The 72,089-nt window shown below is 41.2% G+C and overlaps 2 protein-coding genes and 1 non-coding gene across 3 annotated transcripts in view; 2 read left to right on the forward strand and 1 right to left on the reverse strand.

The window, feature by feature from the left end:
- The first annotated feature begins 23,271 nt into the window (after window positions 1-23,271).
- On the forward strand, window positions 23,272-23,390 carry LOC145398871 (5S ribosomal RNA). The gene has a single exon (XR_013897204.1). It is a non-coding gene; the product is annotated as a 5S ribosomal RNA (ribosomal RNA).
- A 4,448-nt stretch (window positions 23,391-27,838) lies between these two features.
- LOC145398674 (zinc finger MYM-type protein 1-like) lies at window positions 27,839-31,168 on the reverse strand. Its single transcript, XM_080271479.1, has 3 exons — window positions 30,749-31,168; window positions 30,073-30,259; window positions 27,839-27,969 (listed from the first exon to the last, which is right to left on the reverse strand). The coding sequence occupies exons 1-3, from the start codon at window positions 31,166-31,168 to the stop codon at window positions 27,839-27,841; spliced, it is 738 nt and encodes a 245-aa protein (XP_080127605.1).
- Window positions 31,169-54,010: 22,842 nt separating this feature from the next.
- LOC145398675 (tachykinin-like peptides receptor 86C) overlaps window positions 54,011-72,089 on the forward strand; it is a 364,809-nt gene continuing 346,730 nt past the window's right edge. The window contains exon 1 of the mRNA XM_080271480.1: window positions 54,011-54,533. Within this exon, the coding sequence (XP_080127606.1) occupies window positions 54,011-54,533 (523 nt within the window). The remainder of the gene's footprint in view (window positions 54,534-72,089) is intronic.

Below are 72,089 nucleotides of genomic sequence, written 5' to 3' on the forward strand. Positions count from 1 at the left end.
TCTATGTGTTTTTTGAGATGAGGACTGCAGACTACTGATGCATACTCTAGGGTTGGTCTGATGAATGATGTTATTATCTTTCTTAGCATGTCTTCATTTATGTATGTGAATGCTATTCTCATATTTGCAAGCAGTGTATACATGTTCCGTACCTTCTTACTGATGTGGTCAGCCGGAGATACTCTTACTGATAATCACACCTAGGTCTTTCTCTCTTCCTGATGTGTGTAGGGTTTTATTTCCTAACGTATAATCCGAATTAGGTCTTTTTCCACTTTTACCAAACTTGATTACATGACACTTGTCCACACTGAATTCCATTTGCCATGTATTACTCCATTCATGATGTTTATTTAATTCTTCTTGTAGCTCTTTACTAGAGTCTGGGATAGTAATTCTCCTTTGTACTTTTGCATCATCTGCAAACATATTTAGATAGCTTTCATTTCCAGTGTTACTGTCTATATCATTTATATACACTAAAAACATGATTGGTGCCAGCATTGAACCCTGTGGTACTCCACTAGTCATTTCTTTCCATGAAGAGTAATTTCCCCTTATACTGTTCTCATTTCTCTTTTTATGAGAAAATCTTGCATCCAACAAAACAGTTTGCCTCGAATTCCTCCTTGATGGTACAGTTTCCATAAGTCTTTGGTGTGGTACTGTGTCAAATGCTTTCTTGAAATCTAAATAGATACTGTCCACACATCCTTCTCTTTCCTGTAATGTGTCTGTTACTCTGTCATAGTAGCTCAACAGATTAGTAACACATGATTTTCTTTTTCTGAAACCAAACTGTCTTTCTGTTATCATATTGTGTTCTTCTAGATGATTTACCCAAGCTTTTCTTATAAGCTTTTCTAATACCTTGCTTACAACACTGGTCAGTGATACTGGTCGGTAATTGAGTGGATTTTGTCTATTCCCTTTCTTGAATAAGGGGAAAATGTTTGCTTTCTTCCAAATATCAGGTAGTTTACCTTGACTCAAGGATTTCTTGAAAATGAAAAATAATGATTTACTCAACTCCTTTGCACATTCTCGTAGCACCCAACATGAAATTTCATTAGGACCATTTGCTTTTCCTCTGTCTAATTTACTTAACTCCTCCTGTATTACTTTTTCTAATATTTGTATATCTGGTAGTATGTGTGGGCATGCATGTTCCACATAGTCCCTCTCAAAATTTTTTTCTTCTGTAAAAACTGACTGGAAATTCTTATTTAGTGCTTCACAAATATCCTTCTCTTGTGTATAGGTGATTCCCTCGTCAGTAATGGATTGTATTTTATCTATTACTTTGGTTTTGCTTCTGATGTAGCTGTAAAATAGCTTCGGTTGACCACTACTTTTATTTATGATATCCTCCTCAAACTTTTTGGGGGCTTCCCTCCTTATTCTTGTATAATCGTTTCTTGCCTGTTTGTAATTATTATATGCCCTTTCACTATTGTGTCTTCTGTATCTATTCCACAACAAATCTCTTCTTTCTTTTGATTTTTTACATTCTATATTGAACCATTTCCTTCTTTTCTTTTCTGCTTCTTTGTGCTGTGGGATGTACTTCTGGTCTCCTATTTCATATAATTCACAGAATTTTTTATATATGGCATTTAAATCTTGTCCTCTAAGCTCATTTTCCCAATCAATTTCTAAGAAAAACTTCTTTAGATGATGATAATTTCCTTTTTTATAGTTTAGGCTCTTTTTGTAACTTTCATTGCTGTTAACTATTTCATATGCTATCCTGAAGTTGCAATTTAGTACTGGATGGTCGCTTTTGCCGAGTAGAGGGTGATATATTAAACTGTCAATATCATTTTCTTGCCTAGTAAATATGAGATCCAGCATTGAGGGTACATCGAGTCCTCTTTTTCTAGTGGTTTCCCTCACATGTTGCGTTAGGAAAAACTCTTGCACGAGATCCAGGAGCTTTTGGTCCCAACAGCTTTCTTGGCTTATTATATGTAGAGTATTCCAATTCATATTTGTATTAAAATCTCCAGTTAGTATCTCTCTTCCATTTTATGTAGTAATGCTCTTAAACTCTGAATTGTACTCTCTGCCAGGTCCTCATATTCGTTTCTTTCCCGTGTGTTTGATCTGGGTGGCATGTACAAATTGGCTACAATTACTTTCCCTTCAGATGTATTGATCTCTACTGCAATCAGTTCTACTTGTGAGGGTATATCTAGTTCTATTTCTTTGACTTTTAGATTTTTCTTAGTTAATACTATAATTCCTCCTCCTTTTTTTAAGTTCCTATCTCTTCTCCATATATTACAGTATATTCCTCTAAGTTTAGTATGTAATTTGATATCCTTGGTGTTAATTTTGTTTCAGTTAGGCATATTATATGTGGTTCATTTTCTCTGACATAATCATTCATCTCTAATAATTTAGTTACCATTCCATCCACAATTGAGTACATCAACTTAATCATCTTGTTTATATACTTGTCATGACATGGGTCTACTACCTTCCTCCTTTTTATTCCCTCCTGTTATGTACCACTTTCGTGCCTGCAATCCTATTACTTTGTAAAAAAAAATGTTTTCTTCTCCTCTTCTGATCTTCCCTCATTTTTTTTTGTTTTTGCTTCCTCCCTCTTCTCTTTCAATAATTCCAGTTCCTCTTGTGTTAGGCATCTTTTTATCCATACATTTTTGAACTCCTCTTTTTCCATAAGATTCTTTGCATTTCTTAGCATCTCCACGGTGTTTACACACCGGAAGGTTACCTTTAGAGGTCTTGACTTGCTTTTCTCGTATTTCCCTAACCTTTTGTGTTCCTCTATGTCTTTACTACAGATTTCCTCTGATACTTCTTTCAATAAGCTCACTACATTTGCCAGCTCCTTTTTGTCTCTTGAGATCTTGTTTTTTACTTCTTCCTCTTCCATACCAGTGATTACTATAGATTTGTTGATATCTACTGAATCTATGACTAACTTTGGATTTTTTGGATTATTCTTTTCACTTCCTTTTTAATGCTTTTTTCTTCCACCCTTGTTTCTAAATCTTTCTTTACTTTCAGCATTTCAGCATACGTGGTTTCCACATCATTTTTGTAGCTTTGCACAGCTTCATTCATCTGTGTTATCTTCTCCTCAATATCACTGCACTGATCTATCAGACTGCTTACTTGCCTAATTGTCTCTGTATAATTTTTGAACTCTTCCATAATACTCTCGTGGTTGACTACTGTACTTGCCGTTTCACTCATTTTTCTCCTAAGTTTACCCACTTCCACTGTTAGTTCAACTATGGTTGTGTCTTTCTTGTTGACTTCCCTTCCTAGTTTTTCTACTTTTTCCCTTTACAAGTACATCTGCTTCTTTATTTCATCAATCTCATTCTGAAAAGCCATCTCCAGTGTGTGTACACGGTCTACCAGTCTATTGTGAGTGTGTGTGTGTGTGTGTGTGTGTGTGTGTGTGTGTGTGTGTGTGTGTGTGTGTGTATGTGTGTGTGTGTGTGTGTGTGTGTGTGTGTGTGTGTGTGTTTGTGCTTACAACAATGCTACCAACTTGCGAGTAAGGCCGGCAGATGGTATTATGTTTTAGTGTTAACATTTTTTTCCTGTAATACCTAAATTTGTCTACCCATAATTGGTGCTTTAAGCCATTAGTAGCCAGAGTTCCTTTGCGAGGGATTTTGCCGGACGGGTACTAAACGTACCGCCCTTCGCCTATGGGCTCATGGTCGCGAAGCTCATAGGTCCCTCCCTCTGGGTTGTCTTCTTTATTAAATTTTGAAAATGCTCAGTTCCGTCTATTATAGGGGACGCTCGGCGCCAATGGGTTAAGTGTGTGTAATAACACTGTGACCAAGAATTCAATGCATTGTAAGATATAAACGAGACCTAACAATGGCGGGTCGATGGTTGGGGGGGAGGGATGCTGGAGGCTAGGGGAGAGAGGTGGGGTGGAGTGCATTTTATCTCCCCCCTCTCGGCCTCTCACCTCTTCTCTCGGTATACAGCAGAAGGAAGGGCGGACACCAGAACAAATTTCAGTGTTCGTGAGCGCACATCAGATCTCTCACTTTCCTCCACCGCACTTTTTTCGCCGTCCCCTTTGTATGGTACCCTCATTTCCTGGTCATCCTTCCCCTTCTCTCCCCCTTACAGTAGTAATAATTTTCCTCTCTGTCTATCTGTCTGTCTGCCCTCTCTCTCTCTCTCTCTCTCTCTCTCTCTCTCTCTCTGGAGGGGCTTATGAACGACTGTCAATAAAGACCAAAGATGGTAACAGATCTCAGAGTCTTGAGCCGGAGTCTGGGAGCCACAAGAGATATAATTTCTCTCTCTCTCTCTCTCTCTCTCTCTCCCTCCCTCTCTCTCTCTCTCTCTCTCTCTCTCTCTCTCTCTCTCTCTCTCTCTCTCTCTCTCTCTCTCTCTCTCTCTCTCTCTCTCTCTCTCTCTCTCTCTCTCTCTCTCTCTCTCTCTTTCCTATGTACCAAAGTAAATAATGAATTTTACATCCAAATGCACAGCTACCTGGCAATAAGGATGAAGCTTGATGCCAGATTTACCCTTGCCTAGCTTCAGGCTTCATATTAGGCACAATGAATGTCTGCACTGGCCATGCTGCAAGCGTTTCATGATGTATGGTCAATGACAAAGGTCGTGTCGTGAAAACTGGTGAACACATTTGCTGAAACGGCTAAGTTTGGGTGCACTCAGCCTTGTGCCATGCTGACGGTTGGTCGCACTGACGTGAGATGCCATTTACTCCAACTGACGAACCTGTGGATGCGAGCAAATTTATTGTAATAAGTGAAACTAACCTATACATTACTTATGTCTTTCCAACTGTTACATTTATATCACATGTATTAAGCACTTCTCATCTGTTCTTTTTCTGTCATATCAGCAGCACTGCAATTCGGTTGGTTCAATTAGTGGTCGGAAGTCACTTCTCCATCTTTATTAATTTAGATTTTGTTTAGCTTCTGATGTTAATAGTTATGATTTGTGATTGTCATTCTATGTTAGTGTTATTAAACAAAATTGCTCAAACTATTTGACATATGAGGATAGAGTTTTGGAGGAAGTCAACTGTAGCACCAGTCTGCCAGGGCGGTGCTCCAAATGTGGATGGTAAGCTGATGACAGGGAAAGTTGGAGATCCCGTTTCATCAGCCCTCAGAACTAGCTCCTGACCATCCCTGTTTGCTGAACTTTTTCAAGTGTTTCAGTAACAGAGAGTAGGCCAGCATGCTCTCCAATACAAGTTCCACTTACTGTCAACACCAAACTACATGTACATTACACACTACACTCTCAGTTCAAAATTCAACAAAATGGCATCTCATGATCAAACCTCAGAATCTCCAGGGGAAGAGGGACCATAAATGCCCCATCCATCTGCCCTCCTTCCTTTGATGACCCAGCAATATATGGAATCACTGTCTGACTCACTACGTCACTTCTGCAACATTCGTGGATTTTCTTCAAACTTTCTCTCTTTTGAGCACCACCTCTCTTCCTCTAAACCTCACCTTCTCTTCCCAACAAAGCCTCAGCTGTCTGAGGTGACTGATAGCTAACCATTTTCTGAATCATCCTACTTTCTCTATATCCATGTCAAAGCCAAAGGTGGATGTTGTGTAAATGTACACAACGACAGATCTTGTTCTTGCTTCGGATTTCCTGTCATACGCTAAATCTATCTGTGCTGTTTATTTATCACCTAATTTTACTGACCATGAAAAATTCTTTGACATCCTATCCATTTCTCCCAGCTCTAAAATCTCCATTCAAGGATATTTCAGTGTTCACCACCACCTTTGGATCTCCTCTCATTTCGCTGATCCACCTGGTGAAAAAGCCTACATCTTCTCTGTCCTTAATCCCTCTGCTCAGGGCTGTTTATACTGCCATTGCTCTCTCAGTAAGGGTAATTTTCCCGAAGTTGCTTGTTTTCAAGCCTTAATTTCTGGTAAACTATTGCAGTCACAAAAACAAATTAAAAGCCATATCATTTACCACCTCTTCTTAAGAATAAAACCATCCCCAGTTTGTAGCTGGTCGCATTGTTGAGTAAGGCTGTGAGGAGTGTATGTAGTTCTTGGCCATAAGGCAGGCTTTATTTGTGCCTGTGCACGTGGCATCGGCTTTTGCTTTGCTGTCAACATGAAACTTATCCATTACTAGATACACTAGGCACTGTTGCATCCAAGACGCCCTATGGCACTATCACATTCCTCTTTCCTAGTATTCTTGGAAAAAGGCTTGTCAAGGGTCGATGAGGCAAGGGTCAAGGTAAGGCGGGAACAGAATTGGATGGGAAACATAAGAAAACATCATCGTGGACCTGGCAGAGTCACAGAGACGACTAAGGTACAGTATGCTTGCCTAGGGTGCCAGGAGACTATGCCCCCCCTTTGGTGATGAGATCAAGTGGTGGCTACTTCAAACTGTGGCGCGAAAACACTTTTGGTTATCGTCGTCACTCGGCAGCCCCGATTCACCAATTTTGCATCGGATATAATCATCATCTGGGGTTTAGGGATTAATAACCTAGAGCAGCTTGTACAGCACCCTACCCATATCCCAGACTGCCTTGGAGAGAGTTGCAACATACCTGATCTCTTTCTTATAACTAATCCTTTTGATTAAACTGTTAATCTTTCCTCTCTGTTGGGTTCCGTCGATCACAACCTTATCACCTTAACCTGTGCTGCTGCATCAGTAAGGCTGGTGGACCCTCCAATAAAGTGGTGGCTGTGTCTCTTCGGTGTTGCTAATTGGGAGGCCATCAGGCAATACTTCTCTGATTTTCTTTGGATTGATTGCTGCTTCCATGGTCGGTTGCCACGTTAATGTGCCTTGCACGATACGGAGGTTGTTCTCTGGGGCATGGAAGCATACAATCCTTTATTGTATCCTTTGACCAGTGAAAAAAACAAACAAACAAACAAACGGTTTAATCATGCTTGTTCTAAATTTGTCCACAACTAGCAGAAGGCCTACAAAAGGTACCATAGCCAACCCACTCCTGAATCTCATTTCTTTTATGTTTCTGCCTGAGGTCGTGGTTAGTCTGTTCTTTGCTATGTTAAAAGTATTTTCATTCGTACTAAATGCTCGGAACTCTCCAACTCAAATTCTTCCCGCTTCTTCTGGCACCTTGACAAAACCTTTCTAATAACTTTACCTCATCATCCTTCCCTCCTCTTTTACACTCTGAAAGCTCTTTAGCTATTTCTTTTACTGATAAAGCAAAACTCTTCGCTATGGCTTTCTCCTCCAATTCCACCTTAGGTGATTCCAGTGCTCTCATCCATCACTTCCCCCTCTGACTTCCTTATGGCTGACATTAAAATTTTTTCAACTGCCGTATTTTCTGCTATCCCTGGCCTCAATACTAAAAAGGCATATGGGCCTCATGGGGTTCCTCCTGTTGTCCTCAAGAACTGTGTTTCTGTGCTTGCATCCTAGGTCAACTCTTTCACACTTGTCTCTCAATTTGCCTAGGTCAACTCTTTCACACTTGTCTCTCAATTTGTACCTTTCCTTCATTGCTGGAAAATTGCCTCATTCAGCCCGTCCCGAAGAAGGGTGACCATTCCCAGCCCTCTAATTATCTCCCAATTGCTTTAACATCCTGTGTCTTTAAAAAAATTCGAGTCTATTCTTAACAAAACAATTTAAAGCATCTTTCCTATCACAACCTTCTTTCTAATCATCAGAATGAGTTCTGTCAGGAATGCTCCACTGGCATTCTTCTTACTTGCCTTTCAGACTCCTGGTCATCGTCCTCTCGGGACTTTGGGGACAGCTATGCCACTGCACAGCTACTGCTTGTCTCCTAGGGATATCAACAGTAGTGTTCCTCATGGCTCTGTCCAATCACCAACTCTCTTCCTTTTATTCATCAATGACCTATGATGTACACATCTAACCCTATCCACTCAGATGCTGATGACCCCGCCCTTCACCTTTCCATTCGCTTCTCGCAGCGTCCATTTCAGGAGTCATTTCAACAAACAAGGGATAAGGCTATGGTACACCAAATGTCTAACTTGGCTCATATCTCTGACTGGGGTGAAAATAATCTTGTATTTAATGCGTCAAACAGTTAGTTCTTACATCTACCAACCCAACAATGTCTTTCACAGGAGTATGTGCTAATATTTGATAATATCCAGCTCAAACCTGCATCATCTTTAAAAATACTTGGAATTTATCTTGGAAAGATCATATTACATCTCTTGTAAAATCTGCCTCCAAGAGATCGGGTGTGCCAAGCCGAATTCGTACCATCTATACCCCTGGACAGTTGTTGACTTTATACATGGGTTTTATTCCCCCTGTTTAGAGTACAACTCTCATGTGTGGGGAGGCTCCCCACATTCAGTTCTTCTCAACAATGTGGAGTGAAAGGTTTTTCGTCTCACTAACTCTCTTCCCCCCACTGGCTCCCTTCAACCTTGTCTCTTCATCGCACTGTTGCATATTTATTTTTGTTCCTTCACTACTTCAGTTAGTTGTAGGTGGGGGCGCTCATCATCCACCCACTTAGTGTAGTGATAATCTGTTTTTAGGGTAGCTTTACACTGAGTGGCAAGCCCAATGATTACCTGTAAACCAGGAAAGCATTTACAACGCTGCGTGGTAGCCTTATAACCAACCAACAAATGTTCCCTACGTGACAACAAGTGGGTTGGCGAAGGGTTAGTGCCCCTCCCCGGAAAACAAGTAACTAAAAATACGAACAAGAAGCCTCGGACCAGGACTGACCAAAAGGTGACGACTAAGGACCGAACTAAGGACTTGTTTTGGATAACTATATGGAATGTAAGGGATGCAAATGATGGTGTGAAAGAAAAAGAGATTGTCCAGGTGCTCAAAGGTGCAGAAGTGGATGTATGAGGGTTAACTGAAACTAAATGGTGAGGTGAGACTGTTAGAGAATGGAAGTATGGATGGGGTATATGTGAGAGGGCAGAAGGAGTGTGTATTGTAGTGAGTAACAGATGGAAGGAGAATATAAGAGAGTATGGGTCAGTTGGGTCAAGGATTGTGTGGGTAAGATTGAAAGTTGTACTACAAATGTGGGCGATTGTGTAAGTGTATGTACCAACGCAAGATCGCGCAAGCAAAGTACGAGAAGAGTTCTGGACAAATGTGGAAGTGTGCATGTAAAATTTTGAATGGAATGAGAGAGTGATTTTGATTGGAGATATGAATGGAAAAGTAGGGAATGGGAAGTTGGATGGAGTAGATGGTGAGTGGGGTGTCTCCAGAGATGGATGAGAATGGCAGTGCTTAAGTGTACATTTGTGCCACGAGGGAGTTGGTGATAGCTAATATCCTCTTCGGGCACAAAGTGATCCACAGTTATATGTGGCGAGTGATGAGAAGGGCGGGTGGTGAACTGAATGAACGGAAGGCAATGATTGATTATGTGTGTGTAGATGAAAGGATGAGAATGTGTGTAATGGATGCAAGAGTATATAGATCTTGGGGGAGTGGACTTTCGGACCGCCACTTGGTGGTGGTCAGAATTAAAGTCCAAATAAAATGGAGAAAAAGAAGGGATGGACAGTAGGAAGTAGTACATACAAGGAGGGTGGAATAGTTACAAGATGATGGAAAAAAGGCAGAATTTAAGAGGGAAGTGGAGGAGTGATTGGGTATATATAGATTGGTGCAGATGGGGGACGTGGAAGGTGTGTGAAGGATAGTCACTGAAGAAATCTGTGCAGTATGTGAGGAGGTGTGTGGGATGGAGAAGAAGAAAGAGGGTGCAGGGAACAGCATGGTGGACTAAAGAGGTGAGAGAGGCTGTGGCACAAAAGAGGAAAACATATGGTGAGTGGATGAGGAACAGGGACGTGGAAGAAATTGAGAGACAGAAGAGAGAGTTATATGTAGAGAGGAAGAGAGAGGTGAAATGATTAGTGAGAGAGTAAGAATCGACTGGATGAGGAATTCGGAAGGAACTGGAGTATAAAGTGGAGGGAATATAAGAAAAGAGGTAAAGAAAGTTAGTCAGAGTGCCAAAGAAATTAGCTGGGGGGTGGGTGAAAGATAAAAATGGTAGATTACTAGCGGAAAAAGGACAAAAAGTGAGCAAATGGTGAGAACATTTTAAGGATTGTTGAAAATAGAGAATGAAAGTCTATATATCTACAGTATCTATCTATAGCCCTAATCCTTAATCCCACAAAGGGTGGCCACAGACAAAACGCCTCCAAGTTGCTCTGTCACCCACCATTTGACTGCCCTCCCCCCAACTCACTCCCCCCTCCCTCATATACCTCTCAACTCCATCCCTTCACCTCATCCTCGGTCTACCCCTCCCTCACCCTCCCTCCACTTCACCTGCATACACATGCTTAGTCAGTCTTTCATTCTTCATTCACTCCACATGTCCAAACCACCTCAGTGTATTTCTCCTAATTTTGTCAACCATACCTACATCCACCCCACAACGTTCCTTCACTTCTTCATTTGTCAACCTGTCCCTCCATGTCATTCCACATGCTCCTCCCAGGTAACTCATTTCCACTGCTATCACTCTTGACTTGTTCCCCTCTAGCAAGGTCCATGCCTGGCTTCCATATGTCAGGGTAGGGATCACAATATTATCATGCAGTGACTTCTTAACTTCCATACTCACCTCCCTATTTCTTATCATTGCTTCAGTGAACCAACAACCTTCCATTCCTGCTCTACACTTTCAAGCACTTCGTCCCCCAAAGATCCATCCTTACTCATCACACTACCCAAGTACTTGAATGCACTCACATTCTCCATATCCTCACCATCCAACATCACTCTGCATTCTGTGACTTGATTCCTCTCAAACACCATAACTTTACTCTTGTTTACATTAACTTTCAGATTCCTCTTCCTTGACACTGTCCCAAATTCATTCACCAAATCTTGCACCTCCCATTCGTCTTCACTCAACAATGTGTATCATCAGCAAACAGCAACGCCAGAATCCTCCACATCTCTTCCTCATTCATTAGTCACCCATAACTGCCCTACCTTGTACCTCCTTTACAACCCCATCCATGTATATATTAAACAGCTGTGGAGACATTAAACATCCCTGTTTCAGTCCCACATGTAGATCAAAGAACTCATTCAGCTCACAATCCACTCGCACCGAAGCTCTAGCTCCTTCATACATACTCTTCACAGCACTCAACAATTTCCCCTCGACTCCATATATTATTAATACCTTCCACATACCTTGCCTATCTCTTCTGTCATAAGCTTTCTCCAAGTCCATGAAGGCAGCATACACTTTCTTTCCCTTCTCTAGATACTTCTCCACTAAAACATCTTAGAACAAATATCTGATCTACACACCCTTTTCCCTTCCTAAATCTCCCTTGTTCTTCTCGAACTAGCTCCTCTGTTATATGCCTAACCCTATCAATGAGCATTCTACCATATATTTTTCCAGTCACACTAAGGAGGCAAATACCCCTATGGTTACCACATACTTCTCTCTCCCCTTTTCCTTTGAATAAAGAAATAATTATTCCTGGTTTCCAGTCCTTTGGAACCCTTCCCTCTTCCCAAGCCAATCTACACAACTTCCATTATCCACTCCACAACAATCTCACCCCCATACTTCAGCATTTCACAACACACTCCATCAATTCCTGGGGTCTTTCCCATCTTGTTCTTCTTCATTGCTTCCACTACTTCCTCCCTACTGATGTCTTCCTCCCTCCTCTCATCTCTTCTCCCAGCCATTCTCAACCACTTATACTCGCACTACTCTCATTTTCTACATTCAACAAATCCTCCAAGTGCTCCTTCCATCTCCTCAATTCTCTCTCTTCTCCACCAACAATCTGTTATTCCCATCTTTCACTCCCCTACTATTTCCTCTCTCACGCTGTCTTACTTTCTTTACCTCCTTCCAAATTAATTTCTTACTTTCCCTCCATTTTATACTCAGATTTCTCCCAAACTCTTCATCCACTTTCTTCTTCCTCTCTTTCACCAGTCTCTTCACCTCCCTTCGCCTGCTCACATATACTTCTCTCCTCTCTCTCTCTCTGATCTTCTTCCCTACTTATACTCACTAGTCAGTCGCTATATCCCTTCTTCTTTTGTTCCACAGCTCGTTTCACCTCATCATTACTCCGTGCTGTCCCTTACACCCCCCCGCATCTCACGCTGTGCCTATGAAAGTAATGCAAGTATAACTGGCCGGGAAATGACTGGTAGAAGGAGGGATGTGAGAAGAGAGGAAGAAATCAGAAGGATGGAAGTTTTGGAAGCAATGAAAAAAGTAAAAATGGGAAAAGCCCCAGGAATTGATGGAAGGTGTGGTGAAATGCTGAAGCATGGGGGCGAGATAGTAGTAGAATGGATGTGGAAGGTGTGCAGAGTGGCCTGGGAGAAAGGTAGAGTCCCGGAGAATTGGAAGTCAGGTATAATTATTCCCTTGTACAAAGGAAAAGGGAAAAAACAAGTGTGTGGTTATCATAGGGGCATTTCTCTTCTTAGTGTAATAGGATAAGTATATGGTAGGATATTTACTGACAGAGTTAGGGAAATAACAGAGGAATTAATTGGAGAAGAACAGGGAGGTTTTAGGAAGGGAAAAGGCTGTGTTGACCACATACTCATTCCTTGGTGGAAAAGTTTCTAGAGAAGGGAAGGAAGCTGTATGTGGCCTTCATGGAGAAGGCATATGATAGAATGGATAGACAAGGATTGTGGAAAGTATTAAGAATATATGGAGTCGATGGGAAGTTGCTGAATGGTGTGAAGTGTATGTATGAGGGTGCCGAGGCTGTAGTGTGTGTGGATGGTGAACTGAGTGAATTTTGTTACTAAAAGGTTGGATTGAAACAGGGATGTGTCATGTCTCCATGGTTGTTCAATCTGTATATGGATGAGATTATAAAAGAGATACAAGGCAGGGCAATGGATGTTGGAGTGGCCCTAGGGAGAAAGGACAGTGTTTGGAAATTATCTGTACTGTTGTTTGCAAATGACGCTGTGTTGTTAAGTGAAAACGAAGTGGAGCTGCAAGGCTTCGTGGATGAGTTTGGGAGAGTGTGTAAGAAAAGGAATCTAAAGGTGAATGTAGGGAAGAGTAAAGTGATGGTCTTCGAGAGAAGTGAAGGCAGTGAATGTACAATGAGGCTGGATGAGGAGGAAATGGAAAATGTGAGTGCATTTAAGTACTTGGGTAGTGTGATGAGTAAGGATGGAAGTTTAGAGTGTGAAGTGCTTGAAAGGGTGCAGCAGGGAAGAAACGTTGGTGGTTCCTTGAAAGCAGTGATAAGAAACAGGGAAGTGAGCATGGAATTGAAAAGGCTGTGACATGACAGTATTGTGATACCAACTCTAACATATGGAAGTGAAGCTTGGACCTTGTTGGAGGGACAGAAGTCAAGAGTGAGAGCAGTGAAAATGAGTTATTTGAGAGGAGCATGTGGAGTCACATGGAGAGACAGACTGACAAATGAGGAAGTGAAGGAGCATTGTGGTGTAGATGTGGATGTGATATGAAGCATTAGGAGAAACACACTGAGGTGGTTTGGCCATGTGGAGAGGATGGAGAGCGAGAGACTGACGAAGGGAGTGTGTGTGAGTGAGGTGGAGGGGGGGAGAGGGAGGGGGAGGCCAAGGATGAGATGGAGGGATGGAGTGGATAGGTATAGGAGTAAGGGGGGTGTGAGCTGGGAGCAGGGCAATGAAATGGAGGGGGACAGGACGACATGGAGGCGATCTGTTTGTGGCCACCCCTTACGAGATTAAGGTGTATGGCAATTGACAGATAGACTACTTCAGTGGTCACTGCTCCTCGGAACTGTCTGCTTGCATCTCTCCACCACTGTGACTGGTGCATAACATCTAGCAGCAAACTCTCATCCCTTTTCTGTCCAACTCTTTAATGCAAGAGTTGACCATTACTCCCAGTCCTTCATGTATGCAACAGGTCAACTCTAGAACTGTTTCCCTCTCTCTGTATTTCCTCCTTTCTATTATCTCCAGTCTTTCAAATGCAGTGTGTCCAGGCATCTGAAAATTAATGGATCTTGAATTTGGCTCTCTGTTGTATTGTTTTTGTTTTTTCTTGGAGGGAACTGTTTGCAGACTCCTGGCCTTTGATTCCTTATTCCTTGGATTAAAAAAAATATTTATTGATAATTCGGATGTTCTGATGGTGTCGGAATGAATCCGGCAGACTTGAGTTCGAACACATAACCTAGGAGACCGAAGTCTATGAACAGTTGTTTGTGCCGCCCTCTATCATTGTAATTATTTTCTGGTACTGTATTGTTGTATCTAGGAACTCTGATATCAGAGGATTCGAAATGCATAAAAGAAATAAGAAGGAGAATAGCAAGTGCAAAAGTTGCCTTCGGGAAACTAAACAGGCTCTTAACTAGCATGAGTATGAGTTTGGAATAAGAATGAGGATGTTAAAATGTTTCGTGTGGTCATCATTGCTTTATGGATGCGAAACATGGATGATAACCCAAAAGATGAAAAAGAGTCTAGAAGCTGTGGAATTGTGGTTTACAAGAAGAATGTTAAGAAATCCTTGAACAGATCGGGTCACAAACGAGGACGTATTAAGAAGAGCGGGTACTGAGAGAAGTTTACTGAAGTGAATCAGAAGAAGACAGCTGAAGTTCTTAGGCCATGTCATACAGGACTAAGGCTTTGAGAGTGACTATCTGCTGGGAAGAGTGGAGGGTGCAAGGGCAAGAGGCAGACAAAGACTTAAGTACATGGACAGTCTCCTGAATGATATTGACGGAAGATGGAGTGTGGCAGATATCGTGAGAGTGGCGCATGCGAGGAAAGAGTGGCGCTCCATGGTCGCCAGCGTCACCTGACTGGCACTACGGTAAGGTAATTGTTGTGGAAAGTGAAGGCGAGCTGAACAATGACTGTTCTCCTTTGTGCCCAAGGTCTAAATTGTAACTGATCTGTTTACACACTGGAGGCAAGGCCTTGGTGATAACGCTTTGGTGAGGATGATGAGCAAAAATATTCTATGTGATATATATAAAGACGGAACTTGGTCGATGATGGTTTGGTGATAATGACGTGAGAAAAAGTGATTTAAAGAGACACCACTACATTTAAGAGAGCGCACTGTCTATCTGCTCTACTGCCTCTCACATTACTCATACATCGTTGCCATTTCTATTTTACCTACCATCAGACATATTTGTAGGGGATTTGCGCAACTATGGACTCATTTTATTACCAATGCAACTGTGGTAGGTGACTTACTGTGCTTGTCTCTTAGGGCCGCTGTGCACTAGTGCCTGTGTTTTCACGCCAGTGGCCAGTGTGATTTTCACTCTCGAAAGTAACACTCATCTTGGGCATATATTTCATGCCATGTGCAAGGGCTCTGTTGCACTCTTCGGTGCACCACTAACATCACACCTTAGACTCCAGTTAAAACCACCTTTACACCCAGCTTCCCGCCTAAACCACCCAAGTGACACCATGGTGGCCACAGGTGCCAGACCCAATCCGACGGTGACCAAAACCACCAAGTGACGCTATGAAGGCCACATGTGCCAGATCCAATCAACAGCGACCTTGCTTGCCTGGGAAGTCGAGGACATGCCTGCCCATTTTGCTAGCAGCCAATCACCTTTCGACCTGGCTCTGGTGGCAGGTGCACAAAAGACACCCGTGACGGCTGCTCGTCCTTCTTCCAACTCCTGACTCCAACTGAGAAACAGCTTTGCCTCCTACTTTCACGTTACTGGGCCAGGAACACTCACACACACCACGGGCCACACCAACACATCTATAACCACCAACACTCACAGACGACCGATATTACTCTATACTCTCCCCTCCCCCTTCTCTCATTGATCTTAAAGTCACCTTGTTCCAGCACAAATGTTCTGTAATTTTGTCCTGCGAACTAATAGTGAATACTGTGTGCCACAGTGCTGTGTTTTAGAATACACTGATCACTATGCCAGGTTGAGTATACTATCACTCACCCCCCTCCCCCATTGTGGGTTCGGATAGTAGCAGAGTAGCAATAACTCGCATACATCAAAATGCTACAGCTCACATGGAAACACCTGTGATTCATTTCTGAGCATGAAAATCAAGGCAGTCAACGTAAAAAGAATCTTTCTTACCTGGCGGCCTGTACTATTAAAAGATAATGAAGAATACAAGATACGTAATAATTAATAACTGTATGTACAGTCAGACACAACTACAGTATCTTCCCAAAGCTTGACGAATATAGAGTGGGAAAATCGAACCAACTGAAACACGTACTAGTAGAGATAGGTTTTCATTGTAATTTGCCGGGTTTAAATTTTCTTTGGACGGAACTGGGAAAATAGTTGTGTCATTTATTGTACACAGCATGAAGTCTTACCTTTACTGACTGGAAGACGTAGTGTTGGCAGGACTCCAATTTTCAATTTACACTGACTCCTGCGTACTTGCAGCTTCAGCAATTTATATTTCAATTTCCTCTCGAAATCACACTACCTGAAGTGGAGGCTGGATATGCGTGTATTGTGAGGGTTGATATTTTTCCGTTTCCAGCATTTTATTCACTCTTGTCTTCCTTTTGTGTCCTTCAGAAAGCTATACAGACTTGCACATAACTGTTTCATTTCATTTGCATCACACCCAGACAAAGCACATACATGTGGCATTATAAACAGGTGCGAAGAAGAGTGAAATTATGGGTATACTGTATGGTCAACTTAGGCGGGAGAGTCAAACCGGCTAGCCACACGACACCGCTTCCCGCGAACAACCAAATTCTCAGCATGACGTCATACCCAGACGTTGGCCCAGACCTGTGCAAGCTCTGCCCATTTTACCCTAGCAAATGACTAGACTTTTAACTTATCAAGACCTAGGTTTTGCCATCCTCCAGAGAGAGAGTCTAATCCACTTTTCCATGGTTCTGCTTACACCGAATATTTCAACTGTTCAGGATCAAATACTGTAAAGGGAGATCATGTCCCCTCTCATCCCCCTAGTAGTTGAATGTTTCTTGCCCTTTCTATACCAGGGTGTATATTGGGCCTGCTTGACTTTTTCTAGTAAGGATAAGTTGAAACGGCCAAGCAATAGTTGCCTGACTGAATATAGTTCACATTTCGTCTCGGACGCAGAAATTCTCTAGAATCAAGGGTTAGCCTTCGGAAATACCTGGGTTCATTCATACCGTCAGTCCATCATCAGCAGATAATTATGAAACCTGAGCAATGCCAGGCTAGCCAACTACGAATTTACAAGTAAAGTGCGCTTTGTGAGCATGTGACGAGTGAACGAGCAGTTGTACATACGCCTGTCATAATTTTATCTTGGTGAAAACCTTCAACATTTCTGATGAGGTAGTTGAACAATGGCAGAATAATAATTGAGCATAAAAATATACTTTCTCACGCTTATTTTTCACACACACACACACACACACACACACACACACACACACACACACACACACACACACACACACACACATTACACAAATATCAGAAAAAGAATTACAGGAGAAGTTAAGTAAATTAGACAAAGGAAAAGCAAATAGTCCTGACGAAATTTCATGCTGGATGCTAAATGAATGTGCAAAGGAGTTAAGTAGACCATTATCTTTACTATTCAAGGAATCCTTGGGTCAAGGTAAACTACCTGATATTTGGAAGAAAGCAAACATTGTTCCCTTATTCAAGAAAGGAAATAGACAAAATCCACTCAGCTACCGACCAGTAACACTATCTATCTATCTATCTATCTATCTATCTATTGCCAGACACCATAATCCCGTAAAGGGTGGCCATTTGACACTGAGTTAGTTGTTTAACCATCAGAAATTCAAGGCCTCATCAGACAACGGGGCACACTGCGACACACCCCAACATCCTATACACAAGACACTGTACAACAAATACAAGAACTCAACACTCAAATAAACAATATATCAGAACAGCAAACACTAAACATGAAAAATTACCTCCAAACACTTGACCACAAAACACACATAAGCAAACTCTACAAAACACTAAACAGCATCACACTTTCCAAAAGCAACACCACACAATCACACGCTGCCATCACAACAACAGACACCATACCCTCAAACAAACAAGCAAACACTCTCATCAATCACTTTTCACAAGTCAGCCATCTAAACCCACATCCCGAAGACCGACGTATCATCCGACGTAAGAGACAGTTCCCCACAGACCCAGATTATGCACCTTTCAGTTACAACCAGACAAAGCATATCATTAACAACTTTAAGCACTCATCTGCCTGTGGACCAGACAATATAAACAACATTCACCTTAAACACCTTGGACCACAAGGCATACAAGCACTCACCAACATATCAAACTACAGCTACTCACACAACATAATACTCAACACCTGGAAGCATGGCATTATCATCACCATCCCTAAACCTAACAAAGACCCCACGTTACCCTCCTCACACCGCCCCATCACACTCCTCTGCACCCCTTCTAAAATCACTGAACGACTGGTACTACAACTAGTCACACTTCACATTCCCCTACCCCAATCACAAGACGGCTTAAGGCCACTACTCTCCACAAACACCCTTCTTACGGACCTACACAGAAAGTTTTCGATGGTATGAATTCAGCTAGGCCACCATACAGAACACTCCTAATCACACTAGGGATCAGCAAAGCTTTTGATGCCATCCTCCACCACAACCTCAGAAATAAAATACTCAACACAAACATGCACAAAAACACAATAAGATGGCTGGCAAACTACTTAGCAGGCAGATGTGCACACGTAACATTTGCCGGTCAGTCTTCTAACATCAGAAACTTCACAAACGGCGTCCCCGAAGGATCTGTTTTGTCCCCTACACTCTTTAACCTATACATGCACGACATACCCACACCCCACACACCACAGATACACATAGCTTCCCATGCAGATGATATAACACATGAACGCACCAAAGTGCAAACACAGCTGCACACATCATTCAACCTTAGCTCAACATACTACACGAATGGTTCACCACAAACAGGCTCAAAATAGCCCCACCCAAATTCAGTGACCCTTCTCACAAACTGGACAGCAGAACACAGTCACATCCCACACCTCACCATAAACAACACTCCCCTACTACACACACACACACACACACACACACACACACACACACACACACACACACACACACAATCCTTGGTGTAACATACATTACATCAATGTCATTTAAACAGCACATCACAAACAATAAAAATAAAATAACATGAAGACTCAATGCCTTGAGGTCACTTGCCCATACAACGTTTGGATACAACAAAGAAAACACACCACAGTATGTAAACAATAAATACATTCAGTGATGAATTATGCAAGCCCTGCCTGGGCTCCTAACCTCACCAAAACACACTACAACACTCTACAGACCATACAGAGCAAGGCCCTAAAAATACTGTAATCACAGGCTGCACAGCTACTACACCCACAGACCACCTACATCAAGAAACCAAAATCTTCAAAGTCAAGGATCACATAGACATGAGAGGCACCTAGTTTCTTGCTGCAGCCTCCACAAATCCACAACATCCACTATATTACATGGCAGCACATCCACCCACACCAAGGAACATCAAAACAACACCCAGCACACGATACCATACACAAATACTGTCACCTCTACCCCCTTGCCCACTTCAGACCAGCTTCCAGAAGCATATCCACATTCAGATCACTCACCGCTCCATTCGGTCACTTAAAGACAACACAGCTGCATGCACGGCCTCCTGACATCCACCCTTCTGAATCCTATCTCCCTCGTGAAGACAGTGTCCACCTGGCCAGGCTGAGATGTGGTCACCATCCAGCCCTCTTGAGCTACCAGAAGAGCCTGGATGACTCTGTCACTGATGCCTGTCCAGGATGCAACACAGCACCCCATACTATTAAGCACATCATGGAAGACTGCATTGCACACAATCACCAATGCCAGCAACACAACATACACTCTTCGAGAGCTCTGTGGGAAAGCCCGGTCTCGGCCATGGCCTTCCTAAGGGACTTAGGGCAGTCCGGCCAGACTGCCTAGGGAACAACAACTACTACTACTACTACTACTAACCACTGTTGTAAGATACTGGAAAAGCTGACAAGAAATGTTTGGGTAAATCATCTAAGAGAACACAATTCGATAACAGAAAGGCAATTTTGTCTCAGACAGGGAAAATCACGTGTTACAAATCTATTAAGCTACTATGACAGAGTTGCAGAACCAGTACAGAAAACAGATGGGTGGGTGGACAGTATCTATCTAGATTTCAAGAAAGTATTTGACAGAGTACCTCACCAAAGACTTTTATTGAAACTGTACCATCAAGGGGGAATACGAAGTAAACTGTACTGTTGAATGCAAGATTTTCTCAGAAAAAGTGAAATGACAACAGTACTAAGGGGACATTACTCATCATGGAGGGAAGTGACTAGCGGAGCTCTGCAGGGTTCAGTGCTGGCACCAGTTATGTTTTTAGTGTATATAAATGACATAGTAACATTAGAAATGAAAGCTATCTTAATATGTTTGCTGATGATGCAAAAATACAAAGAATAATTACTAATACAGATTCTTTTAAAGAGCTAGAAGAAGAATTAAATAAACTTCATGAATGGAGTACTACATGGCAAATGGAATTCAGTGTGGACAAGTGTCATGTAATCAAGTATGGTAAAAGTGGAAAAAGACCAGATTGGGATTATAAGTTAAGAAGCAAAACCCTACACATATCAGAAAGAGAGAAGAACCTAGGTGTGATTATCAGTAAGAGTATCTCCGGCTGACCACATCAGTGAGAAGGTATGGAACATGTATACACTGCTTGCAAATATGAGAATAGCATTCACATACATAAATGAAGACGTGCTAAGAAAGATGATAACATCATTCATCAGACCAACCCTGGAGTATGCAACAGTAGTCTGGAATCCTCATCTCAAAAAACACATAGGTAAGACTGAAAAAGTTCAAAGGGCTGCTACAAGATGGTACCAAGCTTAAGAGATCTGTAGTAAGCTACGAAGAAAGAGTAGAAAAACTGAACCTGCCAACACTACAGGAGAGAAGGAAAAGAGAAGACATGATTATGCTATATACTGTAAATGCACATCACTGAAGAAGAAAGCAGGTATTAATGAATACATGAACCATGGGGAAGCATATAACTATATATATAACTATATATCTATATCTACAGTATCTATTTATCCATCTATCTACGTATGTATCTCTCTCTCTTTCTCTCTCTCTCTCTCTATAAATGTGTGTGTGATAATTCTTATATATTTGCTTATTTATCCTGTCATCCCATTATAACATCCGCCTGCAAACATTGTGTTATTCTGCATATATATATATATATATATATATATATATATATATATATATATATATATATATATATATATATTGTTATGAAGAGGGATTTGCCAGTTAGGTAACCTCGTACCTTCGAGATGTTTCTCGTACCGTAAGTTCAGGCATCGGTACATGCCAGAGTTGCCAGTTTGCCTGCTGTTTGTGAGCATAGTTATTTCATAAGTTATGCATTAATTTTTGTGCTCTTTTTCTTTATAATGTGTTACTTAAGTGATTGCTTGTTAAATTATGTAGTTTAAGGTCGTATGGTTAATGGTTTTAGAGTGTAATGTATGTGAGACAATTCTAGCATGTTTTGGGCTGTTTTCGAGTTGGCAACTGTTGCCCGTCGAGAGTAAACACGAAGTTTCGAGAGTAATGCAAGCATATATAAGATGGGGTAGAGATTACTACAAGTTTAGTCGGGTGTTAGGTCGGTTTGAGTGAAATGCAGTCGGTTTTGGTGTAGTGTAGCATCAGTGAAAATTGTATATTTTTGGTACTTGTGATAACAGTGGCAAACAGTGAGGCGTTACTAAAGTTTGTATATCATTGGTACTTGAGAAAACAGTGAAGTGTCAAGCATTAAGTGTAATAACTGAAATGCTGTCAAGCATTAAGTGTGATAGCAGTTAGTAAAATGTGTATAGCTCCAGTGCTTGTGAGAACAGTGAAGTTTGAAAGCATTAAGGGGAATTATTTGGAAAATAAAGACAGTGAACGTAAAGAAGCCATTGTTTTTTTGGACAATTTTTATATTCGCATACCCAGAGAATCTTAGAAAAATAAGTTTACCGCATAACTTCTGGGCCAGTATAGACCATTTTTCATTCTATGCACTTTACTCGCAAATGAATAATAATGGAGATACAGAAATACGGTACAGATAAAGGGGGAAAAATGGCGGCCGAGCTCAGCGGTCAGCATTGTCTGTTGAGGTTGAAGGGGGAACAGAAGTGATGTGATGTATGACGTAATAACAGCGTTGCCATTCTTAAATTTTAGCTAAAACCGATGCTCATCATTCCCGAAGACCAGCCGAGTTTATTGTAGTGATGTGGCACATTAGGCAATCACGTGACTTAATCAACCAATGACAGCCTAGGAGGCAAGGCCCTGGGACCGTGGGCTTTGATTTGAAAGTCAGTCCGCGATGTCGTCTTGTGAAGGGTGCTCATGGTCGTACTGGCGATTTATTAAGACTTACGTGGATGAAGATCAGGGAGCAATTGACTCTTTGAGACGATATAATGTGCTTCCACAATCTGTTAAGAGCCCTCAGTGTGACAAAGTAGGATTTCAAACGCCCCACGCTAGGGCCCGCAGGATTTGAAAGTTAGTTTGTCTCCAGCCACGAACTGTGAAGGCTGCAAAATTACCGTAATTACTTCAGGAGCTGTAAACTGGTGAATAAAGGCATTATTTCGAATTTACACCCGGTTAGGTTAGGTTAGATGAGGTTTGGTTAATGTCAGGGGGGGTCCGGGGGGCCAAGCTCCCCAGTTAGAAAGCACGGCCAGGGCTGGGGGGGGTCTGGGGGGCGAGGCCCCCCAGTTAACAAACACGGACTCCGTAAGAAGCTTAAAATTATATTTTTCTGGAGGATTTTAGTGTTCTTGGTTTGAATTTGATACCAGTTTCAGTAGGAAATCACTCGTTTTGCGTGTTTTCCCCACCCAAAACCCCGCTTTCCCACAGGTCCCCCATTGTTCTTGGGGGGGGGGGAAAGGGAGGGACCGCAAAAGAAAGTGATTTCCGACAGAAATGATTATCAGATTCAAACGAAAAACACTAAATTCTTTCGGAAAAATATACTTTTAAGCTTGTTTGGGAGTTGGGTGTAAATACGAAAATTTACCCATATTTTTGTATCACATCTGGCCAACGGCCATACCACGTTGAGTACACCGCTTCCTGTTCGATCAGCGAAGTTAAGCAACGTTGGGTCTGGATAATACTTGGATGGGTGGCCGCCTGGGAACACCAGATGCTGTTGGCATCCCTACGTGTCAAGTGGGGTTGGTGGAGGATTAGTGCCCCTCCCTGTAAAACAATTAACTCTAAGCACTTGGCCACCCCGTTTGGGATACATGGTGTCTGGCAATGAATAAATGAATGAACATCTGAGTGTTTCCTATGGTTCTGGGTGTGATTCTGTTCATTTTGACCTTTTTTCTTAAAAAAAAAAAATAGTGGTTTCTATGGTGATTGCAAAAATTTTCATTCCTTTGAAACCATTGATTGGCAATAGATCTGAAGGGGAAAATCAAATGAATCACACCAAAAACCATTGGAAACACTCAGATTTGATGCAAAAATCTGTGGTTGTGTGAAAGTAAAAATTGACCGTTTTTTTTTTTTTTCACCTCAGCTGATCTTGTGTGCTGTACACATTAAGGCTGACCATAAGAAGAACTCACTGGGCAACGTCCTTCCTGTACTGTGTTACTGCTGTTAGAGCCTGTGGCGGTGTGGGGTGGGGACGTAACACAGTGTCCGGAGTGTGGGATTATTATTCAGGGCTGCAGTGAGTCTAACCTTCGACACGGAAGCGGAAGGTGTGAAGACAAGGTCTGATGCTGGACAAGAGGAAATTTCTCTGGCAACAATCGTGAAGCTAATTCAGGCACAAACTAAAGAACTCAAAGAAGAACAGAAAGAGCTCAGAAATGAACTCAGACGACAATTACAGGCACAAACTAAAGAAATCAAATAGCTAATACAGGCATATACTAAAGAACTCAAAGAACAATTTCAGGTACAAAGTGTACAACTGAAGCCACAGTGTGAACAACTAGAGGCACAACGTGACGAACAAAAAGAGCGATATGAACAACCTGAAGAGGCATCAGAAGAGCAACAGAGGGACTTGCAACTGAGGGTGCCAGGACAGCCAGATGCATTCATGGGGGAAATCAAGGAAGAACAGCAACAACTTAAGAAGGAAATAGATGCCAAGCTAGATCAGCAGAAGTGTGAGATGAGCAATAATGTGACAGAGTGTAAACAGCATGTACACGAACAGTTGAAGACAATTAGTGAGGAAATAGTGATGGAGTGCAAACAGTATGTGGTCAACCAGCTGAAGATTAGCGAGGGAATTGTGACAGAGTACAGACAGCATGTAGATAGCCAGTTGAAGCATGTAGTCGGTCATGAGAAAATAATTGGTGAGAAAATTGAGGCTGTAGTGAAATATTGCACTGCTGAGCCTCAGGTTAGTGTATGGGGAACATATGAAAGGAGTGGACAGTGTATGGTGTATTTTGATGGATCCCAGGCATCTAAAGGTACCATTACAGGGCTGAATAATCAGAATGTAGGAGATTTAAGTCCTGACCTTAATTATGATGCCCCTGTTTTTAGGCCCCAAACCAGTGAAGTGCATGGCTATAATGGGAGTCCAGTTAATGAGAAACCTCAGAAATTTGATGGTAGAGTATCTTGGGAAGCTTACCGTGCACAGTTTGAGTTACTTGCGGATCAGAATGGTTGGGATGATAAGAAAAAGGCTGCAGAAGGCCCACCACTGAAGAGATGCAGGAGAATCTTCATGAATAGTGTGCGAGAAGACAGAAGAACAGACGACATGCAGTGTAGTAGGAATGGGAATCATAGGAAGAAATGCTGCTGTACTGTAGAGACGGGGCCGGCATCACATGATGAAGACCTGGGGAGAATGCAGATGGGGGATGCAGATTTGCAACCGATGCTGAAGTAGTTGCGGCAGAGTGCCCATGTCGGGAGGGGGTTTCCTGGTTAGGCCCTGCAACCGGGAGCTGCTGGAGTTAGTGGGACCTTCTCCATTTGAACAATGGGCTACTAGAGCATCAGTGGGAGACACCCAATGGCCTCAGCAAGTATTGGCAACTGGTGGTTCCGAAGAAGATGAGGGCCGAGATCTTGGATGAGTCCCATAACCAGATCATTAGTGGGCACCTGGGAGTGAAGACAATTCTAAAGCCGGCTGCAACACAAGTTCTACTGGATTGGCATGCATCAGGATGTTGTAGAGTGGTATCAGACCTGTGATGTGTGCTGCCAAGAATAGGACCAAGACCTTCCAGGAGGAGTGGACTATGTGGAGGAACAAGGACATCGTCGGAAGTGGCATAGAAGAAGACCTGATAAGTTGAAAGACTATTTTGTGTACAGTTGGATGTTTCGTTAGGAGTAGGGTTTATGTTTGTATTTTTGTGTAGTTTTGTCGGGATGACAAAGAACTAGGGAGGGGATAGTGTTATGATGGGGGATTTGCCAGTTAGGTAGTCTCGTACCTTCGAGATGTTTCTCGTACCGTAAGTTCCGGCATCGGTACGTGTTAGAGTTGCCAGTTTGCCTGCTGTTGGTAAGCATAGTTATTTCGTTAGTTATGCATTAATTTTGTGCTCCTTGTCTTTATAATGTTGTACTTAAGTGATTGCATGTTAAAAATTATATAGTTTAAATTCGTATGGTTAATGATTTTAGAGTGTCATGTATGTGAGACAACTCTAGCATGTTCTGGGCTGTTTCCGAGTTGACAGCTATTGCCCGTCATGAGTAAACACGAAGTTTCGAGAGTAATGCAAGCATATATAAGATGGGGTAGAGATTATTGCAAGTTTAGTCGGGTATCAGGTCAGTTCGAGTGAAGTGCAGTCGGTTTTGGTGTAGTGCAGTGTCAGTGAACATCGTATATTTTTGGTACTTGTGATAACAGTGGCAAATAGTGACGTTTTACTGAAGTTTGTATATCACTGGAACTTGAGAAAACAGTGAAGTGTCAAGCATTAAGTGTAATAACTGTGAAATGTTGTCAAGCATTAAGTGTGATAGCAGTAAAGTGTGTATAGCTTCAATGCTTGTGAGAACAGTGAAGTTTGAAAGCATTAAATGGAATTATTTGGAAAATAAAGACAGTGAACGTAGAGAAGCCAGTGTTTATTTTCGCCTCGCTGATCTTGTGTGCTGTACACCTTAAGGCTGAGCATAAGAACAACAACTCACTGGGCAACGTTTCCTGTACTGTACTACTGCTGTTGGAGCCTGTGGCAATGTGGGGTGGGGACGTAACAATATATATATATATATATATATATATATATATATATATATATATATATATGTGTGTGTGTGTGTGTGTGTGTGTGTGTGTGTGTGTGTGTGTGTGTGTGTGTGTGTGTGTGTGTGTGTGTGTGTGTGTGTGTGTGTGTATGTGTGTGTGTGTGTGTGTGTGTGTGTGTGTGTTAACTATTTGTTTGTTTATCCTGTCATCCCATTACAAACATCCACCTGCAAACATTTTCAGTGTTATTCTTGTAATTATTCATCTCGAATTTAGGGTAGTGTGTTATAATAATAATAATAAAAAAAATAATAATATATAGAAGGGATTAACACTTCGTTTTCCTTTAGGCAGAATGACATGGGAAGTCCTAATTATGAGGTCAGTCTCTGTAACTATTATTCCTATCTAACATTATAAACCAAAAGCAAGGAAACATACCTTTGACAGTAAACATTCATCATATATGCAGTAATGTAGACAGACTCAGAGAAAAGTGTGAATACCATACAAACAGCATACCGGTTTTGCACTTTGAGAATGTCGGACGCATTATCATTGGCTATTGATATTGTGACGTGAGCAACTCACCAAACCCACCCCCGACCACCCTCCCTCCCACTCACAGTTACCAGACATGTGGGGTCTGGCTGCCGCTTCGTGACTATTCGTCGACCGCCAATGCTCCGAACAGTGTGTAATGCGGAACTTTCCCTGACTGTACAAGGCACACCATTTTTAGGACCGTATACTTACTCCTTGCTGACTAAACCATTTTAATTACAATGACGTATTTTTGAACTGCAGGGGTAAGGAATGGCTTCCATTAACTTCTCCTGTGCAAGATGTCTCTCTCAAATTGATTAATGTCGTTTGCCGGTTGCAAGTATTTCCAATAAGTCACTGTCTAGACAGGACCGGCCCAAGCAGGTGCGGGGCCCAATGCAAGGAGTAGGGGCTGGGCCCCTCTGATTTTGAATGTCAAACCCAAAGCCCCCGAAAATAACACAGTTTTATAGTTATGCTTAGTGCATGGACTCAGATATTAATGCAAATGATTCGTTGTGAATTAGAAATGTAAAACAATGATTCCTAAACCATCATATCATAGATATATACAATACCTATAAGATACAAGATACAATATAATATACAAGATACAAGATACAATATAATATGCAAGATAGATACAATAGATGTATACAGCCAATACAGTGATAAACAGACATTGAGCATGTTCTGGGTCATATTCATCTTTTTTGCCTTCATCCTTGAGATTAAGAGATTCATTGTGCTGATTGACATCATTCACTGCTCCAGTGCAGTTTTAACTGTTGTTGTTTAACTGAACCTTAGAGAATTATCTTGCGGGACTTAATGCCTGCAAAGTCTCTGATTATTTAATTGTAGTCTAGCTGAGATGAGACTTCATTTTCAATTGAATGTATGGCTAGGCCATTTAGACGATCTTGTGTCATTGTTGACCTCAGATATGTCTTAATAAGCTTCAACTTGCAAAAACTTCTTTCACCTGATGCCACAGTAACAGGAATAGTCAGCAATATCCTCAGGGCAATCCAAAAATTTTGGAAATCTACATAGCTGTTCCTTTTAGAAAGGAAGCTTAAGATTTCGGAGGGCTGGGAAGCGATCTCCTCTGGAATAACAGACTTTGGAACATCTATTTCTTATGCTAACATGTAACCGTCAATATCCGAGGTGCCATTTACGGTAAGAATTTTCTCCAAGTTGGCCGCATGCACTCTCGTTTCTCTTCTTTTTTTTATGCGAGGAAGAAGGAACCAAAGGCCAGGATCCCGCAATCATTGTCCCTTCCAAAAGAAAAACAAAATAAAAGAGAGAGAGAAATTCAAGATCCGATCATTTCGAGATGCCTGGACACACTGCGTTTGAAAGACTGGAGATCATAGGAAGCAAGGAATACACACAGAGGGAGACAGTTCCAGAGTTGACCCGTTGCTTAAATGAAGGACTGGGAGTAGCGGTTAATACTTGCATTAGAGAGTTGGACAAAAAAGGGATGAGAGTTTGCTGCTAGACGGGTACTACGCGCCTGTCGTAGAGGTGCAGGAATGCATGCAGATAGTTCAGAGGAGCAGTGACCATAAAAGTAGCAATAGAAAAAAGATAAAGATGCAACAGTGCGACGAAGAGACAGAGGTTGAAGGACGTCAGTTAGAGGAGGAGACTTAATGAGACGAAAAGCATTTGACTCCACCCTATTGAGAAGAGCTGTATGTGGGGAGCCTCCCCACACATGAGAGTTGTACTCAAAACAGGGACGGATAAAACCCCTGTATAGAGTCAACAATTTTGCAGGGGTAAAGAAGGAACGGAGTTGGCTTAGCACACCTAATCTCTTGGAAGCAGATTTGACAAGAGATGTAAAATGATCTTTCCAAGATAAGTCCCGAGTAAATGAAACCCCAGGCATGTTCAAGGATGATGCAGGATTAAGCTGAGTATTGTTAAGCACTAGTGGGTATACTTGTGGAAGATTTTGTCGGATTGATAGGTGTAAAAACCGAGTCTTTGATGCATTAAAAATAGCCAGATTAATTTTACCCCAGTCAGAGATACAAGCCAAGTCAGAGATTAGGTGTGCCATAGCTTCATTCCTTGTTTGTGGAAGAAACTATTGAGATGGAGGTTGCGGGAACCGAATGGAAAGGTGAAGGGTGGAATCATCAGCGTATGAGTGGATAGGGTTAGATGTACAGCTTAGAAGGTCATTGATGAATAAAAGGAAGTGAATTGGTGATAGGACAGAGCCCTGAGGGACACCACTGTTGATAGATCTAGGAGAAGAACGAGAAGAACGATAGCCGTCAACAACAGCGGTTATAGAACAACCAGAAAGGAAGCTAAAGATGAAGGCACAGACAGAAGGACGGAAACCGTAAGATGGCAGTTTGGAAATTAAAGATTTCGATCGAAAGCCTTTGAGATGTCAAAAGCAATGGCAAAGTATTCGCCAAAGTTCCGAAAGGAGGATGACCAGGAGTCTGAAAGGTAGGTGAGAATATCGCCAGCGGAGCGTCCCTGGCGGAACCCATACTGATGATCAGAAAGAAGGTTGTGATAGGAAAGAAGCTTTAAAATTTTTCTATTAAGAATTGACTCGAAAACTTTTGAGATACAGGACGTTAAAGCAATTGGACGATAGTTAGAGGGTTGGGAATAGTCACCCTTCTTTGGGACTGGCTGAATGAGAGCAAACTTCCAGCAAGAAAGAAAGGTACAAGTTGACAGACAAAGGCGAAAGAATTTGCCTAGGCAGGGTGTAAGCACAGAAGCACAGTTCTTGAGAACAACGGGAGGGACTCCATCAGGCCCATATGCCTTATTAGTACTGAGGCCTGTGATGGCAGAAAATACATCAGCTGAAGAAATTTTAATATCAGCCATGAGGAAGTCAGAGGGGGAACGTGATGGAGGAAAGAAAATAAGAAACCAAACAAAGCATCATGTGACTTCAACTGCTGGAATCCTTGTTCCATGGATGAAATTGCTCTATCAAAGATGAGATTGAAACATCCAATTCTGAAACTTTCTTGTGGACTTTGATCTGGCTCATCTTGAGCTTCATATTGAAATGTTCGCGTCTTTCTACGAATTCTGTTCTTTTTAAAGACAGGTTCAATGTCCATATCATTGGCCATCTCCTTTGCATCTGCAAGAGCACTGTCAAATCCATCAGTTCTGTAGTTTTGCAGCCGTCCAAGAGTTCTCTCCATGCTTCTGACTGCAACAGAACGTTCAACTGTCTCACCTTGTAGCTGTTTACTGACTTGATTGACCTGAAAGAGGAGAGCATACCAAAATACTACGGAAACAATGAACTTGAAATTTTGAAGCTCACTGCATAGTGACATAGCCTCACTGCGAGCTTTGGGGTTTGTTTCCTCAGCAATATCCACTAAGGCATCGTAAAACTGAACAATTTGGTACCTCACAGCTTTGACACTGTCAGTACGACATTCCCATCGGGTTTCACTGAGAGGTTTCACAGTCAAGTCCTTAACATGTCTTGTGAAAATTGTCCATCTCTGAGTTGAAGCAGAAAACAAGACATTCAGCCTTTGAAGGATACCAAAGAAGGGCATTCCCTCTGGACACGTCTTGCCAATATCCCCCAGTAACAAATTGTAACTGTGGCATGCACAGGGTGAAAAGAAAACTCTTGGGTTAATTTCCAGAAGACCAGCCTGAACACCAGACTTATTGCCTCTCATGGTAGCACCATTATCATAGCCTTGGCGCTTGATATCTTATAAATTTAAACCCACTGTCACTAACTTGTCAAGAAGAACATCCAGAAGACTCTTTCTTGTACTTTCCTTCACCCCAGTGAATTCAATAAAATGCTCATATATTCCAACAGGAACAGTGGAGCCATCAGATACAGATCTAATTGTCAGAGACAACTGCTCTTTATGACTAACATCTGGAGTACAATCAAGTATAACAGCAAAGTTTTTTGAGGCCTTTATACGGTCAGTAATGGTCTTCTGGACTTTGTTACCCATCAGCTGAATCAACTCATTCTGGATACGCTTGCCAAGGTAATGGTCATGGATCTCTTCATCCTTGATTCGTCGCAGATGATCTTGCATGACAGAATCAAACTTGGCAATCAGTTGGACTAGGCCATGAAAATTACCATTTTTAGGTTCAAAGAGTTTATCAAGAGATCCTCGGAAAGCCATGTTATGTTCTGAGAGAAACTGAACAATAGCAAGGAGGCACTGAAAAATAATTTGCCACCGTAGCTTTTCATCATTGATTCGCTGCTAATGAATTGAATCCAAAGAGCAACCCTTCTTTAGTCTTTGCTCAGCCTCAAACCACTGAACACTTGCCTGCAAGTGACCAGTGGACTTTTCATGCTCAGCTAAACACACACTAGCATTGGACCAGTCATGAAACCCATCAGAGGGCAGTGCGGCATTAACAGTGGAAAAAAGCTTACAACAAAAACAAAATGTCTGATTTTTTCTAGCTGAATACACCAGCCATTTTCTTTGCATCACCTCCCCATTTGATAATTTGCGCTGTAGGTAGGAATTTGAACATTTCCTGCCTGCTGCATCTTTGGTGAATTCACGTTTCAAATCTAACTTAAGTGGACCCTTTGTGACCAGAAAATCTCGCTGAGCTGTGGAAAGAATTTTTGGCCAAGAGGCAGGATCCTCATAATTTTCAAGAAAGCTAACATCAAGGCTGCTGTCTTTCCTCTTGAATTCTGATGTACACTTCTGAGGCAAGCTAGATGATGTAGCTTGTTCAGCAGTTTGCACGGAAGGAGCTGCAGGAAGATTGGGCAGATCTTGGACCTCCATGGAACTGACTGACTCACAGTCTGACTCTTCAGTCTCAGTGTCATTCTTTTTAATGATAAATTTCTCCATTGCTCCACTGAGACGTTTGACTTCATTTTCTTTTGCTGCCTTGATCATCCTCTTGCCACTGACACTCAGGTAGATTCTGCCAATCTCACGCTTTCTTTTTGGCATCTTTTTGCAAGAGGGGAGGCCTAAGGTTCTTTAAACAATATTTAAATTTTTCAAAAAGATTTTCTTGACAAGCGACAAATTAAGTGCTGTTCAACTCCTGCTGTTAGCAGATGAAGGGATTTTCGGCCAGGGAATTTCTTAACCAAACCCGCTAACAACTGGTGCGCTACAGTCAGAGAAAACAACTGCTAAATATTGCCGTTATCAAATGGATCCAAAGACACAGATATCAGCAAAAATACATAAAGGCCTGGGTCCTAAACTCCTAATCTTGGATGTCACAATACCCACAGTCAGCTCATGTAACTGCGAACTGAATACTGGCCTGATGCTTATAATACCAGTAGAAATTCATTTAATCATTTAAGGGAAATATTTCCAATAGAAGTTTACAGACTATATTTGACAGAATCGTTTCATAAGCCCGATCAGGATCTCACAAGAAAACTATGAAATCTAGGCTAACAGCCGATATCACTTGGCTCAAGGACTCAAGCAGTTAGCACTCTTTCATTCAGGAAAATGCATGCAACACAAACTTCACAGATTAGACCTCTGATAAACAATACTACCAAGACAATCAGTCAAGCCAAGAGAAACCAAACACTTCTTGAAAACGTGGTGAAGAGATAAACATGAGCAAGAATGTGAAAAATCTGCAGGGGTCACACATCTAACCTCGGGCAGAGAGGGGCCCTAAATGAGCACTATGAAAGAGGCGCATGGCTGGCTGGTGCATGCTACACAATGCTCAATCAGGGGCCCGCTCAGCTGCAGACATGTCAAGTGCGTTGCGCCACATTATGCTCTATCAGGGGCCCGCTCGTGAGGCGTGGGGCCCCTAAAGGCCTAAAGGTTTTTTCTTTTTTTTGGGGGGCGGGGGAGCGCGGGGCCCCTAGAGGCGCGGGGCCCAATGCAGTTGCATCGCTCGCATCGCCCTAGGGCCGGCCCTGTGTCTAGCAGTTATGCGTCAGAAGAAGAACAGCCTATATGTCATCTGACCCAATGTAAATTCTGTCTATCTATAGCCAGACACCATAATCCCAGAAGGGGTGGCCATTTGTCTTTGAGTTTGATATTTTACGGGGAGGGGCACTAAATCTATGCCAACCTACTTACTGACACTTAGGGAACATGTGTAAGTTGGTTGAACGGTTACCACTCAATGATGTAAATGGTTTCCTGGCTTACAGGAAACCATTTGGCTTGTCACTCACTGTAAAAGCACCTGAAAGGGAAAGAAGAGAAATTAAGAGACAGGAAGGAAAGGGAGAGGTAGGAAGAGAGGGGGGTCAGATACCGAGACCGGATGATAAAGGTGAGGAAGAAATAGGCAACACTACATCAAGTGAGTGGATGATGGTGGCCACTACCTATTTCAGAAGTTATTTGAGATTACTTCCGGTATTGCACTCTCTCTCTCTGTATATATATATATATATATATATATATATATATATATATATATATATATATATATATATATATGGAGCCTCTATGGTACAGTGGTAAAGTGTGCGTTTATGTACACTGGAGAGCGAGGGTTCGAGCCCCGCCAGGGTAATAAACTTTGGAAGCGTTCTCCCGGCCATGTACTGCTTTGGCGGACACCAGGGATGCTGTGGTTGAACCAGTGTCGCTTGCTGTAAAGTATGTTTGCACCCAGTCGGCTTGCGCTGGCCGATTACATTTGGTTCACAGACTACACACACATCCAAAGCCACTACAAGACTACAATCACACTTACAAGCACGTCTCACCCTACATACAATCTCTACCAGAGAACAGAAGTCACTTGGTAGAGATACATAGGCTGTATCGTCCCTACATCGGTTGGGATAGGCCGGTCCTGCAGTGGATACTCAAACGGATGATGATGATGATATATATATATATATATATATATATATATATATTATCCACCCATCCATCCACCATTGATTCCTATGTCGCCCCATGAGGAGCGTAGGAGCCCTGGGCTAAGCAAGGTGGTCCTGACATTTGAGATGATAGTGACCAACCTCAATCATCCCTGAGTGACATTAAATGAGCGATAAACCCCAACCATCCCTTGGATATAAACCTACACAGGCTCAATCCGATTGAGGCACCTTAATTATCCACTAAACCACCAGGCGCCAGAATTTGGTTATATGGTTACCACTCAGCGTAGTAAATGGTTTCCTGGTGTACAGGAAACCATTTGGCTTGTCACTCAGTGTAGAGTCACCCATAGGCAGAAGGAAGAGGAAAGAATGAAGGAAAGAACGACAGAAGAGGGAGTGTAAAGTCACCCGTAGCCAGAAGAAAGAAGAAAGAATGAAGGAAAGACAGAAGAGGAAGGGGAGTAGAGAGGAAAGGGCAGACACCCAAAGCAGCACTAAGGTATATCGAATGAGTGGATAGTATGCGCCCCCATCTACCACTTATCTATCTATCTATCTATTGCCAGACGCCATAATCCCGTAAAGGTTGGCCATTTGACTTTGAGTTATTTGTTTTACGAGGAGGGGCACTAACCCTCCACCAACCCACTTGTTGACACGTAGGGAGCACGTATGGTTTGGTTATATGGTTACCACCCAGCGTTGTAAATGGTTTCTTGGCTTACAGGAAACCATTTGGTTTGTTACTCAATGTAAAGCCACCTGTAAAGGAAAGAAAAGCAATAAAAAGTGACAGGAAAGATGGGAGAAATAGGAAGAGAGAAGGGCAGGCACAGGAAGAGAATGATAAAGGCTAAGGGAAAAGTAGGCAGCACTACATCAAGTGAGTAGATGATGGCTGCCACCACCCACCACCATATATATATATATATATATATATATATATATATATATATATATATATATATATATATATATATATATATATATTGTTACATAGCCTATGATTTCATCATCCTTTGTGTAATTTTAACGCACAGTTGCTGCATGTTTGATCACGAGCGTGTTCTGCCTCAGTCCCCCCTTCTACCGTTATAGTAGAGTAAGTCGTTCTCTCTGTTATTCAGAGCGGGATTTTCAGCTCTTTGTCCCCATGGCTTCATTTGCGCGTCCTTCTTACAAGTTGTATCAAGCTCTCCTGGCCCCTATATAATGAGCTCAGTCTCTGCATCATTGCCACTTAGATCTGCTCCTCATTTTGTTCACATCTCTGTCCTCCCCTGTACAGATATTATTATTGTGAGTGCTCAAGAAATCTCCAAACATCTAGCAGCTGTGTGTAATTTGAGTATAAGTGTTATTGCATTTTTTCTTGTACTGTGTAGCATAAGGTTAATTCTTAGGCCTAGTGAGGTTTTTGATTAATGTTGGGTTTTATGTCAGTCATTTTTGATAATAGTTTGTATCTGTAATAATTTATCTGGCATTCACTGAGTATTATCTGGTATCTCATTTTATCAGGGCTGACTTAGATAAATTTACTCTTGCTAATTTCGTGTTAATAGAGGCTATTGCAGTTAACCATATATTTAACCTGTTTATTTGCCATTACATTATCCTTATGAGTCCTGAATGTTTTGTTGTTAGTTTGAGCATTAAACTTTAACTTGTAATTTTACCTAACTCTTTTGTTTTGAACCTGGAACTTTACGGGACAGTAGTGATTTTTAGTATTCTCACTTAAAGTGTACATTATCTTTCTCTGTTCTGTAACATAAATTTGGCGACCTCATATCAGGATATTCAGGATATTATCATAAGGATATTGCTTGATATTTTGTGACTGTTACTTATTCATGATGGCTACTATTACTACACTTGATGAAGCCAAAGATTTTTTGTCAAATGTGCAAACAGTGTGTGATATAGAAAACAGAACAAAGAATGAACTTAAGCTTGTTGCTCAACAATTGGGAATTGCTGTTCGCTCTCATCATTCTAAAGATCAAATTTTTGACATGATTAATGAAAGCTTGTTTAATGTAACTCCTCCAAATGAGCAAACGCAGATTGAATTAGCTAAGTTACAGCTAGCCCTGAAGGAGGCAAAAGCTAAGGAGGCTGAATTTCAGGCAAATGCTCGTATTCAGGAGGCACAGATACAGGCACAAATTGAACTTGCCAGGATTCAGGCAGACCATGAGTATCGCATGAAACAAGGTGGAACTGGATCATCTAGCTCTGATGATTTTGATGTGGCTAAAAATGTTAAACTTGTCCCTCCTTTTAATGAATCTGATTTAACAAAGTTTTTTCAGTTGTTTGAGAGGGTAGCTACAGGTTTTAATTGGCCCAAAAAGTATTGGCCAGTACTCCTTCAAACTGTTCTCACTGGTAAAGCTCAAGTAACTTATGCATCTTTGCCTCAGGATCAATGTGATAATTATGATGTAGTTAAGAGCTTGATTCTTAAGGCCTATGAGCTTGTTCCTGAAGCCTATAGAGTAAAATTTAGGGCAACTTACAAGCACCAGTCGAGCAGGGCAGTACTCCCGAGGTGGATGGAAAGCTGATGACAGGGAGTGCTGGAGCTCCCGTTTCATCAGCCCTCAGGACTAGTTCCTGACCATCCCCGTTTGCTGAACTTTTTCAGTGTCTCAGTTACACAGAGAGTAGGCCAGCATGCTCTCCAGTACAAATTTCTCTATCTATCTTCACCAAACTACATGCACAGTACACACTACACTTCCTATTCAAAATTTACCAAAATGGCGTCAATTCACCCAGCCTCGGAGTCCCCAGGGGGGGGACCATAAATGCCCCCGCCATCTGCCCCTCTCCCGGTGACGACTCGAGGTGCCTGGAACCACTGTCTGACTCTCTTCTTCTTCATTTCTGCAACATTCGCGGCCTTTCATCTAACTTTCGCTCTGTTGAGCACCACCTCTCCTCCTCTAAACCTCACCTTCTTTTTCTAATGGAGACTCAGCTGTCTGAGGCAACTGACAGCAAACCCTTTTCTGTATCCTCCTACTTTCTCTATACTCATTTCAAAGCCAAAGGTGGCTGTTGTGTATACATACGCAACGACTTATCTTGCTCTCGTGTTCCTGAACTTGATTCTTCTGAATTCTCCACTCTCTGGCTTCGGCTTTCCTGTCATTCTCTGACTAAATATATCTGTGCTGTTTACTTATCCCCTAATTCTACTGACTATCAAAAATTCTTCGACTATCTTACTTCTACGATGGAACACATTCTGTCCATTTCTTCTTTCTCTGAAATCTCCATTCTTGGAGATTTCAATGTTCACCATCACCTTTGGCTCTCCTCTCCTTTCACTGATCCACCTGGTGAACAAGCCTACATCTTTTCTATCCTTAATGACCTAGAGCAGCTTGTACAGCACCCTACCCGTATCCCTGACCGCCTTGGAGAGAGCTCCAACATACTTGAACTCTTCCTCACAACTAATCCTTCTGCTTACTCTGTTAATCTTTTCTTTCCGTTGGGCTCCTCCGATCACAACCTTATTACCTTAACCTGTCCTATCGCTACAGTACGGCCTGCGGACCCTCCAGGGAAACGTCGTCTCTGGCATTTTGGAGCTGCGGACTGGGAGGCCCTCAGGCAGTACTTCTTTGATTTTCCCTGGAATGATTATTGCTTCCATGGCCGTGAGCCATCTGAGTGTGCCTTGCGCATTACGGAGGTTATTCTCTCGGGCATGGAAGCATACATTCCTTTCTCATATCCTTTGACTAACGCAAGAAAGCCTTGGTTTAATCACTCTTGTTCTAATGCTGTCCGCAACAAGGAGAAGGCCTACAAAAGGTACCGGAGCCAACCCACCCCTGAATCACATAATCTTTACGTTTCTGCCCGGAATCGTGCTAAGTCTGTTCTTCGCTCTACTAAAAATAATTTCATCCATACTAAATGCTCTCAACTCTCCAACTCGAATTCTTCCCGCTCCTTCTGGCACCTTGCCAAAAATCTTTCTAACAACTTTACCTCATCATCCTTCCCTCCTCTTTTCTACTCTGATGGTTCTGTAGCTATTTCTTCTACTGATAAAGTAGATCTCTTCGCACAGACTTTCTCCTCCAATTCCACCTTAGACGATTCCGGTGCTGTTCCTCCATCACTTCCCCCCTCTGACTTCCTCATGGCTGACATTAAAATTTCTTCAGTTGATGTATTTTCTGCCATTACTGGCCTCAGTACTAACAAGGCATATGGGCCTGATGGGGTCCCTCCTGTTGTTCTCAAAAACTGTGCTTCTGTGCTTACACCCTGCCTAGGCAAACTATTTCGCCTTTGTCTGTCAACTTGTACCTTTCCTTCTTGCTGGAAGTTTGCTCTCATTCAGCCAGTCCCAAAGAAGGGTGACCACTCCCAACCCTTCAACTATCGTCCAATTGCTTTAACGTCCTGTATTTCAAAAGTTTTCGAGTCAATTCTTAATAAAAAAATTTTAAGGCATCTTTCCTATCACAACCTTCTTTCCGATCGTCAGTATGGGTTCCGTCAGGGACGCTCCACTGGCGATCTTCTCACCTACCTTTCAGACTCCTGGTCATCCTCCTTTCGGGACTTTGGCGAAAGCTTTGCCATTGCACTTGACATCTCAAAGGCTTTCGATCGAGTCTGGCACAAATCTTTAATTTCCAAACTGCCCTCCTACGGTTTCTATCCTTCTATCTGTACCTTCATCGCTAGCTTCCTTTCTGGTCGTTCTATAGCTGCTGTCGTAGACGGCCATCGTTCTTCTCCTAGATCTATGAACAGTGGTGTTCCTCAGGGCTCTGTCCTATCACCAACTCTCTTCCTTTTATTCATCAATGATCTTCTAAGCTGTACATCTAACCCTATCCACTCATACGCTGATGACTCCACCCTTCACCTTTCCATTTGGTTCCCGCAACGCCCATCTCAACAGTTACTTCAAGAAACAAGGGATGAGGCTATGGCACACCTAATGTCTGACTTGGCTCATATCTCTGACTGGGGTAAAAATAATATGGTTGTCTTTAATGCTTCTAAGACTCAGTTCTTACACCTATCAACCCGACAAAATCTTCCACAGGTATACCCACTAATGTTTAATAATATTCAGATTAATCCTGCATCATCCTTGAACATGCTTGGGGTTTCATTTACTCGGGACTTATCTTGGAAAGATCATATTACATCTCTTGTAAAATCTGCTTCCAAGAGATTGGGTGTGCTAAGCAGACTCCGCTCTTTCTTTACCCCTGCACAATTGTTGACTCTATACAGGGGTTTTATCCGCCCCTGTGTGGAGTACAACTCTCATGTGTGGGGAGGCTCCCCACATACAGCTCTTCTCAATAGGGTGGAGTCAAAGGCTTTTCGTCTCATTAACTCTCCTCCTCTTACTGACTCCCTTCAACCTCTGTCTCTTCGCCGCACTGTTGCATCTTTATCTCTTTTCTATCGCTACTTTAATGGTCACTGCTCCTCTGAACTGTCTGCTTGCATTCCTCCACCTCTACGACGGGCGCGTAGCACCCGTCTGGCAGCAAACTCTCATCCCTTTTCTGTCCAACTCTCTAATGCAAGAGTTAACCGTTACTCCCAGTCTTTCATTCATGCAACAGGTCAGCTCTGGAACTGTCTCCCTCTGTCTGTATTTCCTCCTGCCTATGATCTCCAGTCTTTCAAACGCAGTGTGTCCAGGCATCTCAAAATGATCGGATCTTGAATTTGGCTCTCTATTGTATTTTGTCTTTCTCTTGGAGGGAACTGTTACTGCGGGCTCATGGCCTTTGGTTCCTTCTTCCTCGCATAAAAAAGAAAAAAAATCCCATGTTGAGTATGCAAAAATCAAAGAAGATCTGTTAGAGCAGTGGTTAAATTCTAAGAATGTGGATTCTGATTTTGGTAAATTTAAGCAGATGATTTTGCTGGAGGACTTCAAAAGGTGTGTTAATAAGGATGTAAGCCTATATCTTGATGAGAGAAGAATAGATAATTTGTCTGATGCTGCAGTTTTAGCTGATGAATATGTTTTCACTCACAAGAGATATTCTAAAGAAAAGAGGAAAGCTGAGAGTAAGTACGTTGCCTCTACTCAGAGTACAGGTAACAGGAAAGAGAATAAAGATGATGTTTCTCAGGAAGTAAATACCAGCTTCACCTCTAGATTTCAGAAAAGTAAATGTACTTATTGTAGTAAGCTTGGTCATACTACGGAGAGATGTTTCAGGAGACAGCATGATGTGAACAAAAAGGAGTCTTTAAATATTCAGTCAATTGGTCAAGTGTCCACTCTTGAGAGTTCCCAGAATTCTTTAACTGAGTTAACTGAACCTGCTTTGAGGGGTAACTTAAATTCTCATGATGGAGCTCCTCTTTTGAGCAGTAACGTGGGTGACACTCTCAAGAGTTCATGTGCTAATTTCCTGTCTGATGGTTTTGTCAGTCCTCTGGACAATAATGACAGGAAATCAGTTAAAATATATCGTGATACAGGTGCTTGCCAATCCCTTATGCTGACCAGTGTTCTAGGCTCTAATGTTAATTCCTCTGATGAAACTGTAATCTTACAAGGTGTAGGGAATAATTACTTCTCTGTCCCTCTGTGCAGAGTGAATTTAGAGTCTGGTTTTGTTAATGGTTCCGTTATGGTTGGGTTGGTTCAGACACTCCCAATGTCAGGTGTAACTTTCTTACTTGGAAATGATATTGGTGGAAGTCAAGTGTGTCCAGCTCCTCAGTTGTCTAGTGAGCCAGTGGCTGCGACCCAGAATTGTGATGTCCCTGATGTGTTCCCTGCATGTGCTGTCACTAGGGCTAAGTCTAAAGTTACTGGTGATTTAGAGGATAATGATGATGATGATGTTATCCTAGCTGACACTTTTCTTGCTAATTTGGACCACTCACCAGATGAGGCAGTACCCCGTAGTGTTCATAATTTGTCTCGTCAAGAGTTGGTTGAGTTGCAGGTTGCTGACCCTGAGTTGAAAGGTCTAGCTAACTCTGCTTACAGTGAAGAAGAGTAAGCCGGTGCTTCTACTTGTTATTATGTAAAGTCAGGAGTACTTATGAGGAAGTGGAGACCCCCAACAGCATCAGCCGACTGTGAATGGGAGGTTGTACATCAAGTTGTCATCCCTCGTGTTTGTAGGCAGGATATCATTAGAGTGGCTCATGATTCCAGTTTGGCAGGACACCTTGGAGTGAGGAAGACTGTGGCACGCATTTTGAAACACTTCTACTGGCCAGGTATCTTCAGGGATGTTTCCTGGTATTGTAAGTCTTGTCACACCTGTCAAGTTGTGGGGAAGTGTAATCAGACCGAAAAGGTTGCACCTCTAGTTCCCATTCCTCCTTTTGAGGCGCCTTTCACCCGTGTGTTGGTGGATATTCTGGGCCCTCTTCCTAAGACTTCTTCAGGATTTTCTTATGTGTTGACCATGATTGATATGGCTACTCGTTATCCTGAAGCCATTCCACTTAGAAATATCTCAGCAAAGAACGTAGTTAAGGAAATGCTAGGGTTCTTCACAAAGTTTGGTCTGCCCAAGGAGGTACAGTCAGACCGGGGAAGTAATTTCATGTCGAATGTTTTCAAGCAGTCTCTGAAAGAGTTGGGCATCTCCCAGATCACGTCTTCAGCTTACCATCCCCAGACCCAAGGAGCGTTGGAGAGATGTCATCAAACACTCCAATCGATGCTCAAGAAATACTGTTTGGAACATCAGAAAGACTGGGATAAAGGTCTTCCATTCGTTGTGTTTGCCGCAAGAGAATCTCCAAATGAATCACTGGGCTTCTCACCTTTTGAACTACTGTTTGGCCATGAAGTAAGAGGACCCCTTAAGTTACTCAAGGAATGCTGGCTGTCGGAGGAAGATGACGTCAACCTGCTGGAGTATGTGATGAAGTTCAAAGAACGGCTGTCCACTGCTTTACAGCTGGTGAGAGAGAATTTAGGAGCTGCTCAGGAGAAGATGAAGACTTGGTATGATAAGAAGTCCAGGTTACGCCACTTTCAGCCAGGAGATCAGGTTTTGATTCTGCTACCAGTTCATGGGCAACCTCTTCAAGCCAAGTTTAGTGGCCCTTATTTCGTGGAGAAGAAACTCAGTGATGTCAACTATGTCATCGCCACACCAGATCGTAGAAAGAGCAAGCAACTATGTCACATCAACATGCTAAAGTTATATCACAGGCGGGACGAAAATAATCCAGTCTGCACTGTAGCTGTTCCACCCGAGTCTGCAAGTGAAGCTCTCCCATGCAGTATGAGCCTGAGTGATAGTTTGGGGAAGAATCCTGATATCATGAATGATCTCCAGACTAAGCTTTCTCATCTACCTCCCAAGGAAAGGCAGGAGTTTTCAGCATTACTGCAGGAGTACCCGCAAGTGTTCCATGCCACTCCAGGAAGAACCACTGTGTTGATGCATGATGTCGATGTTGGAGACGCAAAGCCAATTAAATTGCCTCCTTACCGTGTGAACCCAGTGAAAGTTCCTCTCATCCAGAAGGAGCTTGGCTACCTGTTGGACCACAAGATGATTGAGCCCTGTCAGAGCGAATGGAGTTCTCCTGTCACTCTGGTCCCTAAGCCAGGTGGGTCACAGCGGCTTTGCATCGACTACAGACGTGTTAATCAGATAACTAAAACGGACACTTACCCTCTCCCTCGTGTGGAAGATTGCATAGACAAGATCGGAAAGGCTAGGTACATATATAAGTTTGATTTGTTGGAGGGATGCTGGCAAGTACCTATGACTGAACGTGCTAGGGAGATCTCATGTTTTGTAACATTAGGAAAGACTTTTACATGTTCTGTAATGCCATATACAGATTGTTTTAGAGTAATAAGAAATTTCCTTTGTAAATTTCTTTTTTCTTTGTGGGGAGGTGCTACATAGCCTATGATTTCATCATCCTTTGTGTAATTTTAACGCACAGTTGCTGCATGTTTGATCACGAGCGTGTTCTGCCTCAGTCCCCCCCTTCTACCGTTATAGTAGAGTAAGTCGTTCTCTCTGTTATTCAGAGCGGGATTTTCAGCTCTTTGTCCCCATGGCTTCATTTGCGCGTCCTTCTTACAAGTTGTATCAAGCTCTCCTGGCCCCTATATAATGAGCTCAGTCTCTGCATCATTGCCACTTAGATCTGCTCCTCATTTTGTTCACATCTCTGTCCTCCCCTGTACAGATATTATTATTGTGAGTGCTCAAGAAATCTCCAAACATCTAGCAGCTGTGTGTAATTTGAGTATAAGTGTTATTGCATTTTTTCTTGTACTGTGTAGCATAAGGTTAATTCTTAGGCCTAGTGAGGTTTTTGATTAATGTTGGGTTTTATGTCAGTCATTTTTGATAATAGTTTGTATTTGTAATAATTTATCTGGCATTCACTGAGTATTATCTGGTATCTCTTTTTATCAGGGCTGACTTAGATAAATTTACTCTTGCTAATTTCGTGTTAATAGAGGCTATTGCAGTTAACCATATATTTAACCTGTTTATTTGCCATTACATTATCCTTATGAGTCCTGAATGTTTTGTTGTTAGTTTGAGCATTAAACTTTAACTTGTAATTTTACCTAACTCTTTTGTTTTGAACCTGGAACTTTACGGGACAGTAGTGATTTTTAGTATTCTCACTTAAAGTGTACATTATCTTTCTCTGTTCCGTAACAAGATATATATATATATATATATATATATATATATATATATATATATATATATATATATATAATATATATATATATATATATATATATATATATATATATATATATATATATATATATATATATATATATATATATATATATATATATATATATATATATATATATTGTTAATCTGTCACATACAATTTACATCCAGTCTGGCGTAGTAAGATCCTTTGAGGACAAGATATGTCTCCTTAGCAATTCCAGTATGTCCATTCAGGATCATCAGTATTACTTCATCTTCAGTCAAGCTCATCACACCCATGTCGGTTTAAATCTGGGTAATTTCATGTCAGTCTGGTGAATTTCAGGTTCATTTTATCCACTTGGGATCATTCTGGTTCCATTCTTATCCATTCTGGTTCAGGTCATTTCAAACCTGGTCAGATTATTTCAGATCATGTTGGATCCATTCCAGGGCTTTATATCTAATTGAACCCAATGAGATTATTTCAGGTTCAGGAACACCCATTTTGATCAGTTAAGTTTATCGTGGTCTTCCTAGTTAAATGCATACATATTTAGGCTCTCGTAAATTATTACAAGGCTGCAGTATTTCAGTCGCTTTTGATCTTCTCAGATCACTTCGACAACACAAGGTCAATACACCGGTAGATCTAATCTTGCCATGCCTATGAAGGCGCAAGACAAAAATTTGATCTGTCAGTGTAATGGGTATTAATGTACCGCTCATAAATTGCAGGTCATTTTAGGTCGCAAGTCCTTCTTATCGATTCAAGTCAAAGCTGATGGATTCAGGTTATGACTGAAAACGCATATCACAAATCAATCCTACTTGTGGAATGATGTTAGAGGTTTGGCTGGGTATGATGGACTGAGGTGAGTGGACGGTATAGGCTGGGAGAGTGGTGGATAGTACATGCTGGGGAAGTATTAGCTGTTAAGAGACGAGTTGTAGGTATACCAGTAAAGTCAAAATTGGGTGCATTGAAAGGGGTGGGTAAGGTGGGTTGGATATATGGAGGAGAACAAGCACACTCTGTGAGATTAGTGTTGCATAAGGGACGGCACTGGTGGTGGGAAGGTGTAAACTACTGAACTGTATTTGAAGCTGGAAGGAGGGAAGGATAGCAGTTGGATTGGATGGGTGGAGAGGAGTGGGCTGGAAGGACAGGAACCTTGGCAGTGGTGGGGCAGGATAGGAATAAGACATCTTGAAGAGGAACGTTGTAGGATGGTAGGTGTAGATTAGGTTATGATTACATTCAAAGTTCTCCCAAAGAAGAACATCACAAAACAAGAGAAGGAAGAAGAACAAAAACAAAAAAGTATACATGTTGCAATTTTGAAATTCAAAGTTTTTCTCCAAGAAAACTGTTATGAAAACAAGATGAAGAAAAACATACTTTCATATACCTGGCTATCTCATCACGGTTATGAATATTTCAATCGCACCATTCCCAGGCCTTATATATATTGAGCCTCTGTGGTACAGTGGTAGAGTGTGCGTTTCATACACGGGTGAACTAGGGTTCGTGCCCCACCAGGGTAATAAACTTTGGGAGTGTTCACCCGGTCACGTACTGCATTGGCGGACACAAGGCGTGCCGTGGTTGAACCAGTGTGTCGCATACTACAAAGTATGCTTGCACCCAGTCGGCTTGCGCGGGCCGATTACACTTGGTTCACAGACTACACACACATCCAAAGCCACTCCAACACTACAATTACAATTACAAACACTTCTCACCCTACATACAATATCTACCAGACAGCCTAAGCTACTTGGTAGAGATACATTGTCCGTATCGTCCCGACTTCGGTCGGGATAGGCCGGTCCTGCAGTGGATACTCAAACGGCTAATGATGATTTTATATATATATATATATATATATATATATATATATATATATAGATACAGTAGGCTCACACAGTGCGCGAGAGATTGGGCAGTCCACGACCTCGCACACTGGGAATTCGCGTACTGGGAATACATAATCTTATGGGAATAATTACATATGGGCGGTACCCCCTCATACCTGGACATTTTTTGGCTCTTAGAGACATAATAAAGGTCATATTTTTCAGACATTGTACTAAAGCTATAGCTACAATAACAAAAATATGGGTAGTCACCTTAACAACAGTAGACAACAGGCCTGATGACCTTAAATAACCGGGGCTCCGAGGCACGGCAACACTTACAGCGCCGCACTCCCCACCGCACCTCCCACCGCACCAACACTTCCCTCCACAGACTCCTCTTGAGCACCTTTCCCAGGAGCATCAACGTCACTCACTTCGGCCATAAACCCTTCAAAGTCCAATGCTGACACTTCTGACATTGCATCCTCTTCATCCTCAACAGTAGAATGCCCGGGAATTTCTGCGCATCAACATGACGACACGTGACGCGCTGTGTAAGGGGTGGTCATGCACTAATAGAAAATGGCATTTTTTAGCCACTCCTTGCCTCTGCTTCGCGTTCTGTGCGGTAAACTCGCGGATTTAAGGGTTTTTGGTTATGATTTTAGGACGCTCGCGTACAATGCGAATCGCGCACTGTGATGACGCACACTGTGCGAACCAAATATATATATATATATATATATATATATATATATATATATATATATGTATATATATATATATATATATATATATATGTATATATATATATATATATATATATATATATATATGTATATATATATATATATATATATATATATATATATATATATATATATATATATATTCTGCTGCCAGACAATTTGAAATCAATGAAGCGGAATCAGCAGTAGTGAAGTTATTATTTATCAGTATTATTCCTAAAACTCCCGGTTAGAATAATATCCCCTGTTCTGATGAAAATCTTTTGGAAGAGGCAAAAATAAAGTGCAAAAACATATCACTGGACTGAAGAGGTTAATGTTCTAAGGCTTCGCAGCTACTAAACAAAGCGAATCCGAATCTACATACGATTCGAAATTGCTGTCACTTACACAACACCACAGATTATTGCGCGTTACTGAGTCTCAGGGAAGCAAAAATACGGAATGTAATGTATGAAATATAAGATAAAACAACAGTTTACTTTTTCGAAGCATTTTACTAAAGATATACATGAATGTGAAATGGATCAGATTGTCGATTTCGGGATTCTCATCTTCTCATTAATTGTCTCATTAAAGAGAAGGATTACCATACGTTTCCGAATATAAACAAAGACATTTTTCATAGGTGAATATTGATTCTTTCCTGCACATACAGTACATACAGTATATCTCAAAGTATTTCTCTTAACGCTTACAGTCACATCTACGTCAACCCCACAGCGCTGTTTTACTTCCTCATTAATTTTCTGTCCCTCTATGTAACTCCAATTTTCCTCTCGGATATCTAATTTCCAATGCTTTCACTCTTGATCTGTGCCCTAACAACAGTCCAAGCGTCAATTCCGCATATTAAGAATAGAGATCACGATACTGCCGTGCAGCGATTTTTTGCTTCAATAGTTACTTCATTACTCCTTATAACTGCTTTCAGTGAACCAGCAATCCTTCTACCTTAATGTACAGTCATAGTAAAAACTATCGTTACCCCCAGGAATTTTCGATGCGAAACGAACGTTAGTTGGCTGTGTGGGTGGGTCCTTGCTGTTCGCCCCTCCCCTATTTAGTGTTGTCATATAACAATCCCATTACAAGGGTTGGAACAATGAGCAAGAATGAGCCATATGGCGGGGAATTATATAGCCTAGGACGTGTTTGCGTTACCCTGAGTGCCCCGTCGGGGATAAATAATAAAACTCGGCACGTTTGTTATTTTCCTAGTGTTCAACATTTATTATCTATAGAACACAACAAATAAATTATTTTGAAGTGTATTAAATCTATAGACATCAACTTTTTTTTATGTAATGATAGTGTATCAGGGGTGGACGAGTTGAAGAGAGTTCATTTGTTTGCTTCAGATGGGTGGTTAAATGCTTCAGATGGATGCTTCAGTTAGTGGCATCCATGCGTCGACGTCTAGAGACTGTTTTGGATGTAGGGGGAGGGTGGGTATACAAAATATTAAAGCAATGAGACTGAACACGTATTATTATTTGTCCTTCTACTCAACATTTATTATATGTAGAAAGCAATACATATCATTATTACACTGAAATTTACTAACTTGGCTTGTATCGGCTGAAATACTAATATACGTCTGGCACGGGTGTACATACTCATTGCCCGTCTTGCATGTGTGTTGCCGACATTACACCATTCTGTTATATTTTCATTTAATGAATTATGTGCCGGATAATAAAACGTATTGTCTCTGTGCACAAAGGCCAAACGATCTAATTAGCTTTTGTTACCTCTAGCACAAATTCTAATAATTGTGTCTCACATAACCGACATTGACGGGTTTGCGGTACAAACTTTCCTGTCCAGTCACTCCACAACACTTCATCGATGTGTCATAGTGCATAGCTCTGAAGGGTAACGATAGTTTTTCTTAGGACTGCACCTTTTCAAGCATTTCATCCTTTCAATTTCCATCCTTACTCATCATACTGCCAGATTACTTGAATATACTCACGTTCTCCATTTCCTCATCACCCAGCCTCAGTGTGTATGTTGTGGCTACATTTCTCTCAAAGACCTTAACTCTGAGAGAAGTGAAGTCACAGCAGGGTCAGGAAATGGAGAATGTGAGCCTATTCAAGTACGTAGGTAGTGTGAAAAGTAATGATGGAAGTTTAGAGCGTAAACAGTAATGATGGAAGTTTAGAGGATGAAGTATTTGGAACGGTACAGCAGGTTGGATTGGTTGCTGGTTCAAGTATTGCAGCGATACTGATATAGGAGGTGAAACATGGACACTGAATGACAGCATCGTGATCCCTACTCCAACATATGGATGTGAAGCTGGGACCGTGTTAGAACGACACATGTCAAGAGCACTGGAAATGAGCTATTCAGGAGCATGTGGGGTTAATGAAGAGACAGACAAATGAAGAAGTAGAGGAGAGTTGTGATAATGATATGGATATGTTTGAAAGTGTAGAGAAAAATCTGTCTATCTATCTATCTATCTATAGCCAGACGCCCCAATCCCGCAAAGGGTGGCCGCAGACAAAAGGCTTCCAAGTCGCTGTCACCCACCATTTGACTACCCTCCCCCCAACTCTCTCCCCCCTCCCTCATATACACTACCTCTCAACTCCATCCCTTCACCTCATTCTCGGTCTACCCCTCCCTCTCCCTCCCTCCACCTCACCTACATACATCCTCTTAGTCAGTCTTTCATTCTCCTGTCTCTCCACATGTCCAAACCACCTCAGTGTATTTCTCCTAATCTTCTCAACCACATCCACATCCACCCCCCAACGTTCTTTCACTTCTTCATTCGTCATACAGTCCCTCCATGTCACTCCACATGCTCCTCTCAAGTAACTCATTTCCACTGCTATCACTCTTGACTTGTTCCCCTCATGTAAGGTCCACGCCTCGATTCCATACGTCAGGGTAGGGATCACAATACTATCATGCAGTGACTTCTTAACTTCCATACTCACCTCCCTATTTCTCATCACTGCTTTCAATGAACCAACAACCTTTCTTCCTTGCTGTACCCTTTCAAGCACTTCATTCCCCAAAGTTCCATCCTTACTCATCACACTACCCAAGTACTTGAATCCACCCACATTCTCCATATCCTCACCATCCAACCTCACTGTACATTCTATGACTTCATTCCTCTCAAACACCATAACTTTACTTTTGTTTACATTAACTCTCAGATTCCTCTTCCTACACACTGTCCCAAATTCATTCGCCAAACCTTGCAACTCCCATTCATCTTCACTCAACAATACTGTATCATTAGCAAACAGCAACACCAGAATCCCCCAAATCTCACCCTCATTCATTAGAACCACCCTCACATCCACTGACCTACCTTGCACCTCCTTTACAACCTCATCCATGTATATATTAAACAGCCATGGGGACATTACACAACCCTGTTTCAGTCCCACATTGAGCTAAAAAACCTCACTCAGCTCACCATCCACTCGCACCGTAGCCCTAGCTCCTTTGTACATACTCTTCACAGCATTCAACAATTTCCCATCCACTCCATATATTCATAATACCTTCCACCTACCTTGCCTATCCATTCTGTCATAAGCTTTCTCCAAGTCCATGAAGGCAGCATACACTTTCTTTCCCTTCTCTAGATACTTCTCCACTAGACATCTTAGAAGAAATATCTGATCTACACACCCTTTTCCCTTTTTAAATCCCCCTTGTTCTTCTCCAACTAGCTCCTCTGTCATATGCCTAACCCTATCAATGAGTATTCTACTATATATTTTTCCAGTCACACTAAGAAGGCAAATACCCCGATGGAGAAAAATACTCTGTAATATCCTGGCCATGTGAAGAGGATGGAGAATGAGTGACTAACTCATTCTACCCTGTGTCTGATTTCCTCCTCTACCTCGTCACCACTCCATTTTCCCTCCCTCATTACCCCACTTGCAGATTCAGCTGAATTCCTGTTTACCCTCTTGTCTTTATTTACTGACATTTGCGCTATTCCAAATCTTTCTTCTTCTTCGCTCTTTACTTTTCGTCCTTTTTTACTTACAACTCTCCCTTACTCCCACCGTCTCTCTCATTTCCTACTTCCTTTCTCCTCCTCCCACTCCGTACTCGTTTTTACGTCCTCACACCACTCATCTTTACTGTTGCCCCCACTCCCTCCTCCTCAGCCCTGCCTCCCTCTTGGCTGAATCCAGAGCAAGGGTGGGAGGGAGCGGGGCCAGTCAGTTTGTTTCCTGACGCGGTGCAGTGCGGACGTGAGAGGGAGGGGGAGTGTTGCTGTGTTAATCATCATCCCGCCACTTTCTTGCTCTCTTTTCATCCCCCGGCTCTCTCACCTGCATCTTTGAATGAGAGGATGACTGACTTAATTCCCACATCACACAACTTTATGTTTCACGCACATTATATTTTTTGCTACTCTCATTTTTTCCAGTACTATTCGTAAAACTTCTACTTTAATCTCTCTCTCTCTCTCTCTCTCTCTCTCTCTCTCCACACCGTAACTTCATTATGAATAGTATAACCTTTTCAAGCAGTTGTATTTTCACGTCAGTACTCTGTCTCAAAGTTAATTTCCCCTCCCCCCCCATACACATATGCTTCGTCATTCACCCATGTCACAGGAACCACTAAACCTATTATTATTAGGCTATGGCTACACGGCCACTTTTTGCGTAGATGAACAGGAAGCGAACAGTTGGCTTATATTACTCCTTCATATTAATTACCGAATATATATCTCGAGTGGAAGAGTAGGCCAATATTTTCTCTCCTGACGAGTGTGGAGTCTCAATAACAAAATAAAGAAACAGTTCTGTTCAGTGACGCTATTATTTTACTTTCTTGCTGTTTTCCGATTCTTTTGTTCATCTAGGGAAAAACGTGAAATATGTCACCGGATTGAAGGGGTTAATGTTAATATCGCACCAGCATCGGGAAAAAAGAATGACACAGTTGTCCAGTTATACTCGCACCCACTAAGACAGAGTCTGTGTTGATATAATATTACAGAAATGACGTTTAAATATATATATATATATATATATATATATATATATATATATATATATATATATATATATATATATATATATATATATGTATATATATATATATATATATATATATATATATATATATATATATATATATATATATATATATATATATATCTCTCTGAGAGTAAGCAAATGATGTGAGATAAAACGTGACGACCTTTTCTTTTTTTCGTTTTGCTTCATCACCAGTACATTAGATTCTTGTTAGCAGTTGTTGGCGCCTGTGCTTTCAATACATTATTGTATCATCCTAATCGCAGTCTTTGGTTGATCTGCTCAAACATGAAACCATCACAAAGAAAGCCTATCACTACACATCAGGAAGTTTGCAACATGAAGTACCTTATATATCTCTATTTATCTATTTATCTATCTGTCTATCTATCTATCTATCTACATAAAACCTTCAGTACACTAAAGTCATCCGAACCAATATACACAATTCATAAAGCGTATTTTTATGTGTACTTTAGAAATAATTACATTAATGAAAACAATACATAACTAAGCATTTTTTCCCTCTCGGACGTTCAGTAAGAAGCAACTGGACATACATACGTAATTTACGGCAGTGTCACACCATAAAGCCAGTTACATTAATTGATGACGTTAGTAGAATGAACTCATCACTCAGTGTCTGTGTGTAGAGAACTAAAGTGACACCAAATTCAGTAAGTTTAGAACATGATCATTTACAAGGACGCGAAAGAGACGACATGTTGGTCATAAGTATACAAGTTCTTAGGTAAACCATTACTATATTTATCGCCATGCACACGTATTGTCGAGAAAAATGATGTGGTGTGAAGGAAAGCAGGTAAAGATCACTATTATCTGCACCATGTTATTTGATTAGAGAGAATTATATAATGCTTACCCGCTTTTCAAGACAAAATGTCTATTTAATAAAACCAAAGATGTTATCAAAAGTTGTGCAATTTTTTTTTTTTTCGGGCGGGGGGGAATTATTTGGTAGTAAATAATATTACATTAATACAAAGATAATAATTAACTATCGAAAGGTTTCGCGGTTGATACTGAAATTAAACGCCGTGAACTGATCGATTCATAATATAGAAATATAAATTTGAATGCAAAATGAGAATACCATTTTACTTAGGCTACAAGATATTTCCGTGTTTTGCATTAGCCTTGTATTAGAGGTAATTGTGGCAGTGGCTAAAAATATGAAATTTACTAATGAGCATCTCCCTGCCCTCTCTCTCTCTCTCTCTCTCTCTCTCTCTCTCTCTCTCTCTCTCTCTCTCTCTCTCTATATATATATATAATATATAAATAAATATATATATATATATATATAGATAGATAGATATAGATATGAAGTCTCAGTGGTACAATGGTAGAGTGTGCGTTTTCGTACAGGGAAGAACGAGGGTTCGAGCCCCGCCATGGTAATAAATTTTGGTAGCGTTCTTCCGGCCACGTACTGCTTATCGGGACATAAGGGGTGCTGTGGTTGAACTAGTGTCGCATACAATAATGTATGCTTGCACCCAGTCGGCTTGCGCAGGCCGATTACACTTGGTTCACAGACTACACACACATCCAATGCCAATCGAACACTTCACTGCAATCACACTTACAAACACTTCTCAGCCAACATACAATCTCTGCCAGACAGCCTAAGCCTCTTGGTAGAGATACATAGGCTGTATCGTCCCCACTTCGGTCGGGATTGGCCGGTCCTGCAGTGGACACTCAAATGGCCGATGAAATGAGAGATGATATACAGTATATATATATATATATATATATATATAGAGAGAGAGAGAGAGAGAGAGAGAGATGTGTGTGTGTGTGTGTGTGTGTCTGTGCGTATACAGAAGAACTAGCAATATGTTGAGGGACAAAATAAAAATCTTCTATATTGTCAGACGTTTCGACATCTTCTCATATCATCTGCACTGAAGAGGACATGGGAATTCGGAACGTCTGATAGAAAAAAAAGATTTTTATTTCGTCTCCCAACTTATTGTTCTTCTGGTATTGAAATTTAAAAAAAATATACCCACATATCTATCTATCTATCTATCTATCTATACACATATAAATCCTGAATTCTTTAACACTACTTTTCTGGTCTTCTCTCTTCTTTGACACACACACACACACACACACACACACATAAGCAGTTTGTCTGCTCACGTGTCTGTCTATCTCTACTTGTCCCTCCGTCTATCTATCTATCTTTCTATTTATATGTCTATCTATCTATATGTATGTATGTATATTTCCCTAACCACCTCTCTGTTTACCTGCCTATCCAGCATCCTTTACCTCAGTCTCGCTGCCCTTCTCACTGATAAATGTCTGTGTACGACTGTAAACTTGAACATACTGATCAATGAAAGTAGACGCAGTTCAGCCAGACGAGTGTTTTGATAAGTCTTCTAGTTTCTGTTGCAGTTACTTAACAAACTTTTTACAAGTGCTTTTGCGAGTTTGTAATTTACCCTCCTGATTAACCAACTACGATGACTGTACATGATTAATTGCTGTGGAAAAGGATCTCGTCTGTATGATTAATCCACTGGGCAATACGATTCAGGTGCAATAAAGTGAAATACTGGAAAGAATCTAATAGTGTTAAGTGTTGGATAATGTGAAAGTGTCTGGAAAGTGAGAAAAGAGTATGATGAAGCTTGCATGGCCTCGAGACATGATGCCATGGCCAACTGATGAAGTGATGAGTGGCACAAAGGTAACTGAAGACCCTGAGTACCCATTTGGTTCTTGAAGCAGTGGACGAGAGTCAGAACTTCAGCGCCTAGTTTAGATGATTCCTGTGGGGAGCGAGGAACGTTTACCAGATGAAAACGTCCAAGGCCAAGGCGGTGTGGAGGCGGGAGGAGCACCACCACCAGAAACGTTTATTCCTAGTGACCCTTCGTCGCAACAGCAGCAGCATTACCAGGAGGTCCTCACTTTCGTCAATTACTCTGAAGTGTACGCCGCATTTATCAGCTGCCTTGTCACCAAGTCGGACGAGCTGAATGTGACACTGGATGAAAACTTTTGGTTTCCGTTCATCTACCATACTTTCCATGCCTCCCAGGCCTCCAGCAACACATCCCACACCAACGCCAGTCATGTTGGATACTGGTGGGCCGAGCTTGGCGTTGAGGGTGAGGCTCTTGTGGAGGATATTCTTCAACACTGCTTGGTCCTATTCTCCATTTTGGCCACTCCTCGTCCCTACCTGTTGGAGTGGTGGCAGCAGTTTCTGTGGACGCTGGTCTTCGGGATGATGATGGCCATGGCCGTAGGTGGAAATTTGCTAGTGATGTGGATAATATGGGGTGAGTACTCCACGTGGATAAAGTCACATGTGGTTGGATGTGCAGATAGGTTTTAAACGGGGATCTCAGGTCTCATAACTTAACAATAAGCCATGTAAAATGTTGAGGATGTGATAAGTCTTTTCCAGCTTTTCTGTGAATGTGAACAAATCTTTCCAGATTTTCCAGGAATATTCAGCAGACCATGTAATTAATGAGGGTGGATGTCCACAAAAAGGAACAATTCGAGTAGTTAAACATCTGCACACGCACACAAATAAATATGCAGTCCAACAACTGTGCAGAGGTAAAGTTGAAGGCTGTGGTGGTGCCGTTGGTGGTGGTCTTGGTGCAGACAGAGGTTGCTGGGCCGTGGCAGATAGTGGGAGCAGATGCTGTCATGTTCCCATTGTAAACCACCTCAAATGTATGATCGAGACTGCGCATTTTTCACAATATTTCTGTGTTTAAGAAACTTCACTGCTTTTCTTGGCCTAACTAACTTTGTAGCAATCTTAATTTCGTGGATTTTTTTTTTTCCATACGTCGGATACAGCATTGCACAAAGACTTATGATCAGGAATCCTACTAGGATGAGTGCGATAGGAGCGTACATAAGAGGACTCAAGAAAGAGTAATGAAAGAAATGAGACGTCTGAGAATTAATAAGTCAGAGCTGCTTAGGTAATCAACCATGTCCAACTGACAAGAGGTAATGTTTACATAATCAATGGGAATGGTGTAAAATATATTAATAGGCATAAAGATTTCAAAGTTATGAGAATGAATGGCATAATGCTGGCATACTCGTTATGTAAAATGATAATTTGACTTTATAGAACAATAATCTATATACAGTATATGTACAGACCAGAAGCTTTGAGTGACTTGACAGGGACGTTATGACTTGAAACACTAACTAATAACAGATCACGAAAGTACAAATATTGCACATGGTCCAACAGTTCTTGGAAAACGGGTATACGAGTATCTGGAGTAAGTGCGAAGGAACATGCCAAGGAAATAGTCTTCACTGAGAGACTGCAGACTACAGCATTCCAGCAGGGAACAGCTGTGATAAAGAAGACACTAAAGAGAAACGCAGGACAAAGATGAAGAGACTATGCAAATGGCGAACACCAATATAAGAGGTCAGACGGAACAAAGCCAAAGGACATAATTATGGTCGTGAGAGACAAGGAACAAGTCGGAGTACACAGATCCAGTGTATTGGGAACCACTGAAGGGTACAGAAAAATTAATAAGTTGAAAGCAATCAAGTCTGAATGAGGAACGAAACGCAATATGGACCATGATAATCATGGTGAGGAAGGTAGTTTCTAATAGGATAGTTCTAGGCTGGGGAAAACGTATATAGGATCAAGAATGATGTTTGTTTGGGCTCAATTCAAGGATAATCAGAGATCTGACATCAGAACAAGGACTGTGGTAACATGACCACTGATAGATTCAACAAAAAGGTGAACAAAATTTTCAACTTGCATTATTGATGACTGGAAAGACCGATACAATGAGTCAAAATGGGTGATATAAAGTGTTTCTGTGGCAATATTATTCTTTAATCCAGTTTACAGAGGCATCAGAAAACTTGTTCAGTCGTGTACCCATTTAATTCATATATTTAACAATAACCTGTCAAAGTATTTTATGATGAACGTTTAGCAACCTGTTCTGTAGGAGATGATGTCCTCCGCCATCATAACATCAATCTGTGGCTTGATAAACCAGTGCCCCTTGGCTGAGAACCTCATCTCCATCCCAGTCACCCAGAGATGAGGCAAATGCTTCCAGCACCAGCAAGGCTGTGCACACTCTCGACAACATCTTACCTACAAAATGAATCCAGATTAATATTCAAATCAGCTGAGTACTCATGAAAGGTGGAGGACCATAAGAAACAGTGGGGCGAGTTGCTGAGAGAAGCTTCTGTCTATACTAATTAACAGGAGAAGTATAAGGCAGTGAAGGGATAGCAAAAGTAGAAGAGGAAGGGGGAACAGGAGGTGTTAGTAGAAGGTCCTGTGCGAGGAGAGCGTATGGAAGATGCAATACTGGGTGTTTCCTGACTTTCCTTCTATTTGATTATCTGGGAGTTCCCAGATCATCTGCATGGACCCATTTACTTCCAGACGACAAGTATTTAACCTCAAATTTCTCACCACGATGAGATAAACACACGGTGTAGACCTGTAAACTTCTCATCCAGCTTAGAAGTGTGCATGTGATTGAGCGAATGCAAAGTCTCCAACAGCAGTACTGATAGGTGTGTCAGAGCTATGTTGGAAGTGTAGCATGTCCTAGTAAGACTGCGCTTGATTAGCCCACATGTACAATCAAAGACAAGAGTCGTGTCGCTGTTTTGTCTGAAGGTGAAATGTAACACGTGAAACATTTTGAGAGTGCTAGCACAGTTACATATTCGTGGTTGGCCAGCCTGACCTCCTCAAGCTTCATATCTGCTGCCGATGAGATGACGGTACAAATGAACCCAGGAAATTCCAAAGTCTTAACATCCTTTAGTGAAAACTGCTGTGTCCGAGAGATGAAATGGTAACCACATTCGGTCAGGCGATGACTGCCTGGCCGTTACATCTTACATCTTACCAGAAAAAATCAGGCAATCCTAGGATATACCTTGGTATGGAAAAAGGGCAGGCAATATGCAATCAACTACCAGGGACGTGAGAGAGGACATTATATATATATATATATATATATATATATATATATTATATATATATATATATATATATATATATATATATATTTATTATTGGTAGGTGGGGGCGCTCACCATCCACTCACTTGATGTAGTGCTGCTCTCGAATGTCTGCCCTTTCCTTTCCTCCATTCTTCTTTCCATCCATCCTCTTCTGTTTTTCTTTCCTTCATTCTTTCCTCTTTCTTCTCCCTGCGGGTGACTTTACACTCCCTCTTGTGTCTTTCTTTCCTTCATTCTTTCCTCTTCCTTCTGCCTGTGGGTGACTCTATACTGAGTGACAAGCCAAATGGTTTCCTGTACACCAGGAAACCTTTTATACGCTGGGTGGTAACCATATAACCAAATTTTGGCTCCTGGTGGTTTAGTGGGTAATTATTGCACTCCAGGCGGACTGAGCCGTGAAGGTTTATATCCAAGGGATGGTTGGGGTTTATTGCTCATGTAATGCCACTCAGGGATGAGTGAGGCAGGTCACTCTCATCTTAAATACCATGACCAACTTTCCTAGCCCTGGGCTCCTACTCTCCTCATGGGGCAACGTAGGATTTGATGATGGATGATGGATTTTATATATATATATATATATATATATATATATATATATATATATATATATATATATATCTATCTATCTATCTATATATATATATATATATATATATATATATATATATATATATATATACACTCAACCCTCGGCTATCACGGGTTCCGCTACAGCGTATTTCACTATCACGCCTATATAAAAAAACTACCCAAATACCTTCATCGTGCACAAAATGCCTGCTATCGCCCACTGCAAATGTTCAAAAATTTCAAAAAGGCCAGGTTCCAGTGCTCTGCCCAGCCAACAAAAGCTTCACTCCATGATTGATTGTGCGACATCAGCGCAAGCCGGGCGCTGATTGGCCGTCCAACCGAGTCTCCTGCCCGCCAAATCATTCAAGTGCGCGCCCTCAGACCGTGAACAGTGATAGCGAGAACAATAACCTTTTTTATGATATGATCATGGCCAACGTACCCCCTCCCCGTCCCCCTACCATCACCCATCTTAATGCTGCGGCACCTGGCAGGGAAATAAAGATGAGGAAGAACCTAAGTTATGCAGAAAACTGGAAATGTGAAACTTATAGAGAATGGTGAGACCAAGTGAAGTGTGGGGAAGAAACATAACATCAATGAATCAACTGTGAGGGGTATTTACAAGAATCGTGATCACATCATAAAACATGCTCATTTTTAGACAATTATATATTAATATGTGGTACAAAAAAGGTATCTTAGGGGTAAATATTGAGGTCATGGCACCAATTAGAATTATTACCATAAGTTCTTCAATTCGGCTATCACGGTTTCGGCTATAGCGCAGCCATAGCGGGACCAATTGGGAGTGATAGCCGAGGGTTGAGTATATATATATATATATATATATATATATATATATATATATATATATATATATATATATATATATATTTAAAGAGGGAAACAAACCTAAACAGATAGTGGAAACATTCGGTGTAGGCAGTACCGCAAAAAGGTGGATTAGGCGTTTTCGGAAGGAAGAGACAATGGACAGCGATCATCATTCAGGTCACCCTGGTTTCAGCATACCAAAACAGAACTAGGAAATAATCACAGTGCTGGAAGGCACAACTTACAAGGAATGCTTGCTTTATGCCTTAAGGAATGAATTGCACCTGGAATGAAGCACATGAATGGTTGTGCCAAGACTCCGATTTTCTGGGTTATAAGTTCGACATCCAGCCTATGTGATTCATTTCGCCACTCATAACAAAACATTCAATTATCATTATACAGTGACTCTTTCCTCATACTTAAAATAGTTTGGAATTTTTAAAATAAAGCTGATAAATAATGACAAATGCATCTCAAAATCATCAACTGAAGTTAAGTAGATGTTCAGTGAAAAACAGAACTGATTTTAGAACAGTTCTTTAGCAAACTGAATTGCAATGTTCCTGACAGGACAGTAAAAAACAGAACAAACGAGAAACGGTTCATTTACATCAAGTAAAGCTAGCAGTCGAAAAAACACTTTACAGATGTTTCATTTAGCTCTAAAAAATACATTTGCATTCACAGGGTCGTCACCTGTAGCAAATGGCATCTTATGTCAGGTTCACCAATTGTCCAAATAACAACACAGATCAAAACTCGAGCCTTTCAACAGAAGTTTTCACCAAATTTCACGACATGACTTTCGTTTTTTATTGCACTCTGGAAGTCTTGTAGTCTCAGCTGCGCATAATCGCTTAGGTTGTAAACTGGATTAGGCGTTGAATGTAACAGTCAATAGAGCAGAGACTTATCACATTCGTATAATGAAAAAAAAAAAAAAAAAAGACAGAGCCTCGCCAATAGATTTGTAAACGGAGCTGTTGATTCAACCAGCAATCTGTGGTATCCATTCATTCCAACAGGTTCTCTGAGAACCCAAGTGCCTCAAGGATTCTAACACCTGACGATTTTGTCACTCTTCGAGGCCATTGGAGGCAGGATGACGCAGAATGCCTCTTCATATACTGCTTACAATTCTCAGTAAGGAGACTGTTGTTAAACTCGTAACCATTATCAGTAATTATGGTCGATGACGTAGTAAATGGGCAAATGACATGATCAGTGAAAGCACGTGCAACACTCCTAGCATTCGTATTTTGAATGAACACAAGAACACAATGACTTGAGAAACGATCAACAGTTACAAACAATTACTCTGCATTTGACTCTGCAAGGGGAAACTTAAGGAGATCAATTGAAACGGTTTTCCATGGCCGCAAAGGAACAGGATGTTCCAAGAGTGGAGCAGGTGATACAGATGACTATTTATGGTGATTAAAAGAAACACAAGAATTAGAGTGAACATTGATATCCTTACGCATTGTAGGCCACAGAATAAAAGACATGATTGTCTCAAACACTGATCTTTCCCAGGAATTGATGCTTGAGGTGTTATGTGGAGTACTGCAGGAATCAAATCAGTGGAAACGAGTTGACGTACTGTACTTCTTTATCAGGCGTGTCAACTACCGGTAAGGGCTGCCTTCCTATACAACATATCGTTGTCCAACATGAGCTCATCCAATAGCACTGGAAGAGTAGGTAAGGATGAGGGTATATGCTGACAGTAATGGACAGCATCCGAATAATGGGAGTGCAAGGAATGTCACTCGGCTGGCACGGTGACTCTGCATCTACATGGCGTGAAAGAGCATCTGCGACTCCACTAGATTTAACAGGCACGTAATCAGAGTTGGGCTGAAGTCTAGAACCATCGTGCTAGACGCTTTGTTAAATTTCTTCCTTTGAATAAATCACAAAGTGGCAGATGACTTGTTTGGATATGCACTGGGTATCAGTAAATTATATCCCTGAAAAGTTTGAGAGACCAAAGAACAACAAACGCTTCTCTCAGCAACACTGAGGGCACTGCATGATCAATTTGCATTCATATTGCTCCTAAGCCTTCACCAAATACGTCTGTACAAAGAAGGAAAGGCTTCTTATAATCAGGAAATGCCAAGACATGAGCATTAACGAGTGCTGTTTCCAGTGTTTCAATGGCATGGGACTGGTCTTGAGATCAAACAAAAGGTTCATTTTTTAAAGGTAATTAAGCATGAGGGGCGGCGATCTGTTCATAACCTTGAATAAATCGCTGGTAGCCACTTAGTCCAAAGAAACTCCTGACATTATCAGTACTGGTTGGTGTTGCGACGTTCGCAAATGCCTTAACCTTCTCATCTAAGGTATGAATTCCCTCAGCATCAACCATATGTCCAAGAAATTTACTTTTCTAATGCAGGATTTTGCAATTACTAAGCTTGACTTTAAGCCTTGCCATTTTGATACAATGACATTGTGTCAGATGCTCAAGGAATCATTAACTCACAAGAATGTTGTCATCTAGGTATGCAATGAGACAATGACCAATCATACTACTGAACATAGGATGGATTAACCTCATAAACACAGAGGGAGAATTTCCAAGACCATAGGGAAGTCTTTTGAACTGATGGTAGCGAGTACTGAATGCATATATAGGGCAAGATAACTCTTCCACCACTGCTTGCCAGTAACCAGTGAGGTCAGCGAACGTAAAAATAGTTATTCTCTCCGAGTCATTCCAGCAAATCTGTCAAGACTGGCGATGGAAATCGATCAGGTACAGTGACAGAACTTATTTCACGGTAGTCAGTGACGGGTCTGAACTAATTGCAACAACATTCTCTACGTTATCTCTATTGGTAGCTGTGAAGCAGGAGTTATGTATCCTGTGTCTCTGAATTTACCTGTGAATCGACAGGGTGTGAGTAGTTCATACCTAGCAGATAGAAACCATATACTTTAAAACAACCACAAGCGTGTATCAGATCAACAAAATGTTGAGTCGTAATATCACTACCATCCAAATATCTGCAGGATACCGAAGTTGATTTGTGACAGAAGTCAACTGTGAATGCATTTACTAAAACCTGCTGTGTTTCAATAGTTACCTTGCCCTTCTTGTAAAATTCTACGCCATCAGCACCACAAGGCTGATCGTTAGGTGGCTCAAATATCCAAGCACGTCTCACGTTCTTAATATTTTCGAAGGATAATTCTGATATTAATTTCACAGCATACCCAGAACCCCCCCCCCCAAAAAAAAAAAAAAAAAAAAAAAGATGTACGAACCGTTTCACAATTACCAAAGACAATTATACGTCCGTAGGACAGGAGACCAACCTGGTGCAGGGGAGGTTCATTATTAGGTAGGTTAGATTTACTTAGTGCTAATTTATGGAGGGGTTCTATGGTTCTTTTGCGGGGCTTCCCCCGACTGCTTGGTGGCAAGGGCACGACACGAGCTGGTAGAATGATAAGGATTCTAATGATAGGTGCAGTACGTACTGCCGCGTGTCCGTGAAAATGAGCTGCTATTGTATGGACTACCGGGCGACCATGAAGATGATTTACTATCACGAATGTCACCGTGTTCATCTGTAAGCCTCTTATAACAATGAACTGCTCGATGATCTGAGCGCAGAAAACATAATCAAACTGTTGCATTTTTACTTTGATCTGGCACGGCCATAAGCGGATCTATATTGTGACGCAGGTCTTGTACGCCACATGGACGGCGAATATTTCGTTGCTCAATCATTTTGTTTATTGGTGGGGCATAATACGTGTCCTTGACTCGGAGACGATAGGCAGGATCAGAAGAAATGGATGAGTAAGCCGCATAAATAGGCTGTCTTGCTGAAACACCAAGTTTCTATTCTGTCTGTCAAGCAGAGGGCAAGTCATCACCAAGAGAAAATTGCATCTATAAAGCAGTGTCCATTCTTCCCTACTAAGGCGATTATAAACCGTAGATAACTTAAGAGCAGTGCAGCTTTTTCTTAAGGCAGACTGGTTTTACCATTATCAACATTTTCCCACTTTGGTTGTGGCCACAGCTGTTGCGTCGAGCAAGGTATTTCTCTGGAGGGGCGTACTTATTCTATCGCATATTTTGCTGAACTCCATAGATTTGCCACAATATTGATCAAACGTCTCAAATTTATCCAAGAATTTAAATCCCATAAGAAAACTACTCACGAACTGTCTTTCTCTAGTCTACTCTTGAGGTATGAAATCTTAGCACTGTTACAAGTCTTCTGGTACTAATTTCTGATTTAACTTCACTTATGAAATCACAAACAGTAAAAGCAGGATCCATACTTGTGAATTTTGGACATGATCTATATTCCAAGATTCTAGGCTGTGGTATTGAGTAATTTTCAGGCTGAGCAGCCATGGTGATGAAAGTAGTAAAGGTAGACGTTGGAGTGGTGTCATGAGCACTGATTTCAGTTACAGCTACAGAGTGGTAGGAGAGGTTGGTGAATGAGAATCTTTATCAAAAGATAAACGAAATTTATGTGAAATAATAGGGGTAGGAAATGAAATATCTACAATGGAAGAAATAGTTGAAGCAAGAGAGATAGCTGTTTGATCTGAATCAATAGTTTGTGACTTAAGTGATGGAACACTATCTGGTTTCACATGAGATTTCACGCGTCTCAAACGAGTAAGACTGTCATGAGAGTGCTCATCTCCGGACGAAGATATGTCATCTGTTTCTGTTAATGTAAACTTCTTAATGGAAGGGAATATAATGAATAAGAAAGCTGGGAGAAATAGGTACAATGAAAATATGAAAGCAGATAATTTCAAGGACAGGGATAGTTTATTATAAAGATAAACTGGAATGTACTAAAACACATAACAGAAGGGATATATATGCAGAAAATGAGGAGTTCATATGAACGGCAAGGCAGGGAAAAAAATGTAAGTACGAGAGATCTAGATGAGAAAGATATTTAAAAGTTCAGTGATACACTACACTACGTTCATACACTTATAAGAAATGCATAAAAAATATTATTAGTCCAGAGATAAATTTGTCTAGTGGTGGGCAGAAGTCAGGAACAAGTTCTGCGCTGAATACTTTCATTCACCACAAAATCCTACAGAAGATGGTACGGTACATTCCCATAATAAGATCACAGTGAGTGTAGAGCAGGGAATATAAGGACGACACTGTGTGTACGTGATAAGTCCACACGCTCAGGTATAAGGGAAGATGTTAAGTACACACAAGGGCGTACACAGGGTTGTACACACACGTGCCGGTGTGGATGAAGGGGAAGACGATAGCAATAACCGTTTTGAACACTGTGGCTTCTAAATATTGAGGATACAGGTAATAGCATTAAAGGAATAGATTAAATGGATGGCAACAATTTCATATTGCGTATCAACTGGGATAAGCACATGGTACGGATGAGGCTGGAAGTGGACTGGATGAACAGATGGCAGAAATTTATATGTGTAACCCTGTGGAGGAATAGTATAACTAGTATCGTGGGGGATTGGATGTAATATGGAGAGATACGACTATCAAGAGTATAAATGCACAAACTTAATATTAGGGTGAAGGGGTTGTTGTTGTTGTTGTTGTTGTGAAAGAGATATAAGAAAAAAATACCAATGATTTATACTATTGCTGAGGCATAAGATGAGATAAAATATGTATAGATAAAGTAAATGATGACGTGAAAGAATGGGATAAATATTTGCAAAGATGGACATGATAAAAATCTCCGTACCATAAAATAATATATTTTTTGGTTGAAGGACATTATATAGTAAAAAAAAAAAAAAAATTTTCCAGAAGTTCCAGGTAATTATATCCATGTATGAAATGGTAATACACTCGTCATGTGAATTTTCTGGGTTGAGTTCCTGAGACAGTTAAAAATGATCAAAACATGGCAGAATTTTAAGGATGTTAATCTTGTTAAGAACTTGGACAAACATTAATAGGCTTGTTAACCCTCAAGACAGACACTAAGATAGAAATAAAAATAGCTTGTATGAAAAAGATATATATTTGGATGTAAGGAAAGATGTTTCGAAAGGATAGTTATAAGCCAAAAAAGAAAAAGAAAAAAATATTCAAAAACGTGATGGCCATATGTGGTGGGGAAAAACGTTGATCATTTGGACTACCATATGGTGAGTGTATGAGATGGATAACTGTGGAAGCTGCAGCTGACGGATCGACTAAATCATGGAAATAATGTGCTGTATATGAACGAATAGATAGTGACTTTTTTACCCTTTCCCTTTATACGATGGCTTATTACATAAATTATCTTATTTTAATTATCTCCATACGACTCTCCTCAGCTGAGAAAGGACTTGTCACTGAAGGCAGTATATACGACATTAAAAATTTTCTCTAGTACGGAACTCCCTGATCAGAATAATATAACTGAGAGAGTAAGCATAAAATGTAAAATACGTCATCGGATTGAATGGATAATAATGAAAAGAAAAAAATAATACATTCTGAGAAAATAAAAGCATTCTCTCATCCCATGGCGTCCTCCACAAGTAAAAGAATTATAACACCGATATCTTTAAATATATTTTGAAATAAGTAGACAGGGGGTATCAAGTGAGTAGTAGTTCGGGGAGTTAATGAACTTTGAAAAAACTGGAATAACTGATGAAATATGGGGTTTATACGGTACGAGGTGTGGAGGGACGTAAAAGAGAGGGATACAGGTGCAGTACATTACTATACTTCATTTCACCAAGTTTGGCACCATCAGTGATGTCCTCAGTGCCTGTAGTGTTCATGTAAATCATTTAGACTAAGTGAACCTCTACCTATTACCCTGAGAACCAATATAAAAGGCAATACAAAAAGGTATATCCAGTACTGAGAACCCTTATCAATGCTACAGGTGTTGAGGACATCGCTGATCGTGCCAGACTCGATGAAATGGACTATAGTTGGTGAACAGGTATGGTGCACTGGGAAACCACAATCTCTAGCCGACCCGGCTTGAGGCCGGAGATTAGGACCGGGTCTTTTCTGTAAGGGTGGCCCACTCTATCACGGAGTAACACTCACACGCACTGTACACGCGTAATGAACCAATCGAGGCTTGACTCTGTCTTCCAAGTATAATTTATCATGCTAGATATCATGCTACGCAAACTTATTATGGCTGTATAGATGACAATATGTATTAGTTTACTGCATTTTATTCCCTGCAATATCTTCATTAAACATGGTCACGACGGAAAAATATCATAGCTTTTATGAAATTTGGAATCAAACGAAGCACTTCCAAACCACCCAGTGAATCCACACAACTGTTTCAGCGTGTGTGTGTGTGTGTGTGTGTGTGTGTGTGTGTGTGTGTGTGTGTAATTCACCGGGTCGGTCAGGATCACTTGATGGTTGTGATCGTCAGCTTTTACCCTCCCGGAAGGGAGCTGAGAGCTCATATAGTCCGATCTAAGGGCAAGGCTGTGATCTTCACACACGCACACACCCGTCCCCTTGCTCAAGGGGGACAGTAACCACCCACTTCGTCAGTGAAACTTTTCGCAACCTGAGCGAGGCGCGAACTCCCGTCCACCAGTTGGCAAGCGGGAACGTTACCACTGCACCAGCGAGCGGTGTGTGTGTGTGTGTGTGTGTGTGTGTGTGTGTGTGTGTGTGGAGAGAAGGGGGATGCAGGCGAGATGAGAGCTATCATACTCTTTTAGTCATTGTGTGTGTGTGTGTGTGTGTGTGTGTGTGTGTGTCTGATTTATAACATCGTTTCATCCTCAGCAACTGCGTCATGAAAATAATTTACCACATACCGTCGGAGACAAATCACCCACTGGTCATTGTTAGCCTCGTCCCGGAGCACACTGTTTCCCTCACAGCCATAATCCATCCTTATTTCCAAGAAAGAAGGACGACAATTACCCCTTGAGCACTCGTATCCACTCTGAAACGGAAGACCTTCCTCATCAACGTTCTTCTACCTATGACGTCAGGTCGCTTCGGATCTTCATGTAACTTCAGCGTGTAGGAGTTTTCCCTCACGTACAGTTGCTATGACGATATTTTGCAATCATAATCATCATCATCATCATCATCATCATCATCATCATCATCATCATCTAATCCAGTGTTGCCCCATGAGGAGCATACGAGTCCGGGACTGGGCAAGTTGGTCCTGACATTTAAGATGAATGACCAGCCTCACTCATCCCTGAATGGTATTGCTTGGACAATAAACCCCAACCACCCCTAGGATATTTACCTCCACAGGTTCAGTCCGCTTGGAGCGTATGGAATAAAAAAGGAAGGCATCCAAAAAAAAGCAGTATTATATTAATAAATATTGTCACCTGTGTATATTAATATACTGTATATTGTCACCTGTGTATCCATACTTTGACTGGTTACGAAGATATACAGAAGAGTAAAAGGGGTAGAGCAGACACAGACAGCAAAGCTTCGAAGGATTCATAATTTGCTTGTACTGTACGTGCGTGAATTGCCTGGTGAGAGTCAGAGTAGTACACTGTCCAGAAAGAACCCTGTCCTATTCTCCGTCAACGACCCGGGTGGGCTAGAGATTATGGTTTCTGAGTAGAGTTACTCATAAAAGAAGTGGTACCTCACTGGCCAGTCCCTAGATTTAACACCTACCACACCCTCCTGCTCTGAACATGTCGTGGTGACTAAATGGCACTACAACAGGGCAGACTGGGAGGGACTCAGTATTTTTTTTCATGGATGTTCCTTGGACCTCCTTTTTCTCCCAAGATGCAAATTCCACATTGGGCCACATACAGGATTTCATTAAAGTCGGCATGGAAACATTCATTCTACATCATAGTTACAGAAAAAGATGTAATTTTCCTTAATGGTTTGACCACAATTGTGCTAGAGTAACAGAACATAAAACAATAGCCTATAACACTTATACAAGGACCAAAACCAAAGAAGCCTTTAACTATTACAGAAATATCAGAAACCATGCTAAAACTATCTTCAGTCTTTCTAAATCAAACTTTCTACATAGACAGGCGAACAAACTACTAAACAACCCAAATGATAACAAAATATTCTGGTCTATCCTTAATTCATTCAAATCTAACATCACTGCCTCCTCTTCCATTCCACCTTTACAGTCCCCCAATGGAAATCTAGTAAGTGATCCACGTGGAAAAGACAAACTTCTTGTTGACTTTTTTTTTAACAAACTCAACCCTAAATATAGAAAATTACAATATTCCTGTGCTTGATTTTGATTCCCCTCAAACACCTCCTTTCATGATTCACACCAGATACATACAAGCTGTATTACAGAATCTCTCAGCAGACAAAGCTACTGGTCCAGATGAAATCCCTTCAATAGTACTTAAATATTGCTCCTCAGTGTTAGCTCCTGTATTGGCAAAATTGTTCCACTTATGCATCCGTACCTCACGTTTTCCAGCCTCTTGGAAAGAAGCAAATATCCATCCTGTTCCTAAAAAGGGGGCAACTTCAGATCCATCAAACTATAGACCAATTGCAATAACTTCCATTCTTGGCAAAGTTTTTGAGACGCTAATTAACAAACATATAATCAAGCATCTAGAAATCAATAAATTAAAAAATGATCTGCAGTATGGATTTAGACAAGAACGTTCAACTATAGACATTCTTTGCCTTCTTACCCATCAGATTAACAAAACAATAGACCATCACGGTGAAACACACACAATAGCACTAGATATATCAAAAGCATTTGACAGAGTATGGCACCGGGCCTTATTGTCTAAGATGTCACACTATGGCCTTGCATCACTGGTTCCTCTAATTTCTTCTTACCTTCATAATAGAAAAATATGGGTCATGGTAGATGGTATTTATTCTCAGTTTCATTCCATAAATGCTGGCGTACCTCAGGGATCAGTTTTGGCGCCAACCCTCTTTCTCATTCATATAAATGACCTCCTATCTGTCACTCAAAACCCAATCCACTCTTATGCTGATGACTCGACCCTTCATAGTTCTTTCACATTTAGTACCTCCTTTACACAATTTGATATTATAAATTCCCAAATAAACAGCTATTTCTCTGAACGAGGACCTTTCTAAAATTAATCAATGGGGACAAACAAATCTGGCCTCATTTAATGCTCAGAAAACTAAATACATTAATTTCTCCAACAGAAAGAATCCCTCATATTCTCACGTAATTTTAAATGATGTCAATATTCCCATATCCACTACATTTGATATAGTAGGTGTTACTCTAAACCTCAACCTAAGCTGGACAGCTTATGTTAAATCTCTTGCTAATAATGTTTCCAAAAAAATGGGACTTATGTACAGAGTTCGTGAGTTCTTCACTGACGAGGAGACGGCCACAATATACTAAAGTCATGTGCGTTCTCAGATCGAATACTGTTCACCACTGTGGAGTGGATGTGGAGCGGTTGCATTAAGGGAGTTGGATAAAAATCAAAATAAAGCCATTAGATTAATCAATAATCCTGCCATCACGCAAGACCTTCCTCCATTATCAGTGCATGGAGATGTTGCCTCTTTAGCATTATTTTATGGATATTTTTACTGTAAGTGTTCAGACGAACTGGCTTCAATTGTTCCCCCTCTTCACATTTTTTCCCGAAATACTCGGGCAGCTGGGAGCGCCCATGAATTCACACTACCTCCCTCGGAATGTAGAACCTCTGCTTATCAAAATTCATTTATCCCCAGAACTACTACTCTCCGGAATTCGCTTCCTGGGAGTTGTTTCCCACAAACATTTGATCCACTTCAGTTTAACTCCAGTTGTTATGGGAATTTTATGAATGGAGGATGCCTTTAGGCACATGGACTTATTTTATTTTTCCTTTGTTTTTCCTTCCTCCATGCATTATTTATTGAAAAAAAAAAAAATGGTAACACTGAAGGTCTTACTGCTTCAGGTGATTCGGATGGTGATCTGAGCTCTTATATATGAGTGAACCACGGTTTCTGATATGTTTTCAAATCCTGGTAGCATTCGCAAGCGTGAAAATATTCATCATGATATCGTTCTTATTACAGATATCATGATAACATCATATTGGAAGCAGAGAAGCCTTATTCCGTAGAAAGATAGTTTTTAAAAATGCACTATAGCATTTTTTCCACAATAAAACGTACTGACCAAGCATTTCCTCATGAATTCCTTATTCTTATAACATAAATCGTACCATAATTCATGGTGACACTACTAACTGAGAGCTGCCATGTCAGAACATATATCAGGAATTTCATTAATTATATCTGTATTGACCAGGATCCTACTAACTTGTTAGACAAAAATTCCTTGAGGTTACGAAAATTTAAAAGCAGCATGCATCATGATGGCCAATTTTAGGCAAACTATGTATGTATGATGTAGTAATGACTCCCTGTTGACATATTTGTAGAATGATGTATTTTGGAGACTTTTAAAAATACATATGATCTCGATGACCACGGTTAACGCATCTGGATTCGATTGAATGATGTCATATTACATGAACTGAACCAACGTTAAACAAATGTTGCTAGAACTATTTTGCTAATCACACAAAGGGTAAAAAATAATACACCCAGTAGGCTAAGAGTGCTTGCTCATTTCATTGACAGCACTATACTCACCTCGTGAGTCATTACGTGTCATGACGTGTTTTTATTACAGTGACATTGTTTGATTTCATAGGCTATGGCACGTTTATGATGAAGTATTTAATGTTACTGTAGTGAACTGATGGACTAAATTAGAGTTTAAAAATACATAACTGTCATGTTTTGTGTGATACTCAAGACTGTGCAGTCTCTTATCTTTCAAATATCGATTTCTGTTCACAGTAGTTGACAAGCTGATTATGAAACACAAGAATTATTAAAGTGAACTGGGTAATCATCACTGTTAGAAACGTTATTACTGTATTAATAACCCTCTGCTCACTCCACCCAGTACCCATTTCAGCCCTAGCAATACACAGATGACGTCCCTTCCCACCAATTTTTCTCATATGGGTTTAATTGCTATGTGGGTATCACAGTAGTCGAGATTTTGTTTTTCAATGAAGGTAGAGCCTGATATTGTCGTGGTATGTGATTTGGCACCACAAAGTCATGGAGTGAATGTTTGTCTGTCTGAAATACTCCCTCTCCCCCCCCCCTCCAAAAAAAAAAGGTTCATGTAGATGAAAGAGCTCAAGACTTCTAAATGAGTTTGGGCGTGAGTGAAGGGAGGTGGCAGTTCCAGATCACCCTGTATCATGGTCACACGTCTACCACGTTTCAGTTTTATAGCTTATAACATTTATTTTCCCTTTGTTGCTGACATACATGATATGCAATAGGGTTCAATGTGATTCACGTCCAGGATTTTGTGACAACAAGCCAGGTAGGTTGACTATGACTGTCCGTACGTGCATACATACTCACTCGCATAAATGCAGTCACGTATGTATTCTCACATATACACATGCACGCACGGACAAACAATAGTCCAAATCAATGCTATTTTCCTTGATTATCTGATGGTACTATCTATCTATCTATCTATTGCCAGACGCCTCAATCCCGTTTGGGGTGGCCACAAACAAATCGCCTCCACGTCGTCCTGTCCCCCGCCATTTCACTGCCCTGCTCCCAACTCACACCTCCCTCTCTCATATACCTCTCCACCCCATCCCTCCATCTCATCCTCGGCCTCCCCCTCCCTCTTCCCCCCTCCACTTCACTCACATACACTCTCTTCGTCAGTCTTTCACCCTCCATCCTCTCCACATGGCCAAACCACCTCAGTGTGTTCCTCATAACACTTCCTATCACATCCACATCCACACCTCAACGCTCCTTTATATCCTCATTCGTCAGCCTGTCTTTCCATGTGACTCCACAGGCTCCTCTTAAATAACTCATTTCCACTGCTCTCACTCTTGACTTGTGTCCTTCCAACAACATCCAAGCTTCAATTCCATACGTTAGAGTTGGTATCACAATACTGTCATGTAGTAACTTTTTCACTTCCATGCTCACTTCCCTGTTTCTTATCACTGCTTTCAAAGAACCAGCAACCTTTCTTCCCTGCTGTACCCTTTCAAGCACTTCACCCTCCAAACCTCCATCCTTACTCATCACACTACCCAGGTACTTAAATGTACTCACATTTTCCAATTCCTCACCATCCAACCTCGCTGTACATTCACTGACTTCACATCTCTCAAAGACCATCACTTTACTCTTCCCTACATTTACCTTTAGATTCCGTTTCTTGCACACTCTCCCAGACTCATCCAACAAGCCTTGCAGCTCCCCTTCGTCTTCACTCAACAACACAGTATCATCTGCAAACAACATTACAGGCCTCGGCGACGGGGTGTGTAGCGCGTGCTCCAATCAGTTTTCCTGATCTTGATTCATCTGCGGGCGTGACTCCTAA

This window comes from Coenobita brevimanus, chromosome 46 (assembly GCF_032717465.1).
Source record: "Coenobita brevimanus isolate Jiangsu-jjx chromosome 46, ASM3271746v2, whole genome shotgun sequence".
In the NCBI taxonomy this organism is placed as follows: Eukaryota; Metazoa; Arthropoda; class Malacostraca; order Decapoda; family Coenobitidae; genus Coenobita; species Coenobita brevimanus.

Excerpts from the sequence above, each read along its gene's own strand:
- LOC145398674 (XM_080271479.1), bottom strand. The coding sequence starts at position 31,168 with ATGGCTTTCCGAGGATCTCTTGATAAACTCTTTGAACCTAAAAATGGT. Across the intron at positions 30,260-30,748 it reads TTCTTGACAAGTTAGTGACA|GTCAATCAAGTCAGTAAACA; the intron begins GTGGGTTTAAAT and ends CTCCTCTTTCAG. Across the intron at positions 27,970-30,072 it reads CTTTAAAAAGAACAGAATTC|GTGAAAGAAGTTTTTGCAAG; the intron begins GTAGAAAGACGC and ends CTGTGGCATCAG.